The sequence below is a fragment of the Haemaphysalis longicornis genome, unplaced genomic scaffold (assembly GCF_048455015.1).
Source record: "Haemaphysalis longicornis isolate Haplotype H1 unplaced genomic scaffold, Haemaphysalis longicornis Haplotype H1 scaffold_11, whole genome shotgun sequence".
Taxonomy (NCBI): Eukaryota; Metazoa; Arthropoda; class Arachnida; order Ixodida; family Ixodidae; genus Haemaphysalis; species Haemaphysalis longicornis.
Genome location: NW_027526214.1, coordinates 73,329,136 through 73,401,224, shown reverse-complemented (window position 1 = coordinate 73,401,224; position 72,089 = coordinate 73,329,136). Strand labels below are relative to the sequence as shown.

General features: G+C 47.3%; 1 pseudogene; it reads right to left on the bottom strand.

Moving 5' to 3' along the window:
- Positions 1-32,828: 32,828 nt before the first annotated feature.
- LOC144160682 (uncharacterized) lies at positions 32,829-47,741 on the bottom strand (annotated as a pseudogene).
- Positions 47,742-72,089: the final 24,348 nt, after the last annotated feature.

The following is a 72,089-nucleotide window of genomic DNA, read 5'->3' as shown; positions in this document are numbered from 1 at the left end:
ACTCATGCTGGGTGTTCATATTTCAGGTTATGGCGGCAAGTATAACGCTACACTTTAAATAAAAAAGCTTTGCTGATGAAGATGATCCAAAAAAAAAGTTTTATGCCTACAAAAAAAGTTGTGGTATTTTATGTGGTCGTCGCATCAAACACAGAAAGAAATATTTTTCGATCAAATATTGACTTCTTCGCAAGTTGTAAAATCAAAACTACCTCCACATTGTTGTGATAATACAAAAAAAGTTGTCGCATTTTTTATGTGGGTGTCACTTCAAACACAGCAAGAAATAATTCTCGATCGAATATTGACTTCTTAGCAAGTTGTAAAATCAAAACTACCTCCACATTTTTTGGATAATAATTATTATTTCATGTTTCGGTAGCGATTCGTGCACGTAATCTTCCAAGAAAGAACTCCGAATGTTTTAAGTAAATTACTTTCATTAAAAAAGAACCCTACACAGTAAGACGACCGAAAATACAAAATCTTTCCAGGTAGCTGAAGTGCTCAACATGAAGGTGAGTTGCAGCCACCAAGAGTGCGAGACACCCCACTGACACTGGGACCAACCATGGCAATCAGTTGAACCGCCGAGAAAAGTCGTCTTAGTAGTTACATGCAGACCCATCGTCAAGATCTGGCCGATGAGCTCCCTTTCTGTCTACAGGCGAGCAAGCTTGCGCGAAAAAAACGACGGTCAGCGAGGGTCTATCGCTACAATAAATTTTAAATATTACGATAAATGATGCACCCTATTAGAAAAATTATCAGTCCTTAAAACTCGGAAGAAAAAATTCTTGAAATGCAGACGATGGCGGACGTTATAGCATTTGAATGGATTTCATATTTAAAGCAATTTCGTGATCTCACTAATGCTGGTGGTGCAACTAAAATGTACACCGGGAGTAAAAATTGTTTCCCCGAAATCCGGTGTCAATCAGGAACCCAATCGCCAGGGCTCCGGTTGATTTGCCAGAAGGCTGGCAGAGCGATGGTGTTGAAGTTCTTGGAGACGGCGGTCAAATTGACGAACTCAAGGCGCTGGAATTGATTAAGTGAAACGAAGAGTTTATATCCAGCTATTTACAGTAGGAAAACTGGGTACATGAGTAATAAAAGAAAAACTGCCAAATTCAGCTAGACGCTAGCTCAGAGTGGGCAAAAATCACTCGAGCTCCTCAAATTCGTCTAACTCTCCTATTCTCGGAGCGTACACAAACCCCTCGAGGAACGACGGCCGAGACTTTGTCTCGCCGAAAGATCTGTCTGGTGGCCCGGTACGGCGCTGCACCCTAAACCTCCGACGCGGCCTTAACCTCCACTAGGGGGCTCACAAATCCCAACCTATCTTTATTGGGCGAGACTCCTTGTCCCGCTGGGAACTGCACATCTCGACGCTCAGACAAGAACGATTTCCATCGGCCAAGTTCGGCGTTATAAAACCTCGAGAACACACTTTCTCGGGAACGCCCCTCCAGCATTCGTAAACGCGTAAGGGAGTGACCAAATGCACGGAGGCAGCTATCAATCAGCATGCCGCGGAATATTCAATGAGGCGCCGCCATCTTTGGGTCAGCGGCACGCTCGCAGACGAGCAGGTGCACGTGACCAAGTGGGGTGAGAGTGAAAGACGGCGACAGTGCGTAGTACTGACCAGGGCGCGTTAACAACTGAGGCTCCCGCGACGCAAGTCGCGACGCCAGTAATCCCACCACCTCCGCGCGTCAAGCTGACCGTTCGCGGAATCCGGCGGCACCGTCTGCTTGAGGGGATTATCGCTGTGGTGTGTGGTGGGCCAGACAACCCGTCTCCCGTGCGTGCTGTGACGAATTGGCGACGACTGCCGCGTGGCGTCTACAGTGCTTGGCCACCAGACAGAGCGGCGGGCTCTGTCTTTGGATACTGCCCATGCCAACAAGTCAAGCATGCATTAGCGCAGTGTCTGGTGCAAACGTAACTTGCTGCCATGCACTCGCAACAACAGGGCTACCCTTTGACTCCGCGCTCGCTGGAACACTCCTCACCTTCGCTTCCATTTCCGTGCAGCTGTTCCCGGCTGAGCCGCTCGCCAACTGTGCGCAGCCACGGCCACGTATTTCGTTCTAGCGCGGCTTCAAGTTGAAAAACGGGCTGCCCCCATTCAACTTTGCTGTCAGTGGATAACTGGACCTGCTCGAAAGGTTCTGCCTTAAGTGCTACAGCTCCATCGCCAAACTTTGCCTGCGAGGCTGCTCATCTTGTTCAAGCTTCGCCTCATTACACCGCTCTACGGAATCACCGGACGCGCTTACCTCGTCGCTCCTCATCCCAGTGTCCGTCTCCACGCGTTAGACACCGGCGGAAATGCTAGCCACGTGTAGGGTGTCACGGCTGCTTACTTTGTCATCGCAATGTTCAACTTTCAAACATTGGCTGGAGTCATTACACTTTGCTGTCGCCATACAACTGGCTGGGTCTGTGCTCCATTCTTTCTGCTCGCGGGTGCCCGAGTGCAAGGGCGACTGCGTTCTCCGCTCGAGCTCCAGCTTATACCTTCACAACCACTCTTCAGATTCGAGCTTCAGTTTTTGCATGCGCTCCTTCGATTCTCGCGCATCTCTTCTCTCTCACTCCGCCGCCTCTCGCGCTCTTTCCTCCGCTTCACGCGCTTCTTGTCTCTCTCGCTCCGCCGCCTCTCGCGCTCTTTCCTCCGCTTCGCACGCTGCTTTTCTCTGTCGTTCCTGAAACTGCCATTCCATTCGTCTAATAATTACTGTTTCCGACTCCGCTTGGACCACCCCTCCTGCCGCCATTCCTCCTAGAGGGTGGGCCTCATGTGTCTGACCATTTCCGTCTCCTTCCCCCATGTTCGTCTGCATGCTCCACGTGACTACCATGCAACCCCAGACTCAGCCTACACCACAACAACGAAGCGCGAGAAATCCCACTCACCCGCATCTTCGGTGGTCGGCTGCCGCGTCGTTGGCCCCGTGCGCTAGTTTGGCTCTGCCGCTACACTCCGCGTGGAGCTCCGCTGCACCGAAGAAGACGGGCTTGCCTCAGCCTGCTTCCCCTGGTTGTGGCCTGGTGATTTCTTCTGCCAAATCCTGTCGGCTCCGCCAGTAAAGATCGTTTCCCCGAAGTCCGGTGTCGATTAGGAACTCAATCGCCTGGGCTCCGGTTGATTTGGCAGGAGGCTGGCAGGGCGATGGTGTTGAAGTTCTTGGAGATGGCGGTGGAATTGACGAAATCAAGTCGTTGGGGTGGATTAAATTAAACGAAAAGTTTATATACAGCTATTTACAGTAGAAAAATTGGGTACATGAGTAATAAAGGAAAAACTGCAAACTTCAGCTAGACGCTAGCTCGGAGTGCGCACAAATCACTCGAGCTCCTCAACTTCGTCTAACTCTCCTATTCTCGGAGCGTACACAAACCGCTCGACAAACGACGGCCGAGACTCTGTGTCGCCGCAAGATCCGTCTGGTTGCCCGGTACGGCGCTGCACCCTAAATCTCCGACTCAATCTTAACCTCGACTAGGGAGCTCACAAATCCCAACCTAGCTTTAACAGTCGAGACTCCTTGTCCCGCCAGGAACTGTCCAGCTCGGCGCTCAGACAAGAACGATTTTCAAAGTCCAAGTTCGGCGTTTTAAAACCTCGGTATCACCCTCTCTCGGGAACGCCCCTGTAGCGTTCGTACACGGTAAGGGAGTGCCCAAATTCACGTAGACAGCTGTCACTCAGCACGCCGCGGAATATTCAATCAGGCACCGCCATCTTTGTGTCAGCGGCACGCTCATAGACGATCAGGTGCGCGTGACCCCGCGGGGTGAGAGCGAAAGAGAGCGACAGTGCGTCATACTTACCAGGGCGCGTTAACCATGGAGGCTGGCGCGGCGCTCGTCCCGATGGCGGTGATCTCACCACTTCCGCGCGTCAAGCAGACCGTTCACGGACTCCGGCGCCGCCGTCTGCTTTCACAATGGGGAATATCCCTGTGGTATGTGGTGGGCCAGACAATCCGTCTCCCGTGCGTGCCATGGCGAATTGGCGACGACTTCAGCGTGGCGTCTACAGTGCTGGGTCACCAGATAAAGCGGCGGATTCTCACGCGCAGCACCGGCGCCTGGCCCCTAATCTCATAAATGGACCCTCCACCAGAAAAGTGAACATTCCATAAAGAAGGAAACTAATGCTTTTTCTGGTATGATCAGGACCCTGGCAGGACCTGATGTTTACCCTATATTGCGGTCACAACAAATCTTGAGACATTTCCCTTTGGACGATGAACTTCGCCTCACTAAGTATTCGAAGGCAAGAAAAGGCAAGTCCTTATATACGTGCCGGTTCTTTATCCAAAGAACATTACCCTTTTAGCTAGTTTTCCCTCCAAGCCAAGTCAGATTTTCTCCGGCTGATAACGATGAGGGTGTAACAATAACTAGGGGTTAAGGTGCTCACCTTTCTTTTGGGAGATTTGTTTATGTAATAGAAGTTTCGACCTTGACACGCAGGCAGTTGGCCCCCCTTGTAACCACAACAGTGAATCTAAGGCTGGGAATAATGAGCCAGATTTGAGGAAAAAAATCGATGCCCGACTACTGAACCAGTGGTGAGTCATGCAGTTACAGGGGTTAGACGTCTATTCATAGGGCGAGTGTATTGGAAAATGGCCACTAAACATACAAGCTTGATAGTTTCTTGGTCCACACTACCTGAACACATAAAAACTGGCTTGAACAGTTGTTCCGTCCTATGGTATACAAATAAAACCAGAAGCGCCTCATGAAGAGACAGCGCTCTGGCCATGGTTGCAACTCCGTTTACAGAAGAAAAACATTGGCTAAATGCCAAAAAAATTATCATAAAGTGCATTATGGAATTTGCATTCATTTCCTGCAACATTTCCTCATTTCCTCTCCCTTCTGACTTAATAAAAGAGCTCTTTAGCATCAGAGTGGATATTAACCTGCTCAGACAGGAGACTTTTGCTTTGCGTCAGGAAAACAAAGCCTTGAAATCGCAAAACAAAACCCGCTCTCTTGAAGAATCAAACACATCCCCCCCCCAACCAAACGTAGGACAGTCGGCGAGACCTCCCAAGCGGCAGCTCCGAACGCCACGCATGATGAGCAGCATGTTAAGTGAATCACTGCCCTTAGGGCAAGCGTCTCGCAAACCTGGAAGCTCTTACACAAGCCGAAAAATGAATTTGTCGAGCTTCAGCAACACCAGGAAACACTGCAGGCTACTATGTTACCTATTCAATCCAACTACAAGGTAGCATAGATAACCTCCGTTCTGAACTGCTCGCGTACGTAGAACAGGTCCTCAAAAGCATCAACAACCTGTTTGGGCACGTTCCCCAAATCGGCACCCAATGTGAACCAGCCCTCGAATGATAACTCCGCGGCTGTCGGAGTCTGGAAATGAAATTTTAGGGGCTTTAGTAAAAAACGAATTAACTTGCAATTACACATCGAGTCGGTTGACACCCCCCAGACATTATGCCCCTCCAGAAGCCGGGCAAAGCAGTTAAACACACCGCTTACAAAGCATTCCAAAACGAAGCGAATCCAAAAACAGCCGTACTAATCCAAAGAAACACCCCCGCGCACAGAACCCAGTTCGATAGTGTAGAAATCCCCCACGATCTAATCACGGTACTTCCCATAAAAAGGGGAGGTTATAAACTCTTCATACTGAACGTATATAGTAACCCATGGACACCGAGTCACAGATTCAATCTTCTGTTTTCCTTGGCCAGGAGAGAAGCCGGTCCCAATGCCCTAATTGTTCTTGGTGATTTTAACGCACCACACACAGCGTGGGGTTATTCGAAATGCACAGAAAAGGGAAGAGATCTTTGGGACCAGGCACAGATCCACCGTTTTACATGAGAATCAGACCCCAATGCTCCAACCCAAATTGGCAACAGTGCTCAAAGAGACTCCACTCCAGATCTCACCTTTACACTCGACGTGAAAAACGCCATTTGGAGCATCACTGATAGCACCCTTGGAAGTGATCATTTCACAATCCAAACTGATGTTACCCTTGCCCACACCATTAGAATTCTTCCCCGACAGCAGCACCTCAAAAACTTGGAGGAGTTCAGGAGTTGTCGAGAAGCTCACAAAGAAACCTCGGTAGCATATAATCAATTAGATCTCCAAAAGTTGGTAAAGCAACTGATCACAAAGACGCGCACAGAAACCAAAGCTGTCGATCCAGACATAATTTCTGAGACCATAGATCCCCATCTGCAACACATGTGCACGCGTACAAGAGCATTCAAAAACTTTGGAGACGAAATAAACATAACCGGAGGTTGCGCCGTAAGCTCGCAGAATTGGCAGCGAACATTCACAAATACACACTACGACTCTCTCAGAATCAATCGGGCAAAATCTGCGACCATATGCGTGCCAATCTGGGGATTAAACGGACATGGCACCTTCTCAAACACCCCCTGAACCCGAATCAGTCGAAAGCAGATCAAGCTCATCGTCTCACTAGCATCATCCAGGCATTCCCAGGCATGGATACAGACCTAGTTAATAAGATCAAGGACATGTATTTGCCCTAACGCACTAGTAAACCATTACCCCCGTACACGGGCCTACCAAATTCGTATATAGACAGGGAAATCCTTGAAGCGGAATTACGAGAAGCCTTACTCAAGCTGTGATCGGTTTCCACCCCAGGCCCCAATCAGGTAACTAACGAAATTTTTATTTTTATTTATGTGTATTTTTTACATACTGCAGTCCTTTAGGACCAACCAGGAAGGCAGAAGGGAAAGTTACATGTATGGCATGGTAGCGGTGAATACATATTAATAACATGCTTTCGTCACAGGCAAAAAAGTATAAATATATAAAGAAATACGCACTAATACATACATTTAAACACACATTGGGTGTGATTCAGAAAATGCTCACGAGTCTGGATGATCATTCCATCACAACCATTAGAGGCTACTTAAGCCATTATTGGCAACAGGGCACGCTGCCACATTCCTGGAAACATGCCTAAATTAGCTTTATATCAAAACTGGGAAAATCCTTTGCTTCAGAACACCTCCGTCCCATTTCCCTTACCTCGTTCCTGGGAGCCTATTTAGGCATATCATTCATGGACGCTTGGTTTACCACATTAAAACATTTTTTCCCTTCCCCCACTACATGATCGGTTTCTGTTCGGGCCTGTCCACGCAGGACATCCTCCTCTATATCTATCGCGAAGTCATAGCCTCAAAAACAATTTAAACACGGCGCCTATTCTTGCCTTATATTTGACCAAGGCCTTCGATAACGTGCCCCACAACGCCATAATGCCTGGACTGGAATCCACAAACCCGTGCCTTTGTACGTACAACTACATACGCAATTTCTTGTCCAACCGATGTGCCGTCCTCCAAATCTAGGGCATTACCTCCGACACGGTCGATCTCACCTCCCAAGGCACACCTCAAGTAGCGGTACTATCCCCTTTGTTGTTTAATTTCGCTATATTTAACCACACCCGCCGCCTTGAGAAAATTCCTAGTCTTAAATTCAACCTCTATGAAGACGACATCACACTGTCGGTCAATGACAGAAGCGACTCCCATATAGAGGAGACCCTACGAAAGGGCGTTCAGATAATAGTAAACGAAGCCGCCAACGCGGGACTCACTTGCTCCCCCAGTAAGTCGGAACTCCATCTGCTACCGCTAAAGAGGAGCTCCAAGGTGCCATTCGACATTAGAGTTCATATAGACAACAACCCGATCCCAGAGGTCTCCACCCTTGGAATCTTGGGGATGGTTATCCAAAATAATCGGGCTAACACAGAATTCCTCAGACAATTAGAAAAACATGTTATGCAAAAGAGGACTCATGAGATGAATCTCCAACCGCCGCAGACGTCTCAAGGAAGGAGAGACGATCCAGCTGATTCAAGCTTTTATTATCAGCAGGATCACCTACTCCCTGCCCTACCTGAACCCCAGCGCCACTGAATTAGATAAGATTAATCGGCTCATCCGAAGGGCATACAAATCTGCCCTCCACCTCCCCCTTAACACGCCCACTGCCAGATTCGAAGGCCTTAGTGTGCACAATACTGCAGAGGAGCATATCAAAGCCCACCTTTCAAATCAGGTAGTGCGTTTATCTAAAACTCCCACCGGAACCCATGCTCTCAAGCGACTAGGTATGGGTCACATTTACTGCCGTGGGGCTAAAATTCCCCTTCCTTGTGAAACCAATGCAGAGCTTATCATTAAACCAATACGCCGCAACATGCATCCCATATTCCACGCGAGCTGCAGGGAATAGATACCACGTGCTCTCCAAATACTACCCCCCGCTCGAACCGACGTGGTCTCTGTGGATGCTGCAGAATGCAGGCACCGCGCCGCATTCTTCATTGCAGTCAATACGACCTTGATAATCCCCGTCTCGACTCCCTAACCTTAAATACGTCCCATCCCGCCATGGCAGAAGACGCGGCAATAGCTTTAGCCCTTTCCCAAAGACCGACCCCCTGGATAATAATTTCCGATTACGATTTCCTATTGAAAACTTCTGATTCAAATTTCCGATTCAAAGTTTTGCCAACGGCCATGTATCGCCACAGGCATCCAAAATTCTCCGACGCAACCCACCCGAATCCCCGGTAGAAATTGTCTGATTTCCTGCGCATGCTGGCCTCGCCGGTAATGTGGCTGCCCAATATACGGCTCGAGGGCTCACAATCCGAGCCAGGAAGAGCCTCGAACCCTAACACGGGGCCAGATCTACCAGAGCTAGACTTCTTACGTACAAAGAAATTACCTCTTATAACCGCCTCGACCACCGCAGGTACCCCCGGCTCACATCAACCTTACTAATTCGGAACAACGCACGCGGCGTCTCCTTCAGACGAACAAGTTCCCTAATCCCGCTATACTTCACCGAATCCAAGCTCATTTTACTATATCTCAGACTTCCTTGCATGTGGCACTCTCGCAACCTTGCCCCACATCTTCTGGAAGTGCCCGAAAGATTCCTTTCCCCTACTTTCCTGTGATGAGCAGCGTGAGGAGGTGCTAGAGAGCTCCGACCTAGAGGTACAAACCTCCTTCGTAACCAGAGCTGCCGAAGTCGCCGTCCGGCACAAGCCAGCGGCCACAACCGCCCCCTGAGCCACATTAAGCTTAATAAAAATGTTTTCTCTCTCTCTCTCTCTCTCTCTCTCTCTCTCTCCTAGAAAGTGGTGTCTAGAGCACCTTATTTCAGATTTTGTGTTTTTGGAGTGATTAGTTCTCTAAACAAAGTATTTTTTACCCTGATGGCAATTATTACCCAATGCTTAGGTGACTTTGGGGCAGACAATATGTGGCCGTCTTGGACATCCGAAGAAACTAGTTCGTGGTCAGAAAAGGGGACACGTGTGACTTCGTAGAAGAGCGCCTGTGACAACAATCCAGAGGAATATAAATGCGATCCAATCGGGCCTTTAAGTGGCCGCGCCAACGCGTATAGTTCACTGTGTATTATTCCTGCTTTATGGCAGCATCCACTAAGATGCAGCTTTGTCCTGCAGATTTAGGAATTTTCGCCGATGGTTCCACCCTGCGACTCCTCTCTGACTGTTCCCCTGCATTTAGGATGCAGTTAAAGTCACCCCTAAGAAACACATTTCTCGGAGCTGGTAGGGGAGTGCGGAGTACGTCAAACAACTCAGCCCGCGAGGGTAACCATTGGGGGCGTACGTGCAAGTGAAATGGGCCAGCTCCCTCCCCGTTGTCGCATCGACCATGCAAAAGCTGCCATCTCGCCAGTTTGTAGTCGGCAATTTTGACAAGTTCTTGCTTTTTTATAAGAATGGCTGAACCCTCGCCATCGGACGCCAGCGATGGCACAAAAACTGGAAAATTTGTTTCTTAAGAACCGGGCGAAGGTCTTTGGGAATACCAGCGTTGTGATTTTGGTTTCCTGTAGAAAGACGACGCCGATATTATTGTCGTGGACTAAGTTGAGTGTCCAACATTTGCGCTTTGCGGAGATGCGACTGCTTTGCGGAGATCCGTGGTAAGCTGAAGTTAGGTCTGGCGAGTGGCCGTCGTGGTTTAACGGGGGTTGGTGAGAGGTCGTATCCGACCACCCTAATACGCGCGCCAGGAATTTCAGGCGTATGCTCCTTTTCCTTCGGGTTTTCCGCGGGCGTTTGCTGCACCGCTTTGGCAGTTGTCGACTCTGTGCAGTTTTCTTGGTCATGCCCATAGGCACGACATTCACGACTTCATGGTGTTGTGTGGCTTTTTCGGTAGCGTCCAATGTGGTGGCAGCGGTGGACTACCAGAATCTTCAATTTGGATGCGGATGCCATTTATAGTGGCCTGGTCGGTTACCGCAGAAAGGATGATGGATTCCACATGATCACATAGAACACTCGTGGTTCCTCTCATGTGCGGTCGTTGAGGTTTTAGCCGTCCTCCGCGAACCACCCTCTTGACCCGGCCGAAAGGTTGGCACTGCCGGAAAGGGAGCTCATCAGGGACTTCCGACAGCACCTAGTAAACCTTCGCCGCTATTTTGGGACGGTTGAGATTAGTTACTACTCACCGTCATCCTTTCAGAGTGATCTCCGAGGGTGCCAGAAACTGTTGCATGTTTTAAATCTTCCACGCAATCCTTCCATTCAAAGGCGGTTGCATCATAACCGTCCAAGGCACTCGATCTTCTAGAGGTCTGTAATGTGGGCGAGTACTGATGCGAAATATTGCACTCTGTACGGCCGCTTGGCTTGGTCAGGGTAGAGAAAAACGGAGTTTTCAGACATCGTTCCGGTATTAAGCGGCGCTGGCTGGGGTCAGTATACAGCAGGGTGGGCGGTTCATGCCACTCACGCGAATCCCAGACCGACGCTGCCATGGCTTATGCTTTTGGGGAGCTCTGACTTGACGTGACTTGCCCTGATGGGAGCTATGAGACTATTTGCAAATGGCTAGCACCTCAGCTGAAACACGAGAACAAATAGTGCACAGCGTGTTTATGTGACAGCAGACCTAAAAATAGAAGGGAAAGAATTTTCAACTATTTTACAGTACATAATAACTTTGCTTCAAGGGCTTAGTAAACACTACACCAAATTTCAATATTCCACCTGTTTTGAGCACCAGGCAGCTTTTTCAAATTAAACGAAGGCTGAAATATTTAAAAGCTCACACTTCATTGCAAGCACTTCCTGTGGGAGCATTCTGTTACCTGCTCTTTTTCTGTGAGCAAAGTACCGAAACCGAAAACTTAAGTGCTCAGCATCAGTGTAGTATGTTCGCAATCTCAAAGTTTATTTTATTTTTTTATTTTTATTTATTATTATTATTTATTTATTTATTTATTTTTTATTTATTTATTTATTTATTTATTTATTTATTTATTTATTTATTTATTTATTTATTTATTTATTTATTTATTTATTTATTTATTTATTTATTTATTTATTCACTTGGTGCTGCAAGCTTCACTTAAGAAGCTCTGGGCCGGGGCGGACAGGCATAATCGATACAACAAAGGCGGACAGGTGTAGCTCAACACAGCTATGACAGATAACACGCAAATATTAGGAAAACAAACAAAATTTGTTCACATCAGAGAATATTACAGCAATATAGACTTCACAAATAGGGAAACGCAAAGGCGACAAGTTGTTCACTCAGTTTAGTATCAAATTAACATGAATAGGGCACTTGCAAGAAACAAATAAAACACGCAGACAAATTACTGAGATTAAACTGCAAACCACTACACAAGGAAAGGACTCACACAAATGAAAGCAAACACTACACAGGTAAAAAGAGAATGTCGGTCTGTGTGTATTTTGATGCCGGAAATAAATGATTCCACACAATAGCTTCCTACAATTGCAGCAACCAGGCTATTCCGTTCGCTGATGGTACGGGGTACAACGATTCTATAAAAGCTTCTGTTCGACACGGGTACCCCCTTACCTTTTAAGAATGTTGCGCTCGCGGTAATCGTCACCTTGAACTAGATACAAAAGGGCAATGCTTATAGAGGGCATAAAATACGTGCAAAGGGAGAGACATCAAGCGTTAGAAACCAACGAATTATGCTGTTCATAGTAGAACTAATGAATGTGTCAGGTTCGGGTGACTTCCCCGCACGGGGCACCTTGAGCAATCTTGGTGACGGTACTGGCGATACCGCGGACCCCGAGCCCCCAAACATAAGCTGGATCCAACCGTGGTGATGTGTTTTTTAAGGTGAAGGGTAGAAGCCTCTAACGGTGGCCGTCGGAGCCCAGGTCAAGCTCCGGCGGATGGGCTCCCTGTCTGTTTACCAGGCAGGGAGCTCCGGGACCTCCTCAGCTATCAGGGTAAGGTTGTGGAAGAAAGTACCCCCGTCTCCCTGCTTCTATACTATGATATATGGCATTTTCTAAACCCCCCCCCAGACGTGATCGGCCCCCGAAAAGGGGCCGCACCGAAGTTTCATTCCCACCTCTGTCAACAACTGTCCTTTCAACAAACATGAATAACTATTCTCGTTTTCTTGTGATCGAGTCAGCTGACCCACCGAGACCCGTCGCTTCACTGTCGGTATTCCTTGTCTCGAAATTTCTGCAAAGCACATTAGGTGAAAAGTATGAAGCCAAAAAGCTCAGGACAGGAGAAATCCTTGTCGAACTCAACAATGAAAAACAATCCCGCACACTTCTTGCCCAAACTCGCATCCATGATCTGGACATCAAGATCACGCCCCACCGGAGCCTGAACAGCTCCCAGGGTGTGATTTCAGAGTCGGATCTCCTTTCAGAAACTGATTCCGACCTTCTTGAAGGTTTAAAGGACCAGGGCGTGACAGCTGTGCGGCGCATCACGATGCGCAGGGACGATAAGATAATCCCAACCAAACACATTATCCTGACCTTCGACCGTTCGACACTTCCTCAATATATAAATGCAGGGTACATCCGATGCTCTATTCGACCGTACATACCGAACCCGCGCCGCTGCTTTAAGTGCCAGCGGTTCGGGCACAGCACAACCTCTTGCCGCGGCAAAACTACCTGTGCGAAATGTGCACCGCAGGGCCACCCCACTGACAATTGCAATTCTGACAACCTCACATGTGCAAACTGCAGGGGCCCTCATGCGGCCTACTCCAGGAAGTGTGAGAAATTCCAAGTGGAAAAGAAAATAATCCATTTAAAAGTGACAGAAAACATCACCTTCCCAGAGGCGCGGAAGAGGTTCGCCTCTTTCCCCCTGGGGAGGTATGCCGACGCGGCTCGCCGGGGGGCGGAGCGGCGTCTGGTTCGGCGGGGACCCAGTACCGCGAGTCGGACTTGGTCCCGCCGCCGCCCCCCCCTGGGTTGCCTCTGGCCGCCCAACCCGCCACCACGCCGCTTGCTGAGGCAGCAGCGGTTGTGGTGGCAACCTCTTCCGTCGGGACCGGCGCCGCACCCGTCCGTGCCTCCCCATCGTCCAGTGCGTTGGAGTGTGCCATGGACACCACGAGCCCCGCACCGGCTCCCACCGCCACCGCACCACCCGTGCCACTTCTGGTGCCTCCGACACCACCGGCGGTGGCGGCTCAAACGAAGGGCCCCCGAAGGGGGGCCAAGTCCGGGGGGCCCGGTTCGACGGGCACACCCAGGACATCGGACGACGAGATGGACGTCGTGCCGTTCTTGCCTGCAACGCAGCGCAAGGAGCGGCCTCCGACGTCCAAGCCTTCAGATAGGCCGCCCAAAAAGCCCAATCCAAGAGTCACAGCCCCGAAAGACGACACATAAACATACACACTCCAGCAGCTCTCACACTAAATAATGGGAAGAGAAAATATTGTTCAATGGAACTGCAGAGGCCTTCTGAATAATCTTGACGACGTGTATGTGATTCTGCATACCAATCAGCCAAGTGTAATGTGTGTTCAGGAAACACATTTGAATTCTAAACACACAAATTTCTTGAATAGTTACCTGGTATACAGAAAGGACAGGGATGGCTGCACACCCTCTTCTGGGGGTGTGGCCATAATCGCTCGGAAATCTTTAGCATGCCACCCTGTCACTTTGAACACCGTCCTTGAGGCTGTAGCAATACGCTTAATAATATTTAATAGGTTGATAACGGTATGCTCCATATACATTCCTCCTGATGTTTCACTTTTGAGCTATGACTTCGAGGCGCTGGTTGACCAACTGCCCGAACCATACATTCTAACAGGCGACCTTAATGCTCACAATTCTCTTTGGGGCTGTTCTCGTACGGATGCCCGGGGTCGCCTGATAGAGAGGTTTCTTACATCCTCTGGAGCATGCCTTTTCAACAATAAACAGCCTACATATCATAACATAGGACACAACACATACTCATGTCTTGACTTGGCTATTGGCTCCGCAGTTCTCTTTCCTCTTCTCGAGTGGGGTGTGGGAACTGACCCATATGGCAGTGACCACTTCCCCACCTCACTTACATACATAGGTAAAGGCCCATGCAGTCCATCTTCCCATAATAAGTTCAATGAAACACGAGCTAACTGGAATACATTTACAGAGACATCCAAACTACACCACACATCCATAGGACACCTACACGTTGAAGAATCTACCCAACTCCTCACGGCGCACATCCTCGACGCCGCCGAAAAGTCCATTCCCCACGCCTCTGGTGCCCCGCGCAACCAGCGGAGGCCGTGGTGGAATGAGGACTGTAGGCGGGCGCGAGAGGCCCAGAACAAGGCGTGGGGTATCCTTCGTCGGTACCCCACGTCGGGAAACCTCCTCTTGTTCAAACGGGCCAAGGCGTTAGGAAAACGTGTGCGCCGTGAGGCAAAACGAGAGAGTTGGCGTACATTCATAACATCAATAAACTCCTACACAGACACAAGGAAAGTATGGACACGAATACGCAAACTCAAGGGACAACAAACACACAGCCTGCCTCTGGTCAGCACTACAGGGGACACACTCGAAGATCAGGCTGACACACTCGCACAACACTTCCAACACGTGTCCAGTTCAGCACACTACACGAACACTTTCCTGAAACATAAAGCCTGTTGTGAAAAGAAGTCCCTACGCGACAACAACAAATCACAGACTTCTTACAACTCCCTGTTTTCACTACATAAGCTGAGGGCTGCTCTAAGCACGTGTAAACCCTCAGCTCCAGGCCCAGACAACATTACATACACAATGATACAACACCTACACGCAGACACACTTGAAGCACTTCTACATCTATATAATAAAATATGGCTTTCGGGGCACATTCCACACTCTTGGAGGGAGGCCGTTGTAGTGGCTTTCTTGAAGGAGGGAAAGGACCCGTCGTCCCCCTCAAGTTACCGCCCAATAGCCCTGACGAGCTGCCTGTGCAAGCTCTTCGAGAAGATGATCAATCGCAGGCTCGTGTACTTCCTCGAGTACAACGGTCTTCTCGAGGGCTGCCAGGCAGGCTTCAGGGCGGGGCGCTCCACCAATGATCAGCTTGTTGCCTTGGAATCTTACATAAAAGATGCCCTCATTCACAAACAGTTCTGCATTACAGTCTTCTTTGATATGGAAAAGGCCTACGACACGGCATGGCGATACGGCATCTTGACTGACTTGAAGTCATTCGGTGTTTCGGGCAACATGCTTAGCACTCTTTCTAGCTACATGTCTGAACGAACTTTCCGTGTAAGAATTGGTAGTGCACTTTCTAATGTACATGTTCAGGAAAATGGCGTGCCTCAAGGAGGTGTTTTGAGCTGCACACTCTTCATAGTGAAGATGAACTCACTCCGTAAGGCATTGCCACCAACCATTTCTTGCTCAGTTTATGTAGATGATGTGCAAATATCTTTTAAATCATGTAATATGTCAATCTGTGAATGGCAAGTCCAGCTCGGCGTGAACAAACTTGCTGGCTGGGCGGACACAAACGGATTTAAGCTGAACCCCGTAAAAAGTACTTGCGTTGTGTTCACCCGTGTTCGCGGGATCCATGTGGACCCTGACATTACTCTAAACGGCGTGTCGATTCCTGTAAAAAAGGAGCACAAGTTTTTAGGCCTAATATTCGACAACAAACTAACATTTCTTCCTCATCTGAAAATGCTTAAGCAAAAATGCCTAAAAACTATGAATATCCTTAAAGTTGTCTCTCACCAATCGTACGGTGCAGACAAGCAGCTACTCCTGCGCCTGTATACTGCACTGGTTGGATCTCGCTTGGACTACGGCAGCGTCGTATATGGGTCTGCAACGAAAACGGCACTTAAAATGCTTGACCCAGTTCTGCATTTGGGGCTTCGCCTTGCTTGTGGCGCCTTTCGCACCAGCCCTGTGGAAAGCCTCTATGCAGAGTGCCACAAATGGTCCCTGTATCACCAGAGGATATACACTGACTTGTTGTATGCCTCTAAAATCATGTCTCTCACAAATCAGCCTCTTAACTCGACCATTCATGATGCATCCTCACAGCAGCTCTTTTTAAACCGCCCATCTATTCCCATGCCGTTCCCTCTCAGAGTGAGAACAGAAGCTTCTGAGCTAGCAGTGTCATTTTCATATATCCACAAGACAGCGATCATTGATTTTACTGCACCATGGCAAGCCAGGGATGTTTCTTGTGACCTCTCCTTTGTGCAGTTCGACAAAAACAGGGCACCAAGGGCAGTTATTATGCAGCATTTCCTCTTCCTTCAGGATAAGTACCAGTGTGCAGAGTTTTACTCCGACGCATCAAAGACAGCTGATGCTGTGTCTTGTGCTGCGCATGGACCGAACTTTAACATGGCAAAAAGAATGAACTCCCACAACAGCATTTTTACAGCTGAAGCACACGGCATTTTACTTATTTTAGACCACATTGTCCAGCGTCAAATTCCAAAGTCCATAGTTTTTACAGATTCTCTTAGTGTTGTACGTGCACTTTTGTCTAGAAAACGCTCAAAAAATTATGTAATCAATCTTGTTTTTAAGGGCCTTATGGTGGCAACGCATCAAGTCTTGAAATAACAATATGTTGGGTTCCTGGCCATTGTGGAATAGCCGGGAATGAAACTGCAGATGAAATGGCCACTGCTGCTACACTCTTGAATTCAGTGGGCATAGCAACACTTCCGTACACAGATATGAAGCCACACATCAGACACCAACTTCACAACACGTGGCAAACACACTGGAGTGAACAGACAGATAACAAGTTACACGTAATAAAACCTCACTTAGGACCATACGCTACTGACTCACATAACAGACACATTGAAGTTACCTTAGCTAGGTTGCGGATAGGCCACACTCACGTAACACACTCACACCTGCTCACTAGCTCTCCAAGACCTGGGTGTAGCAGGTGTGGGGAGGGCCTATCCGTAGTCCACATCCTAATCACATGCAAGGCACTCGACACAACAAGACACAAACACTTCAAGGAACTATACAGACAACACATTCCGCTACACCCTTCGTTGTTTTTGGGGGATAATGCCATGGTCTCTGTGCAACGCGTTTTTAAATATTTGTCTGAAGTAAACTTTTTAAACCTCATTTCCTATCATGCGTAATCAAAACTGGCCCTATACACCAGCCATCACCATTGTCGTTAATTGATTTTAGTGTTATTCTGGCTTAGTAGCCACTATTTTCTTCTAAATACTTTTGTTTGGCGCTCTTTGCCCCAGCTGGCCTTGCGCCAAAAAACTCCAACCATCATCATCATCATCATCATCATCAGGTTCGGGTGATTTCCTCGGACGAAGAGGCGGTAACACTACCACTCACCAGCTCGCCGGAAAAAACATACAAAAATGAAAGCTCCGCCGCTCCGGTTTCATCGAAGCTTCGAGCAATCTCGAGGAGCTACGCGTGGCCTTACCAGTGCGAAAGCGCGCCGATGATTCTAGAAGGCAGAAAGAGGGAAGCTGTGCGCTCGACTATGGCGAGCGCGTTCTGTGTTGTGCCCACGGAGCAGTTGTGCCCTCTCTGTCCGCGCCGGCACCGTTATAAAAAGAGAAGCCACGCCTAAGCACACCAGCAACGTTATAAGTCGTGGTGTAACAACGGCGCCTGCCATGGAGGATTCCATCGTACTCCCGGGCCTCGAATCACCGTGAACGTCTCGGGCGGCCTGGCCTACAGCGAAGCCATGCACCCCAGGTGGCCGAATCGCCTCCGACCGTGATCGTCCCGGACGCCTTACCTACAACAAATCCACGCTTCCCAGGTAGCCGAATCACCTCAGACAGCGCTGCATCGTCCGGCCCGGTCGGTGAATGTTGTGGGACTCGTTCTCTCATGTGCATCCAACTGTTCGTTTCTTTTTCTTTTTGGTTAACTGTACCACTTCGTAATATCCATTTTTAACGCTGCTGAGAGTATCATTTTGTCTAATTTTGAACGGTGTCTTCTATATGAATTCGATCTGAGTTGTCAGTCATTATCGATTCGTTACCTCGTGCTTGTGCTTTTATCTTTCCTGCGTAATATAAGTGTTTGTGCTGTTTTTTCTTCAAGGCTCTTACTCATTCTTGCCACTCCGGTCGGCGAAAGCCGCACATCAGACTGCCACCCCCTTTGTCACCTGTGCCCGGTGGATTCGGTGGGGATTGTTGGCTCTCTTGAGTCGACTCCCCATATCATCTGACAGTGCACCATATTTAAGGAAACGGGTGACAATTTCTGGCGTCCGCGACAGGACGTCTGATGTGAGCCGTAAAGAGGTGAGAGTGCCTAGAACTGTTGTAGCATAGATTGGTACTGTCTTTATGAGTTGATGGTCACGTTGGCTTTCTCTGTGTAGATCTACCTAGCTGTAGGCTAGAGTATCGTGTCTACATTGCGGTGTATTTGCAATCATGCATCTACAGAAAATTGTAGCGGTGGACTGCAAGCTGGGCCTGTCAGGGGCCGAAGTACGAAAGTGGGTCACGCAGAAAGGAAAAGAAAAAAACGAAAAAGTTAAGATAGCAAGACAGGCAGCACGAGAACAGGCCGAAAGAGCTCAGAGGAAAAGAGCGAAACAATTTCAGAGAAAACTTCGGTTCGAGCGAGAGGAGAAAGCAAACAAAGAGGAGCTAGAGAGAGCAAGAGCACATGTGGATGCTCAAAGCTTCAAGCTCGACTGCTCATCGGCAGATCGGAGTATGAAAGAGCGAATAGGCGCCTGTGTCTCAGTACCAAGCATGAAAAGGTTAAAGGAGATATCGGAAACGCGGCAGCGGACCGAAAGAGGACCAGCAGAAAACCCCGCTTAAATGTAGCTTTTGTAAAAAGTTTGGGCAATTTGCCAAGGACTGCTGGAGGAATTTTAGGCAAAACAGTGTTTCCATGTGTTTCAAGAGCCGGCGGTCTGGACATAAGGCTGCTACATAACGGATGAGCAACGATGGAAGGTGTGAGGATTAGCGGAAATGTGCACCTTTTATAGCACACAAGCCGTACGACGTTACTGATAGCTCTGCGGAGTAAAAAAGGTGCACGAAAGTTCACGTCGTGGGTGCCATTACGGCATTCGGGTCGAAGACAGTGCCGGTGGCACAGGGAAAATGGTCAGGCAAAACCATAACCGTTTTGCGTTCCACTGGCACTACCACAGTTTTTGTGCGAACAGAATTAGTCTCAGAGGATGAATTCACTGGTGAAATAAACCCAGTCTGCTTTATGGGCCGCTCAGTGTGAGAGTTGCAGGTAGCCGAGAAAGAGGTGGAAACTCTCTACTTCAGCGGAAGTGTGGCCGCCTTGTGTATGGAAAGGTTCATGTATGACCTCATCCTCGGGAACCTCGACGGAGTCTGGGATCCCGACGACTCGATAACTTTACCTGCCCCAGAAGAACCTCCCCCACGGAGGTGAAAGAGCCACTTATTGAGGAGCCACACCCCGATCTGTCGGTTGGAGAGGCAGCTGAGGCTGCCGTGTTGCTAGACAGGAATGGGAGCACAGAGATTGTCCAAAAGGAGTTCGATCGGAACGATGAACTCGATGATGAAGAAGGGAGAGATGAGAATAGTCGCCAAAGTACTAAGCATGAGAAGGCAAAAGAAGGCCAGTATACCCCCGGAAACGAAGACGCGGGTGTATCCACAATCCGCAAGGAAGAAACACCTCCAGAGTTGTGCGAAAGCGCACCATTTCAAATATCCAAGGAGGATGATCCTACGGATCCTGACACGGAGCTGGAGGAAGGCGATAGTATCCCGGTTGTGAACACCGACATGACGTCGGGGCTGAACGCCCTAGACAAAAGTGTACCCGAAATTGCAAGAAGAGTGTCTGAGGAATCTGCTGTCTCTCCGAAAGACACGTATACAAGCACACGTATCGTGCAGGAAGACCCAGATTGAGAAAGTGAACTCGCTGGGCAAACTAGCGCCGGGAGTGCCGCTAAGAGCTCGACGACCAAAGAGACAGACACTGCTGTTGAGGTCGAGGTCCCCTGCAAAGCGGGGCCGCACTCCACATAGAGAGCTCCCTGTACAACAGCGTCAAAGACGATGCACTGACGTTAGTGGTGGAAAAAAACCAACCGCCGTCACGAAAAAAGAGCTAGTTATCAGGGCAGCCCGATGCGATGCGTCGGATACAGGCGAAGCCGCGCCTGTGTTAACGCGAGAACCGGCAAAAGCGAAGCTGGCACATTTCTGAAAACAACAAACGTTTGAAAACCGGCCCTGGCAAGTTTGGCAAGCAGCTGGAAAACGTGTGTTTCGGCATTCCACACATCGGGCACGTGTAAAAAAGCATCGGTCAGCTACTACACGAGGAAAGGCGAGGGAAGGCCAAGTTACTAGCCAGTCCGACGTTCGCCAGACGAAGGCCCAGACATTGAAGCATTTTCGCGGGCCTGGTATCACTGCGAACACAAAAGAGTTTGTAGCTTCGCGCGACACTTCGAAAGGAACATCTCTGAAGAGAAGAATACCGCAGGTGCAGTTACGCAAGCACCCGATACACACGGACTGAAAGCGAAGAATGCGAATTCAAGTATGCAGGTGTGGTAGGAGCATAATTTATGACCTAGTTGAATCTTGACGTCCTCTATTGTATACTTGAACGTTGTATTCGTTGTTTCTCTGTCGTACTGTACGCCAAGCTTGCACTGATGTTGTTACCGTGGCATTACAGTGAATACGCTGTGTATCCACGTACCCGTGGCGTTTTGCCTTAGCATTACTGATTGTACATTACATCTTTTGCCGTAAAGTGTTGGGTACTAGTTGCGACATTCGTGAACTTTACGGTCACGTTTTATTGTACTCTCCATATTTTTATGAACCGCATATTCTGTTTATTATCAGTTTCATTGTACCAGTGCATTTTATGTATTTCTGGGTACTGACCTAAATTCATTTGATTTGAGCCTACGAGACTTTCGCACTGGAGGGCGCCATGGATTTTCATGAGTTTCGCACTTGTAACAACTACTGACCAGACTTTTAATATTCTGTACCTGTCGTTATTCTTTAGAACATTCTGCTGTAATTGATTTTGTGTTAGTACGCCTAGCGTCTTTTGGACACTAAGTGTGAACGACGCGTATGCTCGACTTTGTGAGCTTTGGGAATAATTTTGCATAATATTCTGAAAATGCGGCCTGTGTCGCAAACTTGAGCGTTCGACGTCTGAAAGCACCCTATATATTTTTCGTTTTTTCGTAACGCGCCTAATTCTGCTCGCAATCGTCCGATTCATTGTGCTTGGTTCTATTCGCCCCGACACGATGCTGGAACTTTCTCTAACGCAGAGGCGGTAACACGACCACTCGCCGGCTTGCCGGTAAAAAAAAACCAAAATAAAATATCCGCTGCTCCGGTTTCATCAAAGCTTCGACCACTCTCGAGAAGGTACGCGTGGCCTTGCCAGTGCGAAAGTGCGCCGATGATTCTAGAAAGGACAAAAAGGGAAGCTGTGTGCTCGACTACGGCCGGCGCGTTATTTGTTGTGCCCTCTCTCTCCGCTCCGGCACCGTTATAAAAAGAGAAGCCGCGCCTAAGCAAACGAGCCACGGTGGAAGTCGTGATGTCACAACGGTGCCTGCCAGTTTGTGGATCATACCTTCGGCGACCCTCACCCTGGAGGACTTCATCGTACTCCAGGGCTTTGAATCACAGTGAACGTCTCGGACGCCCTGGTCTGCAGCAAAGCCATGCTTCCCAGGTAGCCGAGTCGCATCCGACAGCGGTGCATCGTCCAGCCCGTTCCGTAAATATTGTGGGACTCGTTCTCTCATATGCATCGAACTGTTCGTTTTTGGCTCTTTTTATTTAAATGCTCCACTTCATAAAACCATTTGTTAACGCTCCTGATTGTATCATTTTGTCTAATTTTTAACAGTTTCTTGTATTTGAATTGGATCTCAGTTGTCTGTCATTATCGATTCATTACGTCGTGCTTGTGCTTGTATCTTGACAGGTGGGCTTGACAGCTGTGACAACATGCAGCTTTCACTGACACCGTTTGCGTTCATTGCGCAGGTTCTTCCTACTGCATGCCGAATCGAGCCCTTCGACAATTCCTTGACCAACCGGATCGAGCTACGCTTGTCCCCGTTGCATGAGGCCTCATCACCGATCCACTCTGTGATGGCAGATGTCCCCAGCTTCTCCCCTCCTACAGTACCCATTGGAATATCGGCAGAACCCCCATCAACGACATCAGCAATTCAACGGGATATAAAAGACCGCTCACCACAGCAGCCACTTCGTGGGCTTGACAGCTGTACCAACATGCAGCTTTCGCTGACGCCGTTTGCGTTCTTTGCGCTGGTTCTTGCTACTGCATGCCGAATAGAGCCCTTTGACAATCTTTGCAACAACCGAATCGAGCTACGATTGTTCCTGTTGCATGACGCCGAATCACCGATCCCTTCTGTGCCGGCAGATGACCCCAGCTTCCCCCGTCCTACAGTACCCCTTAGAATATTTAGAATATCGGCAGCACCCCCCCAACAACGTCAGCAATTCAACGGGATATAAAAGACCGCGCACCGCAGCCCCCACTTCGTGGGCTTGACAGCTGTGCAACATGCACCTTTCACTGACACCGTTCGCGTTCATTGCGCAGGTTCTTCCTACTGGATGTTGCATCGCGCCCTTCGACAATTTCTTCAACAACCGGATCGAGCTACGCTTGTCCCCGTTGCATGACGCCGCATCACCGGTCCCCTCTGCGCCGGCAGATGTCCCCAGCTTCCCCCTCCTACAGTACGCCTTGGAATATCAGTAGCACCCCCATCAACGACATCAGAAATTTAAGGGGTATAAAAGACCGGGCACCGCCGCCGCCACTTCGTGGGCTTGAAAGCTGTGCCAACATGCAGCTTTCACTGACGCCTTTGCGTTCGTTGCGCAGGTTTGTTCGTCTGACTCCCTATACGCAAAAAAGTGTAGCTATCGTTTTTTGGTACATCTGCCATGCCCATAGTGTCTTTGTTATATCTCACTAGATATTTTAAATTCTGCGAACGTTGTCCTGAAACTGTTACTGCTCTCAGGTGACATAAAGGTTAACCCCGGCCCCACAACACGTAACACAAGCAGCTAATCTGACTACACAATTCAAACACTTGTAACCAAACTCGAAGGAGGACACACTGTAATCCTTTCACCACTTAAGGCAATAAACGAACGACAAACCACAACTGAAGAAAGAATGAAGGATCTATTAGGTCGCATCACAAAAACTGAGGAAACTAGATCTTTAGTTCCGAAATTCATACGCACTTAGATGGTCCAACTAAATCGACAGGCGTTACAGAAAATCACCTCTGCCATTTGGAAGATAGGCTCAACGAGGTCAAAGACAGGTCGCGTCGCTGCAACAATGTCTTGTATGGAATTCCCGAAACGCAAGAAGAAACATGGCTGACAGCGAAAAACTAGTTACCAACATTTGCAGGAGCCATCTTAAAATTAACAAACAAACGACATCAAAAGAGCACATCGAATTGGGAAAATTCATCCGGGGAAACAGCGTCCAATAATTGTTAAGTTTTCTCGGTTTAAAACAAATATATCTGTATTATCAAATGGTTTAAAGCTAAAAGACACCCTTTACAGTGTAGCCCAAGACAATTGCTTTCAAGCCCGCACTATTCAGAGAGAGCTGCTACTTTGTGCGCGTGACCAAGGCGGCCAATTCAAGCTTGGCTACAAAAAGTTTGTTATCGGGACGAAGTCCTACCACTGCGATACAACTGAGAAGCAAGGGAAAGCAACCCTCTTTCACTCAAGTGATAGTAAGCCATTCTGCAACCAGTCAGGATTATCTACAACCCCTTCATCCATTCCACACATGAAAAACCATCGTTCAAATGATACCAATGACGTAGATTTTTCTATCCTTTACACCAACATACGGAGCACGATGCCAAAGCAACACGAAATATGCACCCTTATTAAATTATGTAATTGTGACGTAGTAATTTTAACTGAGACATGGCTTTGACATTCCATCAAAGACACCGAAGTTCAGCCATTCCTTTCTGATGTCACATTGCATCGTTGTGACCGTTTATCGAGTGGAGGTGGTGGCGTGTTAATCGCCTTAAAACGCACAATCCGACATTCTTGGTTTAATATCAATAGTTCCTTGGGAGCCCTTTTTGTGGCTTGCGAAATTTCTCATGGCCTAATCACTCTAGGTGTTCGCTATCATCCTTCGAAATCTGATCAAAGTTTTATCACAAACTTAACGGCACCCTCGCTAATCTACACAAAACGTATCCCCGTGCGAAGGTTATAATTTGCGGGGACTTTAACTACCCAACAATAAACTAGCACAACTTGTTTCCTCCAAACTCCGGTGAATGCAGTATATGCTTAGCCTGTTTGGACAAGTACCAGTTAAGACAAATAATTACTCAGGCCACAAGAGAAACTTCCCACAGTTCTAACATATTAGACCTCATTCTGATATCCAACCCAAGCAGCCTAGGGTCCGTCCATTACGTAAAAGAAATAGGCGATCACAAAATTATCCTCGCGTCTTTTAGTTTTACTTTTCCACAAGACAAACCTACTTTAAAACGTATAAAACTGTACGACCGCAGTAATTACGAAATAATAAACGCCCAGTTCGAACAATTTTACGCTGACTACGAACGGGAATTTTACAGCCACTCGGTTGAAACGAATAGAAAGTTGCAAGTGGATATATTATACCAAATAACAGAAACATTCGTACCTAGTAAAATGATCAAAAACAAATAATCGGCCCCATGGTTTAAAAACTGAATAAAAACTAATAAACCGAAAAAAGCGCCTGTTTAGATCCGCAAAAGCTAAAAACCAGTCATGTTTATGGAAGGCGTACCCTGACGCTGTTAAACGCGTTTCAATTACTATTCAGAAGGCTAAACGAGACGTTTTTTGACAAGACTTTCAGGCATGCTCAAAAGTAAGGCAAAAAAATTTTGGAAAACGATAAACCCAAGTAACGCCTCACCAATAGCCATATCAGGTCCCAACGAGTAACCTTCAAGCGACGTAGATGCGGCTGATCCCTTAAACAGCGTCTTTTCTTCTGTTTTCAGAACCGATCGTTCACTTAACGTAACTCGCAATACTGAAATTACTTACCAGATCCTTAGTTGCCAATCGTCATTTCCGCGAATGGCATATTAAGCATAATCAACAAGATGAAAACTTCATCTGCAAGTGGAAGTGACAATATTAACAGGAAAATAATAAAAATACGAAGCTTTTAATCAGTCCTGCCCTAGCATTACTTTTCTCAGTCACTTTCATCGGGCAACATACCAGGTGATTAGAAAGTGGTAAAATCACTCCGTTATTTAAAAGTGGCAACAAAACATCCCAATATAACTAAAGACCCATATCACTAAAAGTTTCCTATTCAAAATAATGGAGCATATTTTAGTCACCCTTATAATCAATCACCTGAAACAGTACAGCTTCACCCACCCTTCACAACATGGATTCCATAAAGGCATATCCTGCGATACGCAACTTGCCACCTTCATTAATGAATTGCATACAAATCTCTACCGAAATATGTCCTACACTTTGAAAAAGAATTCAAAAAGTTTCACATCGCTGCCTAATAACCAAACTTTCATTGCTTAACCGTTACGCGTCCGTGTTATCCTGGATTAATAAATTCCTCAGACACAGAAAACAGTTTGTAATGATAAACAACGCCCGATCTAGAACTTCTCCCGTCCTTTCAGATGTTCTTCAAGGAACAGTTCTTGGTCCCCTACTCTTCCTGATAAACATCAATGTCTTTCCGCAAAGCATTAGTAGCAAAATCCCACTATTTCGTGATGACTGCCTCCTCTATGCAACCATCACCAGTCAAGCTGATAAATTATTCTTGCAGAGAGACCTTAAAGCTGTGCAACACTGGTGCCAGTTGTGGCAAATGCCGTTAAATGCGTCTAAATGTAAATCACTTTCTTTTTATGGACGCACTAACCCATTTTCCTACAACTGCTCTCTGGGCAGTTCCCTCGTACAATCGACTAATTCCTACAAATACCTCGGCGTACACATTACGAATAATTTATCTTGGTCAGGCCGTATTAACCATACCATTTCTGCAGCTAATAGATCCCTACGTTATTTGCAGCCCATTCTGAAGTTTGCTCCCTGACCCCTTGAAAATACAGGCCGTTACCACATTAACCCGACAAAACTTGAGTACGCGGCCGCCGTGTGGGAGCCAGAACAGAACTGCCTGGTAGAAAACATTAATGGTATTCAGAGCCGCCCAGCCAGATTCGCGTGCTCAGGTTATTCATCATTCACCAGTGTGACAGAAATAAAAAAAAACGTGCCGCTCTTACTCCCCTGGGCAACCGTCGAAAAATGTCAAGACTGGCTCTGTTCCACAAATTCTTCTACGCATCCCCGTCTAGCATCAACATAACCCCCGTACTCATTCTTCTGCTTGTAGTAGCAACTCGAAGCAAGTTCTATACACTCGCCCAAAAACCAAGACGCTTGCACAGTCTTTCTTTATTCGCACTGCGAAAGAGTGGAACGTTCTACTGGATAACATTGTAATACTCAAGATACTGAAACATTCAAAAAATGACTTTTCACCCTTCCTTAGCCCGAGTGACCATTTCTGTTTATTGTTTTTATGCTCTCTCTCTCTTGTCATTTTTCGCTTCAAACTCTATCATATGTTGTACTGCAGTACTGATTTCGGTGGTTGGCCTTTTGTATCTGCTGTTCTCTTGCAGTTGCTCATCATTTGTGCCACTGCGATTGTATATCCCCCAACCCTGCAAAAATTCTGCCTGTGTTACATACTATTCCGAATGTGTTCGCACATTTTTGTGTATTAGTTTATGCAGACGTTTTTTTTATTTCTTCTGTTTTCACTGTTCTTTGCACATCACCCTTTGCAAGATTCAAACATTTCTATCCCCACCCCTCATGTAATGTTCCTTCCAGGGACCCCTGAGGAAAATAAAATAAAAATAAAATAAAAGAATCTGGCAAGTCTAATTAGAAGCCTTTCTGCTGTGTTTCGTTAAAGGCTCTTATTCTTACCACTCTGGTCGGCGAAAGCCGCACATGAGGCGGCCACCCTTTTTGTCAGGTGTGCCCTTTGGATTCGGTGCGGTTTGTTGGATCTCTTCAGTCGACTCCCCGTATCTTCTGACAGTGCACCCTATTTAAGAAAACTGGTGACATTTTTTCTTAGACATTTTAGCAAATGTGTCCTGCTCAGAAACATTTAGGCTATAGCGCTGTTATGAATGCCTATTCGAAAGTGGAGAAAAATAAAAAACTATGGTTTTCGGTTAAACGTTCTCAGGCCGCCGTGACTGTACCCAGAGCAACAGCACTCGGTATCGCGTCGGTGTCCTGAATAGTATCCACAGGCCTCATCAGTTGCTTTGATAAAAGAGAGGAAGCCTAAACATCCTTCATGCTGCCGCCCAGTCAGTGATCATAACCTGGCCCAGAGGTAGTGTTGCATTGCGCTGCATTGTATCCTTTCGCTCTCCTAGTGCATGAGCGTACTGTGGCGGAAAATAGCAGTTTTCAAGGTGATACGACGCTCTGTAGTTTACTCTTTATAGCTTCAAAGCCTAATCATGGGCTGGCTGCCCTTGAAAGTTGGAGTGTCATGTTTGGAATGCCACAGAAAATGTAGGAAGCAACCTCAGTAGTTGTGCAGGTCTATCACTCTCTTTCTTATTTTATGTTACGTGTTCATGCAGTGAGGCCCCAGAATTAATATTTATTTATGGGTATCTTAAACATGCATAATACTTATTGAACCTACCATGGCAGCCTATTGGCTACGGTGTCGTGCTAATGAACCAAAGGATGCTGTTTGATTCTGACAGTGGCAGCGCATGACAAGTAGGTGCGAAAAAATAATGCCCATGTATCAAGATTTCAATTCACAGTCATTGCTTCATCATCGTATCAATGTGTAGGTCTTGTCTTTCGCGAGAATACGTGTCTAGGTGTAGCTTTCCTGCCTTAAATTTACAAATTTCCATTTTTTTGCCGGTCACTGCAAGCAATGATGCTGCCGTTAGGCGTAAAACACTAGCTGACAAAAAAACAGATGCAACCTGCTCCTTCACGTACCCGCTGGCATCATCCGAATGAGTTTTTTACTGCTCATAAAACACTGCATGTAGTTTTAAAATTCCAGAAATCGAAACCTGCACATTCATAAGAACAGAATCTTTGACGTTTTATTTACTTTCAACATTTGCTGGCCGCAAGAAGGGTGGCTGCACATTGTTTCATTCAAGACAATTTGTGTGCACCGTGACAAGGTATTTTCAGGTATGTGCTAATCTTGGAGTTGTCATGTGGCATGAAAGGAAATGTGTGATATAAAGCATGCTTTAGTTTTTATTTTTTGTGGCGTAGTTTCAGTAGATGAGCAAGTGTACTGTGTCATGTTGCTGGTTCCACTTTTTTTCTATTCATCACACAAATGACTGTATAGCTGCTACGCTAGCTGATTGTGCCCATAAAAACTGGAGTAAATTTCAGGTGACCACCTTTAATTAAATAATATACAGATGCATTTATTGCTACAGAGTGGGCTTGGTGGCACCGCCCGAAGCACAGTGCTTACACATGTTCTTTTCATTGTACAGGTTTTGCTGGGTGCTCAAGAAAAAAGCCATGGCAGGTTTTCTGCACCTGCTTGCCACGTGTCCTCAGCGACTCGCGCAGTATCGCACTGTCAGTTGCCTTGTGGTATCTTGGTGTTACATACATTGACATCGTCGCGGCAACCACAAGTGGACGTCTTACCTCCTGCCTGCCTGCATTTGCCAGCCAGCGACACCTACAACGTCTTCTGAGCAGCATTGAAGGCAGCACGCCCCTCTCGAAGACTCCCGGCGGCTTGGTTGCGCCAAGCAGAGTACAATTCTTGCGCGTGTACTCTTCATTGTACAGGTTGGTTAAAAGTGATATCAGATGAGATGTCTATAAAGCAGCTGTTTGTGTTGTGTGGTGCTGCCGAGCCCCCGACGTGCTTTTGCTTCTTGTATAGAGGGTGTCAGAGCGATTCGTTTGTTGATAAAACTTAGCGGTGACGTTGAAGAGAATCTTGGCCCTGACATACTGTAAAAGAAGGCCAAAATATTTTTAAAAATGTATGCATTGGAGGGAGCATTACAAAAGGCATTGAAAGACTTCCTGCACAGACTTTCAGAGGAAGAAGCTGCACTGTTGCACTTAAACAGTCGAGTGATATAGTAAGCAAATGTTAAGAATGTGGTAAAGAGGCGTGTGTAGAAGTCACTCAAACTGAAAAGAAAGGTACATATAGAAATAAGAAGCCGTAGGAAAACATCGTAATTTTATATTACACTAGGTTGAGTATAAAAAAAAAGCCGATATTAAAGAGCGTATTACGAGATATATATTCTGTGACTTACTAGATATCCAAGTAAAATCTATTCAACGGAAAAAAATTTAACGAAAGAGCATGCCCGTCATTTTGAGGTTTTATGAATTCACGATAAAAATAGCTCTCCTACGCAACTGCTCAAAATGCCAAGGCAAGAAGTCGTGTGTATCAGTCTGTGAGGACATTTATAAGCCTGTTAGGGTACTACGTGGTAAACAATGGCAATTCGCTAAAAAATGACTACGCAAGAGGTATAAAATGACACTTGATTTCGACAAACCTAAAGTGAACGACGACATATACACTTAGAATATCGCTGAAAATAAAAGGGTATAATTTAGCCGTGAGCAGCTGAATGCGTGACAGAACCAGAAAAATACGACGCAGTGTACGCTATCGCCCAAAGCGAGAAACATAGTAAACAAAAAGGATAAGATAGAAGGACTCTTATTGATGTACAACCCTTATGTGGTTATAATCACGGAGACATGGTTGTACGCTGATGTGTATGGCTCGGAAATTGTGCCTGCAACGTATTACCGTCTTCCCTCAGATCGCGATGGTCGTTTACCGCTGCAATTCAAAAAAAGTAGTTAAAATGTACAACTGAGCGGAAGATGCAAACATTGTGGATTACCTTGACACACTGCGGGAAAGATTCAAGAATGACAGCCCTGTCACAGAAAGCAATTTTTGTTTGAATTTGAAACATGCCATTGATATTGTGTGAAGAATCGAAAACAGAAAGAACGAAGGGTGACATACCCTGGGTAACAAGTGACAATATTTATTTCAAACGTAATGTATAACATAAGTATAAGGTAAAGTATAACATTCGTCGACTTTCCAACGAATTGCGCGAAAAACTCAAAAAGCGTAGGAACCATTTTTTGCTATAACCCAAATGACGTTTATCAATCATGAACCTCAAAGATTCTGGCACGACATGTAAAAACGTGATGACGCTGTTAAGCAAAAATATTTCAACGGAAGCGTTGTTCAGGATGTTCATGTTTTGGTCAACTCTTCTACCAAGTTTTTTCCAGTACGTCTTCTCGCACATTCCTGGGCTAGTGCATATCCCTTGTTAACACGAGTATACGATGGATAAAATTGCGAATACCGAACCGGGAATGTTTAACTTGTTGCTGAATACTGACATAAAAACAAATATATTTGCCCTGACAATATTTCTAGCTCAATTTCAAGACCATATGCAGAACACCTAACACCAATTCTATGCTCCATCTTAAATCAGATTGAAACCAGCTCACAAAAACGGGAATAACTGCCTTTTAAATAACTACAGGTCAATATCACTAACAAGTTGCTGCTGTAAACTTTTAAAACACATTGTTACGAAGCGTGGATACCATAGAAAAATGGGTTTGTAATATTCAAGGCGCAACAGGCTTGGTGCCGCTAGTACACACTCAGGGATGCGCAACAATCACACCTCATCGTCTCGTCTCCTCTTCTTCGACCAAAGTAGCGTGACCCGACGGTGTCGAAGCCACCGGGGAGATCTCGTACGTCACGTCGGTAACTTGGCGCAAGACGCGAAATAAACCCCCCTAGCAGGCCAGAAGTTTTTCAGAATTCGCGATACGGCGGGTAGGTTTCCCGAGGAGGACAAGGGATCCCGGATTCAAGTGCCCTACCCGATGTCTACGGTCATAAATCGTGTTCTGATCAGCTTGCAAGGAACAAAGCTGTTTTCGGGCAATCTGCCTAGCATGGTCAGCGCGAGCAATGGCGTTCTAGGCGTACTCCGATTGCACTGAGGGTTGGTCTTCTGCCCTAGGCATGAGGGTGTCCAGCGGTAAGAGAGGCTCACTGCCATAAAAGAGGTAGAACGGCGAAAACCCAGCGTATCATGCCGTGACGAATTAAAAGCAAATGTCACATCAGGAAGCAAGGCGTCCCAGTCGCGGTGATCGGAGGAAACGTAGCAGGAAAGCACATCGGCCAGGGCACGATTTAGGCGTTTTGTAAGTCCGTCAGTCTGGGGATGGTACGATGTAGCTATCTGATGTTTTTTAGAACTGGATGGGAGAATGTCGTCAACCACCTGTGACAGAAAGCAACAGTCATGGTTTGTGAGAAACTTACGTGGAGCCCCATGCTGGAGAATGACAGCGAGGAAGGAAATCTACCCCATCGGTAGCACAGCTAGTCAGAAAACAACGCGTGATGGCGTAGCGTGCGGGGTAACCTGTGGCGACAGCTATCCACTTGTTTCCCACGGTTCACTGAAGAAAAAGTCAAAGCAAGTCTAGGCCAACAAGGAAAAATGGTTCTACAGGGCTGTCGAGTGGCTATAGTGTTACGGCAAGAAGTGATGTTGGGGGTCTTTCGGCACTGACACTGATCTCAAGAACTGACGTAGCGAAAAACACAGGCGGGGACAGAAAAAACGCTGTCATATGCGTTTATATGTGCCTGAAATGCTGAGGTGACAAGCAGTATGAATGTCGTGCAGCTTCTGGAGGACAGTGGAGCGCAGGTGCACATGGACTGCGAGCAAAAGTTCAAGCCCGGCAGGACGGGTATTGCGGCAATATAAAATGTTATCACGAATCACAAACAGGCTAGTCGACGCGTCAGGTGAGGTAGAGTTGATCTTGTTGATGACCGATCGTAATGCCTGGTCACGACGCTGTTCTTTCAGAATTCGGAGCAGTCCATATATAGCACACAGAATTCTTGTTGGCGCAATGCCCAGTGAACTAACCTTCCTACCGGATCTTTTAGCGAAGACAGCCAGCGTGGTGGTCTGTTACGACTGTGAATGAACGGCAATCCGGATAAGGGCGACACTTGTGTAGGCGGGCCAGCAGTCGGGTGACGAACAACGTTTATTGCGGTTGCAACGAAGTAGATATAGAAAACGAAGGGTGACGTAACAGGTCACGTGATTAATACAAAATGGACGGTGACGTCAGAGCGACTCAGCCGTGCTACATATCCCCTTTCTTAGGGAGCCAACAAATTACAATTGTCTTTTAGGTTGGGGGTAGCGGCAGGGCTCCCGGCGCGCCCTTGTGCTTCTGCGTAGTTCTTGAGCGGGCTGGGCGTCGTCTTGCTGCTCGGACCCAGCAGGAGGACTCTCATCGCGATGTGGTGTAGGGGCTTCTCGCAGATGTTCGCGAGTGCGTCGAAGTTCCTGACCCTCTTCCGTTTTCACCACCAGGGATCGCGGCGTCTAAGCTGGCGGCAGAAAGACCGCAGGTGTCCAGGTCTTTTCGTGGGTGTCGTATGTAGTCACTCGTTGCCCAGGCGACAGAGGTGGCAGGTTCCTGGAGCCGCGGTTGTAGTAGATCCTCTGGCGTTGGCGGATCTCCTCTGGGCGGTACTGGACGGCTCGGTTGGGCACGACCTCCGGCACCAGGTGGCTTGTGGGTACGGGCAGCAGGTTCCTCGTCTGCCTTCCCATCAGTCTCTGCACTGGGGACTTTAAAACAGCATCTCGCGGTGTATTACGCCATTCAAGCAGAGCCATGTGGAAGTAGGGCGTTCTAAGCGAGCACTTTTTTAGTAGCTTTTTTGCTTCTTGCACTCCCCTCTCCGTCATACCATTTGAGCGTGGATGATACGGGCTTGACGTTACGTGGCTATTACCGAGTCCATGTAAAAATTCTTTGAATTCGGTACTGTTGAATGGCGGCCCGTTATCGCTACACAGTTTAAGCCGTAATCCATGAACTGCAAAAATCTCGGCGCACCAGGACTTGAGCAGGTTTGCAGTGGTATGGCGAAATTCCTTGATTTCAAAAATGAAGAAATAGAAGTCAACTACAATAGCAAACTGTCGGCCCTCGTAAAAGAATAGGTCCATTCCTACAGCCTCCCAGGGTAAGGTTGGAACCTCATGGCTCAAAAGCGGCATCTTTGCGTTTCGCGGCTAATGCTTTTGACATATTTTGCAGTTTCGACAGAACTGTCCAATTTCGCTCGCCATGCAGGGCCAGAACATGATGCTTCGCACCCGCGCCTTCATCTTATCGGCTCCAGGATGTGCTACGTGCAGAAGAGCCAAAATTTCTGTTTTCATCGAGCTTGGTACGATTACCTTGTTGCTGCGAAACAGAAGACCGTCTTGTGCGTGTATCTCCTCCTGATAAGACCAGTAGGTGCAGACGGCTTGTGGAACCTCGTGCTTGTTGTCAGGCCAACTGGTCACCGCATATTCCCGCAGCTTGACGAGAACGAGATCATTGTTTGTTGCTGCACGAATGCTTTTTAGACGGGGTTCCGAGGCAGAAAGAAATTCTAGCACATTGACTTGAAACTGCTCCGTTTCCTCACGCATGCTCACTTCGCTCGGAAAACGCGATAAAGCATCCGCAAGAAAAAGTTCTTTGCCCGGCTTGTACACCAGTTTGATCGGGTAGCGCTGCAAGGTCAGCCTCATGCGCTGCAAGCGGAGGGGGCACTGATGCAGCGTCTTGTTAGGTATCGGTACCAAGGGCCTGTGGTCAGTCTCTACAATCACTTCTGCCTGCCCAAACACGTAGTCATGAAACTTGGTGCAACGATGCACTATCGCTAGCATTTCTTTCTCGATTTGCGCATAACTTTGCTGAGCATCTGTGAGCGACCGGGACGAAAAAGCGACAGGGCGGCCGTCTTGCATTAGAACTGCGCCTACTCCTAATTGGCTTGCGTCGACTGAGAGTGTGAAAGGCTGCTTAGGGTTAAAGAAGCCAAAACAGGTGCTTGAGTCAAGGATTGGCGTAATGCGTCAAAACGTTTTTGTTGCGCCTCCGTCCAAACCCATGCAATATCTTTACGCAACAGTGTTCGTAAAGGTGCGGTTGCGACAGACATTCTTCGGTTCAGACATTGAAAGTATGCCTTGTACCCTCTCCGGGTCCAGGCGTAGGCCTTCTGTAGTGAGGATGTGTCCCAGGTACCGGACCTCCGGATGCAGAAACGTACACCTCTGGGGGTTAAGCCGAAGGTTATGCTGTTGACATCGGGACAACACAAGTTGCAAGTTACGGTCGTGTTCGTCTTTAGTTTTTCCCCATACTAGCACGTCATCTATAACAACCGCCACACAGGGCAAACCTTCCAAAACGCGGTGCATTGCTGCCTGGAAAATTTCGGGGGCAGAGGATGGTACGCAAAACACCACTAAACACCACTTCTGTGTTTTCAAGGTGCTTGTGTATTATTTTTCCCCAGTCTTTTCACTACGGGTGAATTATTTAGTTTCGTAAATTTGCCTTGTCATTGTAACAACGTTCCATCTTTTTTGTTTCCGCATTTTTCTTTGGTTTCAACCCACTTCACTTATTGTTAGATATTTCAAGCTCCATAACTATCTTGTTCTTGCACCCTGGGTGTACATGTTTCTTTGCTTTCGCATTTTTTGCCAATCTTGCTGCTGTGTTTCTTGTTTACACTGACAGACATTTGTGCTCTTCATATAATGATACAATCTGCACAATTTAGGCCAGTGCAGATCGGCATAAGAATGAAAGTGGTTTTGTTGCAAAAAGGTATTATTGTATTCTGAAGTTATTATACACTGTTTTACCTGAACGTTTTGTGTTTTATGTGCACTTTGGAAGGTTTCTTTCTGCCCAGCTTCACTTATTTGCCGCTAGGTTTGCAAAACTGTGATTTTGGTCAGTTATTTTTGTTTTGTTTTCTGATAGTTTATTTGAAGAAGGCCTGTACAGTGATGCTGTGTGGTCGTATTCAATGACACCAGTGTGGTTGCGTTAGTACAAAAACACTTGTACTGATCAGGACTGGTTTTCTTTTACTTCCTCTTTTGTTCGATGTGACATCACTTGCTTGGAGCTGTACTTTGTGTGTTTCTACAAGAGTCTGTGGTCAGCTTGGCCCTTTACATATAATTCTTCATGCAATATGAAGCACTTCCACAATGGAAACGCAATACTCTAAAGGCCAGGCACCAAGCAGCAGCAAACAGTGCTGCGAATAGCTAGCAAGACAAGTAATTGAAGTACTGGTGCACAGAACACATAGGCAATCTCATAAAGGGGGCGAGTCAAGTACAACATAATTTATAAAAACACCATTTCCACGCATATAGGTAATCTCAACAATACCATACTAATGCACACTAGACATCGATATAACAAACTAACGTTTGTGCGAAAGATAAAAAACAATGTAAATAAACAAACTTAAACGTCTTGCATGCGTACTACTACAATATCCATAAGTCGTACCGCAAAGCTAACATCCCGTGCACAGATTATGTAACATGAAAGGTGCATTCAACGTTATCATTTGCGTGATTTGGATGGGTTTTTGTAGCTGCAGCAACGTTCAATTTGTTTATTTTGACACCAAAAATATGTCTCCAGGGCATTTGAGAATTCGATTGCTTACATCTTCCCGATAAATGCAGCGCGTAACGAGGTTTGCTGGAGCATTTGCGTCTTTAAAACAAAACACTTGTCAGGTGGTGAAAACCCAATCGTTAGCCTGAATTGTGTGAAGTTGTCCATTGGCAGTACCCTAATAATGCTCCAGTGTTTTCTTATGTGGCCCTTCACAAGCCAGGGAAGTACGACACTAACAAATGCCTTTTTAGCATTTGTGGTCATAATAATTTATTCAGTATTTACTTTACTATAAACATTCTATATCGGCAATATCGGGGTGATTTGGGATATTGGCACGACAAAAAGAAGTTTAATTTTTCGCAGACGATTTATTATTGCCTTAAACGACGTTCACCGAACAAAGGTTACCAGTTCCTTCAGCACGTGGCACTGAATTGGGTTAACAAATGGTTTTTAAAACTAAGCCAGTTTTATTCCAAAAATTGTTCAGAATATTTGAAAAGTAATCACAAATACATGCTTTTAGTTTTTTGGTATTTGACACAGTGTTGGCTCTGCTACATTGTTGGATAATTTTTATATGCTTTTGAGAATAAACGTTGGCCTTCAAGGTAAAAGAAAGTATCATGTGGCCACTAATTTTATATCGGCATGTGATACGAGAAACCAGGTCAGGTATATTACTAGAACAGGGTCTGAAGGTTTACCTCTTGTGGCCGTGGCACGCGTAGGCCTGAAAACGAGTTCAAAAAGCTCTAAATAACCGTAAACATCTAGAAATGTATAGATTCACATGGCGTGCTGTCTAACAGGACTCGAGTCCTATTTAATGACAGAAACGATTAAATCTCCAAACAGTAACCTGAGAGAGTTTCTGTGTCTGACTGTTGGCTTGCCTATTTGGTCGAGCTGATATAAAAAAAAGTGATGGTAAGGCCACCGGTTACTGATAGTACAAGTTAACATCAATTCACCGCCCCCTAGAAGAACGCGAGCACAAATAGCTAACAAAGGTGATACAATAGGAAAAGAAGCCAAAAGAAGAAATATTAACAGCAGTCATGGCACCCCTGCCTGATCAAAACTCACCGTCCTATCGGCAAAGGTTGTATGTCACTTGACAACCTATAATTTTATTGTTGTGTGCTTTGTCAGATAATCAGGCTTCATAGATTATAGCAATGTCACAAGAAACGAAATGATAATTGAACACAAAACAAGACGTTTGTTAAGCACATTGAACATACTGGCAAAACCCCAATAGGTTGTAATGGTACTTGATGGCTGCGTGCGATGGCTTCTGACTTCTCATCAATAAAGGCCTTCCTCCTCTCCTTCTATGGCACACTAGGAAGAAGCGCGGCCAAGTACGGGGGGGGGGCAGTTATTAATTTTAGGAGCAGGCTTATTTCTGACGGGGTTTATTTTACTAATACATCTTCAGTTGGGCAATACAGCTATTTCCTTTGATTAATTTCTAGTTTATTCGTGCGCAGCGAATCCGTTTGACTGGTTAGCTTGCTAGACTTTGTGGCTTTTTTTGCGGGATTGCAATGTGGCCCTGCGAAAGTCTTTGCTTACCAAAACACCCGCTGTTTTGAACCTCGTTTGATTTAATATTATGCCGAGAGGAAGGCAGGGAAGCAGACCCAAGGCAGGGCGGCTTTTATTCTGGCAGTTTTAACGAAGCAGCCAACACAACCAAAGAACTCTGGTGATGATTATGATCGCGAAAAGCCAGGAATATGATGATGACGCAAAAAATGCTTTGATGAGACTATGCTGCTGATATGGTGTTTGGACACAATATATATAGAATGGCCACTCACGTAATCAGTTTAGAGACAACTCACACTAGTTTCCCTCGCGGCTAAAGTGGCCGTCCTGGCCGTAAGAGGTGGGATAATCCGCGTCGGAAGGGCTTTACAAGCAAAATATGCGCAATTTTGATGCCACGCACAGTCGGTCAGCGGTGCCACAACTGGGACCAAAGACTTATTGACGGTTATTGTCCTTTCTCCCCGAATTGTAAGGCACAGTAAAGTCATATTCCTCTAGCCAGAATACGCAGTGGCCAAGGCGCCCCGACAGGTTTTTCAAGAAAGGGTGTGATGGTCTGTTACCACTGAGAAATGGATGTCATACAAATAAGAATAAAATTTTTGCGCAGCCCAGACAACTGCGACACACTCTTTCTCAGTTATGGTTTAGTTCTTGTCAGCGGGAGCAAAAGCGCGGCTTGCATAGGCAACAACGGACTCCGACAAGAAGTCCGTACCCTGAAGGACCGCCCCAAGACTGTGTACACTGGCTTCGGTATGAAGAACAATAGGTGCTGACTCATCGAACTGGCATAGCACTCGTCCAGAAGTAAAGCCTTCTTTCAGAGTATGGAAAGCTTTTTTATGCTCTTGGGTCTTGGCGAATGCAGTTCCAGATGGGAGTAATTTGTGAAGATGACAGTGTCTTAATGTGAAATGTGCCATAAATTGAAGCAAATAGGAAGCCAAGCCAAGAAAACTTCTTAGCACTTTCTGACGATAGAGGCTGGGAAAAGTTAAGGAGCGCATTGATCTTCTTTGGATCCGGGTGGGTACCTTCCTTGCTTAGAACGTGGTGCAAGACTTTTATTGAGGCACTCGTAAAGCGACATTTCTTGGGATTCAGCTGTAAACAAGCATTACCGAAACAGGCGACGACATTATCCATACTTTGGAGGTATTCGATCAGATTATTCGATCATATGTTGCAGGAGCTGCATATTCCACGGCATCACGTTGAACTGGCGGAAGCCGCCCGTTGTGCCAAATGCTGTTTTTCTAGATCGGCGTGGGCCATGTGGATCGGCTAATATCCTGGCTGAAGATTCGACAACTATTCGGCGCTGTGTAACGTGTCGTCCATTCGGGGCATAGTGTAGACGACTTTCCGGGTTATATTGTTAGGCTCTCGGTAGTACACACACGCCTGCCATAAGCCACCTTTGCTCTGGACCAAGGCAACCGGCAAATACCAGGAACTGCCGGAAGGGGAAACAATGCCCCGCTGGAGCATGTCGTATGTATGTTCTTGGGGGATTTTACGTTCTGCGGATGAAACGCGATAGGGACGACGGCGGATGATACAAGAACCCTTAGTTTCTTTGCGATGAGTCGCTGCTTATATTCGTAACAGAGTGAGGCAATGGCTGTCAAACAATGGCTTGTGCTTGTTAAGAAGACTAGTAGAGATTTGTGATTGTCCTCGCTGAGCTCAATGCTGATGGTGGATCTAAAGCTCGAAGACATAATCGCTTGCACATCAGTATGCTTAAGGGATGATATTGTCACGAAGACAAGGACGATGCAGTTGTCTTGAATAAAAAACACGTTTATTGGAGCGAACTTGTGCTCCCCTAACAACTCAAAAGAATACAGAGGCGGCGAAGCAGCGGTCAACAAAGCGACTTGCACAGGCGAGTGTCGTCGAATCGAATGCCCCGGCGTCCGCACTGCAGGCTTTTTAAGTGCGAATGCTCTTTATAAGCGACCCCAAACCTTCCACCGCCGGCGGCGGCGGCGGCAGCGGCGGCGGCGTCCGCAGTCCTCCTCTCCCTAGCAACGGCGTGGAGCGGAGAGGAGCGTCGGTAGCAACGGCGCGGTGACGTCACTTCACCACGTGACCGCGCTCGCTCCACCTCCTCGCCGTGGCTGCTGGGTGCGCGCCGCTCCCCGCACCGCTCCTCGCGCCGTGACGTCATGGTATGACGTCACAGCTCGCCTCCTCTCCCCATTAGCTGCCGCGCGCCTCTCTCTCCACCGTGACGTCACACTCTCTCCTCTCCCCCTCGCTCGGCTGCAGCTGCCGTGCGCCGCTGTCCCTCTCCCCTTGCGCTCGCCTCCTCTCTCAGACACCTGGCTCGGCGCGCTCGGCGCGGCGTACCCCCCTATATATGCAGCGATAAACTGCCAGACCTCCGTGGGTCGGCTCGCGCGCGCTCACGGGCGAATGCCAACGGATTTTAACTTTACTCCCCCTCATAGCATTACCCCGTGCATTCGCACTTAACCATGTTCACCCTCGGGAAAATGCTTGGGAGTTTTTTTTTTATCTTTTGGCGGGCGTGGTTCTCGAAACGTCGATTCGCATCGAGAACATAGTAGATCCAAGAAGATTATTCTGGGCTGTTCACGTTAGATCGGAATGCTCTCCCTATCACAACAGATAACACATGCGGCACAGAAAAAAAGAATGGAACACGCGCTTCCCTTGGCGCAGAGATAACACAGACCGGCGCAGCCGGGCAGTAAAAGCAAAACACAAATAAACAAACCCAATGTATGGTTCGCGGCATTACACCCCCTGTAAGAGTGCATCGACCCGATGCTAACATAAGCGACAGTCCGAACAAAGGAAAAAAGTTCGTCATCGTCCGTAGAAAGGTCTTAAGAGAACCACGTGGACGACTTCCGGCCGCGTGCGTTGTCGTGCTGTGCCGGAGTCACCATCGGAGATCACTTCGTAGGTAAGTTGGCCAACACGTCGTAGACTCTGGTAGGGTCCGAAATACCGTCGCAGGAGCTTCTCACTGAGTCCGCGTCGTCGGATTGGAGACCACACCCACACACGATCCCCTGGTTGGTGCTCGGCGTCTCGGCGTCGGAGGTTGTAGCGGCCCGCATCCACCAGCTGCTGGACCGTTATACGAACTCGAGCGAGCTGGCGGGCCTCCTCCACACGTTGAAGATATCCGTGGACGTCGGCGTTGAGGTCGTCGTCTTCTACGTGCGGAAGTATGGCGTCGAGCATCGTAGTCGGCCTTCTACCGTAGACAAGCTCGAACGGCGTCAGCTGCGTCGTTTCCTGGATAGCCGTGTTGTACGCAAACGTGACATACGGGAGCACTTCGTCCCAAGTCTTATGTCCAACGTCAACGTACATTGACAGCATATCTGCGATTGTCTTGTTCAGACGTTCTGTTAGTCCGTTAGTTTGGGGGTGGTACGCCGTCGTTCTTCGGTGATCCGTGTTGCTGTAGCGTAATACTCTTTGCATCAGCTCCGCAGTAAATGCGGTTCCGCGGTCTGTGATTAGGACTTCCGGGGCTCCATGTCGCAGCACAACTTGGCTTATAAAGAACTTCGCCACTTCTTGTGCAGTCCCCCTCGGAAGAGCGGCGGTCTCTGCGTAGCGCGTCATGTAGTCTGTCGCTACGACAATCCACTTGTTCTGTGATCGTGACGTAAAGAACGGGCCTAAAAGGTCCATTCCAATCTGTTGAAATGGTCTCCATGGGACGGCGATCGGTTGCAGAAGTCCGGCGGGTCTTGTCGGCGGCGTTTTTCGTCGCTGGCAGTCACGGCAGCTCCGGACGTAGTGGGTGACGTCAGAGGTAAGGCCGGGCCAGTAGTACCTCGCCTTGATTTTTCCAATAGTGCGGGCTGTGCCCAGATGTCCGGAAGACGGGTCGTCGTGGCACGCTTCCAAAATTTCGTCACGAAGGTTCGCGGGGATGACGAGAAGGTAATTCGCTTTTGTTCCGGGGCTGAAATTCTTGACAAGGATGGAGTTTCTCAGGCTGAATGCTGGTAAGCTGCGTTTGAAGGTCCTAGGAACGGCAACGTTGCATCCGTCGAGGTACTCGATTATGACGCGTAAGTCGGGGTCGGCACGCTGCTGGGCGGCTAGGTCGCTCTCCGTCACGATCCCGAAGAACGCGCTGTCTTCATCAAAGTCTTGTGGTGGTGGGCCGACGGGGGCGCGGGACAGGCAGTCGGCGCCGGAGTGTTTCCTGCCGGATTTATAAACGACTGTAACGTCGAACTCCTGCAGGCGCAAGCTCCACCGCCCAAGACGGCCAGAGGGGTCCTTCAAATTGACGAGCCAACACAGCGCATGGTGGTCTGTTACAACCTTGAATGGCCTTCCATACACGTATTGGCGAAATAATAAAATCGACCATATAATAGCCAGGCACTCTTTCTCAGAGGCAGAATAGTTTTTCTCCTCCTTCGACAGACCACGGCTGGCATAGGCGATTACCCTTTCGCAGCCGCTTTGCTTTTGGACAAGGACGGCACCCAAGCCTATATCACTGGCGTCCGTGTGCATTTCCGTTTCGGCATTCTCGTCGAAATGAGCGAGCACGGGCGGGTTTGCAGGCGTTTTTGCAGCTCGCAGAATGCGTTTTCTTGGTCGTTTTCCCAGCTGAAAGGGGTGCTCTCTTTCGTCAAGCCCTTGAGTGGCTCTGCAATGCGTGCGAAGTTTGCGACAAAGCGCCGGTAGTATGCGCACAGCCCGAGAAATCTTCGCACGCCCTTCTTGTGTTTCGGCCTTCGGAAGTTCGCAATGGCTGAAGTTTTTGCCGGGTTAGGTAGGACTCCCGCGGCGTTGACGACGTGGCCCAAGAACTTGAGTTCCCAGTATGCGAAACGGCACTTTTCAGGCTTCAGCGTCAACCCCGACGTACGAACGGCCTCGAGTACAGACTCCAACCTTTCAAAGTGTTCGTCGAAAGTCCCGGCGAATACCACTACGTCGTCGAGGTATACGAGGCAGGTGTGCCACTTAAGGCCAGCTAACAGAGTGTCCATGACTCTTTGAAACATCGCTGGTGCTGTGCACAGCCCAAACGGCCTCACCTTGAACTCGTATAGGCCGTCTGGGGTTATAAATGCAGTCTTCTCTCGGTCTCTCTCGTCCACTTCAATTTGCCAGTAGCCGGTCTTCAGGTCCATCGATGAGAAGTACTTCGCGTGGCAGAGGTGGTCGAGGGCGTCGTCGATTCGGGGGAGGGAGTACGTGTCCTTTTTCGTGATTTTGTTCAGTTGCCGGTAGTCAACGCAAAACCTTAATGTGCCGACTTTTTTCTTTACGAGTACGACGGGCGCAGCCCAGGGGCTTTTCGATGGCTGTAGAATGTCGTCGCTGAGCATGTCATCGACTTGAGTGCGGATGGCTTCCCGTTCGTGTGAAGAGACGCGGTACGGTCACTGACGGGTAGGTCGGGCTTCATCTTCGGTTATTATTCGGTGCTTCGCTAGAGGGGTCTGACGTTGTTTTGCGCTCGACGAAAAACATTCGCTATAGCGACGCAGCAAAGCAAATAATTTTTTCCGTTGTTCTTGCGATAGCGCCAGATTCACGTCGAATGGCTGCGGGAGCTGTAAGGTTTCTACGGGTGTGCGTTCAAAGTCGGTGACCGCGATCACGTCACTTGCTTCTTGCGTTTCTTCGAAGAATGCAATTGCCGCGCCCTTGTTTAAATGCTGGTACTCCTCAGTGAAATTAGTTACCAAAATGTGGGATTGGTGTTCCTTGAAGTGCGCAATGCCTCTTGCGACAGACACACCACGGTCGAGAAGCACCCTTTGATCAGTGTCTACGATAGCGTCAACGTCAGGAGCAGCATCTTCACAGTAGACTGCGACCATCAAGCTTGCGCGGGGTGGCAGGGTGACATGATAATCGGCAATCCTTACAGCAGCACGTCGTTCGGGGTTCGGTTCTGGCGTCATGTAGTGATGGGGGGGAAAAGTTATTGACTTAGTCTGCAGATCGATTATTGCACCGTTGTCCAGCAAAAAGTCCATTCCAAGAATTACATCGCGGGAGCAGTTAGGCAGAACGACGAACGCCGCAGGGTACGTTGTGCCGTCTATGGTGACACGCGATGTGCACATTCCACTTGGTGTCACGAGGTGGCCTCCTGCTGTGCGTATGTGCGGACCGTCCCATCTGTAATAACTTTCTTCAGTTTAGACGCAAATGGTCCGCTCATTACCGAATAGTCAGCTCCCGTGTCTACGAGGGCGACTACATCAAAGCCGTCAATGGACACCTTGACGTCAGATGCAGTCTTCCTCGAGTTTCGGGTTCGTCGGGGCGTCGTATCTCTGCTTGTACGTGTTGATGGTCGGGCACTGTGCATCGTCGTTGTCGTCGTCTTCTCAACGGACGTCTCGGTCAGGTCGGGTACGCGTAGCGCCGTGTAGCTGTCGTCGTGTTCGGGAGTCTCGTCAGGGTTAGGTCGGGTCGTCGGGATGAGGGCATGTCGTGAATCACTGTCTTCAGCGCGTCCTTGCGTCGTTGGAGGGTTTCCAGTTTTTCGCCGTAGAGCAACTTCACCTCCAGAAGTTGCCGCCTTTAGTTTCCCCCGCGTTGGCTGTGAGACCTTCCACGTGCGAAGTCAGCACTGCTACGGCGGTCCGTCGACTGGTACGGGTAGGGCGACGGCGAACGGTTGAAACGGGCTGGTCCACGGCTGGTGTTCGGCAGGTATTCTTCAATCTCAGATGGGTGCTGGCCGGGTCGGGGGCGTGGTGCATCGACGGAGAAACCACGTAGTCCGAGTCTCTTGTATGGGCAGCGACGGTAGATGTGGTCGGCCTCTCCGCAGTGGTAGCACAGAGGACGATTATCCGGGGTTCGCAATACGTCAGTCTTTCTCGGCGTCTGGGTTTGTGCTACCGGGGGTCGGGCGGGCGACAGTGGGCGGCGGTAGGGCGGGGCCTCTTGACGGCGTGCCTCTTGACGACGTGTTTGAGCAGGGCGGGGTCGGTGAACAGCCGCGGAGTACGTCATAGCTTGGGGCTCGCAGTGTACTTCGGATGCCACAGAAGTTCCCATAGCGTTTTGAACTTCTTCCCGGATCACGTCAGTTAGGCAAGCGACTTGGGGTTGTGGCGTCGTCTGGAAAAGTTTTCGCAGCTCCTCTCTCACTACTGCGCGGATGGTCTCGCGTAGTCTATCAGCCGGAATCCGCATGTTGTCGGCGTAGTTCGCACTGGCCGCGCCAACAAAGTTCCGGTCATACTGCTTAGCACGCATTTGGAGAGCCTTCTCAATCGTGCTGGCTTCGGTCACAAATTCAGCGATGGTTTTGGGCGGGTTGCGGACAATTCCAGCAAACAGCTCCTCCTTCACACCGCGCATCAAGAAGCGTAACTTCTTTTCTTCCGTCATTTCGGGGTCCGCGCGGCGAAATAGTTGTTGCATCTCCTCAACGAAGATCACGACCCCTTCGTTGGGGTGTTGTGTCCGAGTTTCAAGCAAAAGCGCAGCTCTCTCGTTTCTCACAACGGTAGTGAATGTCTTAAGGAACTCCCTTTTGAAGTGAGTCCAGTCGGTCAAAGAACTCTCATGGTTTTCGAACCAAGTTCGAGCAGCATCTTCTAAGTAAAAGAAGACATGCCGGAAACGTTCTTCGTCGTCCCACCTGTTGAAGATGCGGACGTGCTCCAGCTTCTCCAACCATTCTTCGGGGTCTTCAGCGGGGGCTGCCCGGAACGATGGCGGTTCCCGGGGCTGCTGCAGGACGATTGGCGACGTTGTTTCTTGAACCATGGTGTTGGTTGCAGCGTTCCTTTTCTTGGGCCCTTCTGACATCAAACCGAACTCGGGTGGTAAATCTTGCAGGCGGAAGCTGGCTCTTGTGTGACTGGCTTGGCGGCTTCCCGAGGTTATAGTGGGCATGAAGGGTGCGTACCCCGCACCTCCACCAGATGTCACGAAGACAAGGACGATGCAGTTGTCTTGAATGAGAAACACGTTTATTGGAGCAAACTTGTGCTCCCCTAACAACTCCAAAGAATACAGAGGCGGCGAAGCAGCGGTCAACAAAGTGACTTGCACAGGCGAGTGTCGTCGAATCGAATGCCCCAGCGTCCGCACTGCAGGCTTTTTATCTTTTGGCGCGCGTGGTTCTCAAAACGTCGATTCGCATCGAGAACATAGTAGGTCCAAGAAGATTATTCTGGGCTGTTCACGTTAGATCGGAATGCTCTCCCTATCACAACAGATAACACATGCGGCACAGAAAGAAAGAATGGAACACGCGCTTCCCTTGGCGCAGAGATAACACAGACAGGTGCAGCCGGGCGGTAAAACCAAAACACAAATAAACAAACCCAATGTATGGTTCGCGGCAATATATGGCAAAGGCCAGAGGGCCAACTTTCTCGTTTAGAATGCAAGCTACCTTATTGCCTTTAGGAAGGAGAATGGGCCCAGAGGCAATCTTTGGTGTGGCGATGAAAGTATATCCCCGTGAAAAGCGAACGGCAGATGGCGGTATTATGACTCCTTTGCAAGCGAAGTTTCTGGCTGGTATAGGAAACAAATCTCATCGGTGGGACTGTCACACGTTACAAAAACACCGTTTGTTAGGTGGACGCTAAACACAAAAACCGGCAGAGACAAACCGCGGTATGGGAGCATCTGATGTACAGTCCATTCATGTCTTGGTGAGGTGAATCGCATTCTTGGGGAGGAAATTACCGCAGACGACCCTGATAAAAAGTCCCAGAACACATTTTCGTGTGAACAAAGAGTCATCACCACACACCGAATGTAATGTAGGAGACGGTATATGGTAACCCCCACTATACAATATCCAGAAGGCCAAACCGCATTGCCATTTGCGCGACCCAAGAATGGCCCGCTTTAGGAGTTCTTACCTTCCTCAGACGTGAATGTAACCTGGCCGCCGTATGAACAAGGGCCTCAAGACGCAAAGCTTCAACTTCCACCAATTATATGTTCTACGGACGTTCAGGAGGAGTTATGGGGTCTTCGAGCAATGCAGTTTTCATTCAAAAAACGTGGGGCGCTAGTTTTCCGAAGGGTGGTTTATGGGAAACATGGCAGGACGAAGAGGGGACAGCGAGCGGCGGTAGGGCGAAGGCGACCGGCGTCGTGTTGCAGTATCGCGCTCAGAAATATTTGGAGATTCGCGAAGCGAAGAAGAACGGCGAGGAGGAGGGACATATGTGCTTCTTCGAATAAACAAAGCGGGGTTTGTTCCGCTCATAAGGAGTGAATCCTCGGCGTTCATCCTGCTGGCGTCATCGGCAAAAGCGGGCATTCTGGCCCCGAATCTTACAAAAGTAACACACCGGGCGGTTCTTAGTGAAAGGCTGGCACTCAGTGCGCACGTGCATGCAGTACGTCTTGGGACCCCTAGAGGAGAAAACGGCCGTCAAATGTCTGGGAGCAGTCGAAAGCGGAGGACATTCCTCGAACAAGGGATGTTTCGAAGCAGCCACTGCGTACGCGTCACGTGAGGCACGGGAAGAGTCCAAATTGCCGGTGGATACGCCATCATTGGAGAATAATGGGAGAGTAATGGAGAATAATTGACAATTGGAGAATAATGGGAGAGGCCTTTACCCTGCAGTGGGCGTAGATAGGCTGATGATGATGATGATGATGATGATGATGATGATGATGATGATGACGCCATCATGGACTCCAGTGCTTTCTTGATTAGATCCCGTGGCGGACATAGGCTGTACAATGACAGTGATCGCGTTGGAGACACGACGAGTTGCGGTTGCCTAGCTGCTCACGAATGATTGCGCGTATCAGAGTGCGCAGATCTCAGTCCCCAGCCAGACGAGTCGGTTCTGCCTGAATGGGTAGAGACTACAACTGATCCAGGCATTGGCAGGTCTCGCGCACATCGCGGACTGTCATGTGATTCTCGACAGCGAGCGCGTTAAAGGCACATGACCAATGCCCTTTAAGATGTGGCGCACCTTATCTGCCTCTTGCATGCTTTCGTCCACCCGGCGGCAGAGGGCGACAAAGTCCTCCATATAGGCCGCATATGTTTTGTTGGGACGTTGGACGCGAAAATGCAGATTTTTCGGCGGCATCTGCGTGCGCTGACGGGGGGCGAAAAACTTTGTGGTGACGCTCAACGAAATTGGTTAAGTTCTCGATGGTTCTCTCGTTGTTAAAGTGCCATGTTTTCGTGACGAGATCGACGAGGAATGAAACAATGCGCAGCCTAAAATCATCATACAGGATGTTTAATTGCCTGGCGCAATTATAGTGGTCCAGCCAATCCCCGAAGGTCTTCACCAGGAAGACCAGAAAAACAGGAAGGGTCGCGCTTGTCTCCGGTGCTCACCCATGCCGAGGGCGTTGGCGCGGTGTGTTCCGAAGCGCTTTCTCTTTGCACCGTTGGCTCGCGTGGTGGGAGACGTCGACCGTAACGAAACTGCAGGAGTGTAACTGGGGGCGGCAGAGGACGGGACTGGCAAGCAAGTCTACCAGTTAGGAGAGGAAAGCCGCGAAGTAGTCCTAAGACAGGGCGGCATTTATTTCGGCGGCCTTGATGACGCAGTCAACACAAACAACAAACTCCGATGATGAATATGATCGCGCTGGGTTAGGGGTACGATGATGACACCAAACGATGCGGGGGTGAAATGGTGCAAATGATAGAGTGTTCTGATGAAAACAGATAATGAACACTCAAGATCATTGTAAAGACAGCGCTCACAATATCTTTTATATTCTTGGTCCTACAGTGGGTGGCATAAAATTTCTCGGTTTACAGAACAACTCTGATTGCTCCAACCGTTGATCCTTTCCAGCGTGCGCAGAAATAAATCTAACGCGCTCAATGAGTCATATACATGATAAAATTAAAAAAAAACCATATCTCCTAAATTTCCGTAAAAACAGTTGGTTGAAAAAGAATATTGCTTTGATTTATTTATACCAATTAGGCTGAAAGTTTTAATAGAAACGTTTCGCCTTGTCTTTTTGTGCCATTCAATGCTAAGACTGCTGACAAAATGTGAAGCCGTTGCGCCATAGCCATTCTTTTTTGTATACCTAGAATCAAAACACTAGCGACATTCCGTTTTCGTGAAGGAGGAACCGATGCTGATTTATTCGATGCATCTCTTCGCATCCCCCCGCACGGGGCACCTTGAGCAATCTTGGTGACGGTACTGGCGATACCGCGGACCCCGAGCCACCAAACATAAGCTGGATCCAACCGTGGTGATGTGTTTTTGAGGTGAAGGGTAGAAACCTCTAACGGTGGCCGTCGGAGCCCAGGTCAAGCTCCGGCGGATGGGCTCCCTGTCTGTCTACCAGGCAGGGAGCTCCGGGACCTCTTTGGCTACCAGGGTAAGGTCAAAGAAGAAAGTACCCCAGTCTCCCTGCTTTTATACTATGCTCTATGGCATTTTCAAACCCCCCCCCCCCAAATGTGATCGGTCCCTGAAAAGGGGCCGCACCGAAGTATCTTTTCCCCAATTGCCATCTTTAACATTTCCTGAACCGAATAATTTCTCTCGATTTCTTGTGATGGAATCGCTCAATCCAACCCACCCTCTAGCATCTCAGTCAGTCTTCTTGATCGCCAAGTATCTTGAAGCCATAGTAGGAAAATCATATAAGTGCAAAAAACCAAGGTCTGGTGAACTCCTCATCGAAATAAATTACAAGCAGCAGTCCACGAAGCTTCTAGCTCAGACTAGACTGGCTGATCTAGACATCAAGGTCACACCCCATCGGAGCCTCAACAGCTCCCAGGGTGTGATATCCGAGACAGATCTTTTGAACGAAACGGATGCGGATCTCCTTTCCGGCTTGAAGGATCAGGGCGTCACTGCCGTGAGACGCATCACTATCCGCAGAGACGACAATGAGATTCCCACGAAGCACATTATCTTGACTTTCGACCGCGCAGTTCTTCCACAACACATCAATGCAGGTTTTATCCGTTGCTCCATCCGTCCGTACATCCCGAATCCGCGGCTCTGTTTTAAGTGCCAGCGGTTCGGGCACGGTACAACCTCTTGCCGTGGCCGAACGACGTGTGCGAAATGCGCGGCGCACGATCATCCGACTGACAACTGTCCATCCGAAACCCTCACTTGTGTGAACTGCGGCGGTCCTCATGCAGCGTACTCCCTCAAGTGCGAAAAATTTCAAATGGAAAAAAAGATAATTAACATCAAGGTCACGGAGAACATCACCTTCGCAGAAGCGCGAAAGAGGTTCGCCTCTTTCCCTCTGGGGAGGTACGCCGACGCGGCTCGCCGGGGGGCGGAGCGGCGTCTGGTGTCCACAGGGACCCAGTTCAGCGAGTCTGACCTGGTCCCTGCCCCGCTCCGCCCTGGGTTGCCTCTGGCAGCCCAACCCGCGACTACGCCGCTTGCTGAGGCAGCAGCGGTTGTGGTGCAAACGTCTTCCGTCGGGACCGGTGCCGCTCCCACCTCTGTCTCCCCGTCCTCCAGTGCGTTGGAGGGTACCGAGGTGATGGACACCACGGGCCCCGCACCGGTTCCCACCGCCACCGCACCGCCCGTGCCACCTACAAAAGAAGTCCCTACATGACAACAACAAATCACAGACTTCGTACAACTCCCTGTTTTCACTACATGAGCAGAGGGCTGCTCTGAGCACGTGCAAACCCTCAGCTCCAGGCCCAGACAACATTACATATACAATGATACAGAACTTACACAGAGACACTCTTGTAACACTTCTTCACCTTTTCAACAAGATATGGCTTTCGGGGCATATTCCAAAGCCTTGGAGGGATGCCACAGTTGTAGCATTCTTGAAAGAAGGGAAGGACCCTTCTTCTCCCGCTAGCTATCGACCCATTGCCCTGACCAGCTGCCTGTGCAAGCTTCTCGAGAAGAAGATAAACCGGAGGCTCGTGTACTTTTTGGAGTATAACGGCCTTCTCGAGAGCTGCCAGGCAGGCTTCAGGGCGGGGCGATCCACGAATGATCAACTTGTGGTACTAGAGTCGTATATTAAGGATGCCTTCGTGCATAAACAGTTCTGTTTAACTGTGTTTTTCGACCTAGAAAAGGCCTATGACACCGCTTGGCGTTATGGGATCCTTACTGACCTGAATTCATTCGGTGTTTCTGGTAATATGTTTAACACCCTTGCTAGCTATTTGTCGGAGAGAACCTTTCGCGTCAGAGTTGGTTCTGCACTGTCAAAGGTACACGTGCAAGAAAATGGCGTGCCGCAAGGCAGAGTTCTAAGCTGCACTCTCTTCATAGTAAAAATGAACTCCCTTGGGAAGGCACTGCCGCCTACAATTTCTTACTCCATGTATGTAGATGACGTGCAGATATCTTTTAAATCATGTAATATGTCCATCTGCGAACGTCAAGTCCAGCTCGGCGTCAAGAAGCTTGCCGGCTGGGCAGACAAGAATGGTTTTATAATTAATCCCGGAAAGAGCTCTTGTGTTGTATTCTCCAGGAAGCGTGGGATCCACCCGGACCCAGACATCACTCTTGCGAATGTGCCAATTCCTGTGAACAAGGAGCACAAGTTTTTAGGCATTTTATTCGATGAAAAACTTACATTCATTCCTCATGTCAAACAGCTCAAATGTAAATGCCTAAAGGCAATGAATATCCTTAAGGTTCTCTCACATCAATCTTATGGGGCCAACAAACAACTCCTGCTGCGCCTGTACACAGCGTTGGTGGGGTCCCGGCTCGACTACGGCAGTGTCGTGTATGGGTCGGCGACAAAGGCCGCACTGAGAATGCTCGACCCAGTGCTGCACCTCGGCCTTCGCCTCTCATGCGGCGCTTTCCGCACTAGCCCTGTCGAAAGCCTTTATGTCGAGTGCGACAAGTGGTGTCTAGGGCATCAGCGGGAGTATGTTGACCTGCTGTATGCATCTAAGATTGTGTCCCTTACCAACCATCCTTTTAATCCCATCATGAACAGTACATCAAACTTGCAACTCTTTTTAAACAGGCCATCTATTTCCTTACCTTTCTCTCTCAGTTAGGGAGGAGGCTTCTGCACTCACGGTCCCTCTTTCAGACATGCACAAGACACCCATCCATAATTTAATTCCACCATGGCATCTACATCCTATATCATGCGACCTATCATTCACATTGGTAGAAAAAAATAGGGTACCAAGGAGTGCAATTTCGCAGCACTTCCTGTTCCTGCAGGACAAGTACAGGCGCGCAGATTTCTATAGCGACGCGTCGAAAACTGGTTTTACTGTATCTTGTGCAGCGCACGGACCAAATTTTACCGTAACTAAGACAATGAATTTTCATACCAGTATTTACACGGCAGAAGCCTATGGCATTTTACTCGTTTCAAACCACATCCTCGAACATAAGATTCCAAAGTCCATCGTCTACACCGATTCTCGAAGCGTTGTGCAGGCATTGTCATCAGGAATGTCGTCAAAAAACTATTTAATCAATGTTCTTTTCAAGGTACTAATGACTGCATATGCCTCAAATCTTCAAATAACTATATGCTGGGTACCAGGTCACAGTGGGATCCCTGGCAATGAGACTGCTGATCAAATGGCTGGTGCTGCTCCTCTCATGACCACAGTTGACATAACAACAGTACCTTACACCGACATAAAGACACTCATCAGGCGACAGCTTCGTAACACATGGCAATTACGCTGGAGTCAACAAACAGAAAACAAACTACACATAATAAAACCACAACTGGGACGCTACGTAACTGACTCACACAAGAGATACACTGAAGTCGCCCTCGCTAGGCTGCGGATAGGCCACACACATGTTACGCACTCCCACCTGCTCACTGGAACTTCGGGACCCACGTAAGCCGGTGTGGAATGGGTCTATTTGTAGTCCACATACTAATCACATGCAAGGCACTTGACACAACACGACACAAACATTTCCCTGAATTATACAGACGACACATTCCTTTGCACCCATCACACTTTTTAGCCGACGAACCAATGTTTTCTAGTCAACGTGTTTTTAAGTTTTTAGCTGAGGTAAACTTTCTGCAGCTCTTATCATATCATGTGTAATCACCCTGGCCCTATACACCATCCATCTCCATTGTCTTTTGTTTTGCATCACCTTTACTTTTAGTCGCATGTCTTAGTATGTACGGTCTCATCACTATTCAGTAACTTCTTCTTTGGCGCTCTTTGCCCATAGTCGTCCTTGCGCCAATAAAACCCAACTATCATCATCTTCGCATCCTCAACAAGAGGTATGGGAATTTCTTAGGTGCCTGAGAGTGAGGAGCCGCTCGGACATTCGTCTTTAGCTTTCCGCGCTTGGGAAATAGAGTTAATACTCAATGTGATGTGCAAAATTACACATGACTGTCTTGGTGCGTTTTTATTGAGAATGTGAAAAAGCGCTCCGCTGAAAGTTCTGTTTCCCAACCATGGGAGTAAGAAATTGGTTCTTCCATTTTTGGGGGGGCTATCAGTGGTACGTGCACGTAGTTGCTTCGAAGAGAAAGTTGGTGACTACGCCGCGTTGTTATTGAAGCAAGTGCTACCAACAACATCGTGTGTGTAATGGTTACTTTTTTTCGCATTCACTCAAGGTTGCGGAACGGGCTCAAACTGTTTTCATACTGTGGGCAGGCTGGGAACGTGCCCTATAAATTGGTGTTGAGGTGAAATAGCGTCACGTAGCCAAAGGCTGCACAGTTGTCTTCAAGAAAAACAAGCTGATTGGAAAAAACGTGTGCTCTCCTAACAACTCAAAGAATATTCAGGGGCGAATTAGCTGTCAACAAAGTGGCGTGCGTTGGCCAGTGTGGGCGAATCGAATCCCGCGACGTCTGCTCTGCATGCGTTAATCTTTCGCCGCTAGTGTTTCTCAAAACTTCGATTTACATCGCGAACATTGTCGATCAAAAAGATTATTCCAGGCCAGTGACGTCAGAGCTACACGATCTCTTTATCCAAACAGGATAAACCGTGGGGCATGAAAATAATAATGGAACAAGTACTTCGCTTGGCACAGGGACAAAACGGTCGGGTGCAGCCAGGCAGTAAAAACATACCATAAATAAACAAAGCAGTGCCTGGTTGACGGATATATATGCCTGGTGTGACAGAACGAGGAAGAAGCCCTATGTTGCGTTCGAGCAGGGGATCATTACGCGACGCCAGCGAAGACTTTGTTGCAGTGTTTACGCCGAGGTACACGACAGTGTGGCTGATGTTAGCGACCGCGGCGAAGTAATCGCATTTTTGATACGCGAGCATAAAAAGTGCACTAATATATTTACAGTGCTTGCTGTATGAGCTCACATTAATACAACTCCGGTGATAGACGATGTAAACGCGCAGAGTTGAAAACGTATCTTTATATTGTAGGATATTTAGCCGGCATAGAACAGCTTTGCTCAATGCAACTGGGTTAAGCAGTTTTTCCTTCTTCAGGACACACTAATAAAAGTGGTTCATGCATCGTATCTAAATGTACCCCACTGGTTTTGCCTTGCATAGAAGGTGCCCATTTCGTGTCCAAATATAGAAATATGCAGGATTTACCCTGAATATTGAAACGTTTTGGGCCCGAACATAGCTCCCTCCATAATCGGCCAGCCTCATTGTGAATTTAGCGTGTATAAAGGCCTGTTCTCAACTGTGACTGGAAGAAAAAAAACTCGGCGCTGATCTCTGTTTTTTTTTCTGCGACGTACGTTGGCTAGTACCGATCATCATGAGCAACTTCAAGGATAGAATAGGAGTGATTCGTTGCTGGTTGAACGGGCCTAAACATATGTTTTAAGTAAGAAAGCATGGAACTCGCAAGCGGAAGAAGCCCTAAGTGCAGGGTTCCTGCTGCACCATTGGTACGGCGAGGCCGGTCCACCAACTATGGCTGGTCCTCAGGGTCCTAACTACACTGCGCGGCCTCTCACTGCTCGAGTTTGCGGTTCGAATAACGTGGGCTCCTGGTGTGTTTTGGCACTCCCCCCTGGTGTGGTACTCGGTTCAATATTTGGTGCTGTGTGGGCGTCACTGGTCGGCGACTTTGGCTAGTTTCGGTTTCCGAAATTGTGGCGATCCTAGCGGCACGGTGCTGCGGCGTGGCCCTTCCCTTTCCCTCAGTGTTTCTTTCTTTCCACACCGTCAACGCTTCCGCGCCTCCTCACGCATGCGCAACAGCTCACCGGCGCCAATATTTTTTTTTCTTACTCTCGGCGCGCACGGCGGAGCAGTTCGGTACGTGCGTGATCGAGCCGGCGTGCGAAGGGTTGCGCGGGTTGCCTAAACGCTTCCACGGGCGGAAATTTTCGCTGCATTATAAAATACATTCGAATGTATTCTAAATATGGGGCAGCGGAGGAAGGAGTGTTACCACTCCTGCGCAGCTCTGTGGTGCAGCAACACAGAGCGGTAGAGTTCGACCAAGTTTCTCGCCTTCTCCAAAGACGACAGGTAAGCAAATTAGCTTTGTACAAGTTATAGTGAATTCCTTAAAAGCCGACTGATTGCACTCTTCTGTTTTCAAAATAATTCTCGCATGTAACGTGAAGTTAATGAGACATGTCACTCGCCTTGGTGTGGAAACTAATGTGCAAATATATATCCCAGCTGTGCAGGTACGCAAAGTTTTAGTAGAAGTAAACGCGTCTTTGGCACGCACACACTTGCTCGCAAGATCAATTTTTGGTGGCATTGCCGTTTTTTGATGATTGCCTTAGTAACTGCTGGAACGTCGATTCAGTATACTTTTTGTTGTTTCGTGCAGCAGGTATGAGTCTAGGTTTGGGCCCCAAGTCGATGACGGTTTGCGACTTTATTGGACGTTTCCTCCGGTGACTCTCCTCAATCCATCCAATGTCATCACGACGCACCTGATCACAAAGAAGGCAAGCTCAACTGCACGCGCTTCTTGCCTTTCATGGCGTACATACTACCACATCGATTGATGGCGTGGAGGTGCTGCGCCCTAAGCATTTTTTCCTGCCCCGTCTTGCTTCAAAACGTATATTTGCGGCGAAACTACTGCCAAGCGTTGCTTCAGAGCTCCGAAAAATCTGACGTAACTCCGCGGTGTTCAATGCAAGTCGATTTTCACATGAAGCAGTGGAAGGCCAAACCGAAATACATGCGTTGTCTGCAGCCGCCATTGCAAGCGTTTCGCTCATTAAAAAATAAATAAAACCAAGTAGCATTGCCGGCTTTGCTGTTCAATCTAAACTGCGCGCCCGCGCCTTGCCATCTTATCGCGAATGGGTTTGGTGTTCTATAGTTCTGAAGTTATAGAATGGTCATGCCGTATCGGACAGGATGAGATAAGAGGCGCTGCCCAGACACGAGTTAGAGGGTAGCTTGTAACAACCTGGCCGATATCTGCGGCTTAAACAGGAAAGCTTTTTTTTTTTCTGGGTGTCTTCTCCCCGCCCCCCCCCCCCGCCTTCCCTCCCACCCCCGGTAAGCAGACTGTTAATTCACGCGCCATTAAAAGAAATGACGGGTGCGTTCGATTTGTGTTCTGTGTTCTACGACGTGCACATGGTTGGGCATTGTTTTTGTACGTAGATATAATCCAGCAAAGAGTGTCTACAGTGCGGTCATTGTGTTGCAACAGTTTTTATGGCTGCATTTTGTTGGTGTGAACATGATTTCTCGGAAGTGTATGCAGGTTAATGGGCGGGTCAACGCTTTCTTTCAGAGTTTGCGTTAACTCGCCCGAAAGGCAGGGCTTGAAGCATACGTGTGCGTGCTTTCTTTTGACATATAGATTCCCAATTATTGTGTCTCTGAACTGAAACGAATTTTTTTAATGTCTAAAGAACATTCCTGTCTCGAGGTGAGCCCAAGAAATAAGTATACATTGAGTGGAACTTTCAAGTTCTTTTCTTCTCCCGCCGAGGTGTGCGCGAAAAAAAAAATCTGTGTAGGGACTAGAACTTTCGAAGTTCTTCTTTCGTAATCAAGTATTGTGTACCTAAATGTGTATTCATGGCTGTAACTTTTGCGCAACTTTAGACGGAAACCGATACAAAAAGGGACTCGAAGACCTGTACCTGTCACCGTGTAAAGTGGCGCAAAAGTTACAGCCATGAATTAAGAGTACCAACTAGCCCGCCTAACCGTGTTATTGTAAATGTGTATGTAGCAAGTTTTTTTCTTATTGTACAATATTGTATGCCTAAATTTGCATATGTCATAGTTTTGCTTAGTCCAATACTGTGTACATAAAATGTATGTGCAATATATGGGTGTAGTACATGTGTTTTCATGACTTCGAATCAAAGACGTCCTCATATGAATTTTGAATAAATGCATAGCAAAAATAATGTTTGTGTAACACTACAATTATTATCGCCACAAAGACAACAATTCCACACCAGAAAACGTACTATTCCCTACATGTTTTCTTCGTTGAATTATTAAACACGTTACTGCACACATAACAAACGATGGGCGGCGGCCATTTCGAGTCATCGGCACCGCTCGTCCAACTTTCGCGCCTGGTGCCATTGCCGAGCGGCCCAAGTTGGACGATCGTCCGACGCGAAAGTTGGACGAGCGTCGGTTTCAGGGGCCGGGCGCGGCGGCACGCCCGGGCTGCCGCGCGATAAATGACGTCAGCAGCGTCCGCGACGTCAGCAAACGCCCTTTCCCCCCTCGCCACTCGTTGCCATGGCGATTAACGTTTCTCAGAGGCCACGTACTACTAGGGGAGGATTTGGCGCTGCTGGCGCGAATTACGTGGGACCACGGTGGATGCGAGAGAGGCCGCCCCGTGTGGGCGTGTTGGTTGATATATTGTGGGGTGTATGATATGCAGGACGCTAAGGTGGTTGTACGTGTTAGTAGTTGCCGCCAGACTACTGCCTCTTCTCTGGTGAGTTTCTATTTGGGTTGTGGGTGGGCACATCAGCAAGTTGATGGTGTTGCAGAAGTTCACGCTACGGCTAATGCGTAGGTGCTAGGTCACGGAGCGAAACGTGGGTTGCGTAGAGGCTACATTGTCGGGCTTTAGCGTGTGGTGACTCGTTTTTGTGGAGCACTGTGTCACCTGGCGTTTCTATAATTATGTAGGGTTTTAAAGTATTGAGCCATTTTAGTGCTCGCAGGGTGTATATTGAGGTACAACTGTTCCTGTAGTTTCTGCATGCCTGTTGGCAGTGTGCGATTATGTGGGGAGGTTTATTTGTTGATGGAAACATCATTTCCAGTGCGATGACCGTTTCTTCGGCTTCTACAGTATTTCTGGTTTCACGAGCGTAGTTTGAACGACGTCACATGAGCCGTCGATGACGCTTCCTGCTGTAGCAGGGTGAGATGCATACTGGGATTCTACAGTGAATTGAATGTGGCCGTGGGCAGAGTACTTCAATTGTAGGCATTGTACCTGTGCTTCTCTCGGCTGTGCGGGACACTAATGGTGCATCCTTAAGGGGCTTCGAGCAACCCTGATGAAGGTAGGGATGTTGTGTGCACAGTTTCCGGTTGGGGGTGTTCGGCGTCTGCAACCTGGCAGCGTCGTTGCCATGTGACTAGAATGACAGAAATCTCATCCCTTCTGTCGGTCCAGTAGCAAATGGGAACGGGCTTGAAACATTCTTTTATAATAGTTAACAATTCCATGTGTACTTCCTTTTGCGAGTCCCGGTCCTTGTGCTACCCAGCACTCATTCGTTGTGACCGGGCTTAGTAAAAAATTTGCTCTTGTTGTAGCCATCTGTGACAGTTCCATGCAACAGGAGAAGTGCGTATTGCACCTCCTTCTCGATGTCAACTGTGTACGCTTCATAGCGATTTGCATTTTTTTAGCCGTCTCGATGATTCTTCGTTTCGAAAGAATTGCTGCGTCCGTCATGGCGTCTCAACAAGCACTAATGCACAATCTTGATACGCATTCCCGCCTGCCTCCACGGAATTACAGGTATGTTGTGGCTTCGTGCCCTAATTTATCCTGAGCATTTTTTCATTCTTGGATGTAGAGACGAAAACATGGGAAATAATTAATGCGAAGTGCAACATCAATATGTAGCAGTGGCAGTGCTCGCAACGGAAGTAATTTGCTGTGTTGTAAGGAAACTGGTCTTTTGAGGCTACACCATATTCTCATTAGCATGATTCTTACTGCTCGCTTTCAAATAATTAGCACTTGGATTTTATTTAGCGCAAACAGGCAATGATAGGTCAAAAAGTGTTCTGTCCACGGGGATTTTACGAATAAAACAAGTGTATGCTTCATACCGAATACAGTGATGTGATCAACTCTAGGAAGTACTAGTTCAAGATGTTCATGCGAAAAAGGCATAGAAAGAAACTCCAATCTTCTGCATATGAGAGTGCACCTTAAGAAATTGAATCCGAGTAAAAAAAGGCGAGGAACGCGAGTGGGCACTTTAACGTTAGGATCTGGCCTCTCGCCGAGAACTGCGAGTCCACCCACTGTGGGGCCCGAGCGACCGCGTTGACGTGTCGCCAGCTACCACCTTGTCACCAACGCACGCGTCGTAGCATTGGCCAACTGCATTCACCACTATTCCAGGCCCCGGCAATGCCCTATTATTGCTATTATTCCGGCTGTACTTAGCGAGACACCCGTGCTCATCTGCCATTCTACCAATATTTCTGTCAACGTAAAGGCCGGCAACGGCACTTGACCTAAACAATAGGTAGCCTGGCGCGTGAGCATGGATAGCTCACCAAGCACAGTCGCAACAGCAGGCACAACATCCTGGCTTAGTAGCTGGCGCAACGTCATTAAGTGAATTCGCTGTTGCCTGCAAGTGAACCCCAAGCTTCCCCCGTCCGCAGTGTGTCGTCGCGATTCTCGTATTCTTTTTCAGATTTTTTCTAAATGCCCACCGAGGCTCACCCTTATACAAACGCAAACACAATGCACCAATATCTTGTGCCTACACTGAGGTGCTAATTGAATGGAGAAGTAACATTTTATTCAGCGCGTGGCCGCCGTACAGGACCACATATAGTCAGGACACTCACTGCCCTCCCCCTTACTTCAACTCCCTTTTATCTCCCCCTCGGCGATGACAAATATCAATGTACAGAGTGTAATTAGGCATAATAAATTAAAAATTACAACAATAATTGTAGGTCGTTTTTCAGTCCCGGGACAGCGTACAGTGCCAAAAAACCACAGGATATCTTGAAATACAATCGAAAAATTTAAGACGTCTCTATCCATAACAGGCAGTTCTAACACTTGAAAGAAAAAATCGCTTCTGATCGTTGACCGTGTACAAGAAACCTACAACCAAAAAATGAAGCGTGTATAGCTTTTATAACCTACAAGTTATAAATGTGGTCATCGTCCTTGTCCTTAGGCAGCGTTTGATTGTTTAGAAAACGGGAGAAATACTTGAGTGTTATTTTATAGTTCAGTTGTCCGAGATTGCGAAATACAAATACTAGCTTTAGAAATTTAGGATTGTTGCCTGTGAACAAAAAACCTGCCATCCAGAAGCGTTCCACTAATAGCTTTCCTAATGCTTAATAATAAAGGGTGGTAGGCATTCTTGCCGCATTGAGGGGTCGGTTTCGCCAAGAATTTATGTGTGTATATAGCAGTAAATATAATGGTTTAGGAGTTATTTGATTGCGAGTGTGCAATGTAGCGCTAGAAAAACAATTGACCAGCCATCACGAAGTGTGGCGCGAATTGCTTTTTTTTGTAAACCCTTAATTTTACCACAAGGTATTGATGAAGAGAATTCAGTCTATATGAAAAGTTAAAAAAACTTAACACGCAAAGGTTCGATCTGTCAATGCTGCTTGTTGTCTGTGCCCCGGGGAGGCATCTGGTTGTGTAGAGAAAGACTGCGGACATATTGCAGCAGAATGTGATGGTTTAAGACAGCTTCAGTTCAATATAGCCCATACAAGCGCTTGAATGATATTCTTGCAATTATATCCCGTGAACAAAGCACGTGCAATCACGAAGGGTTGCGCGATGGCTTTCATAACAATAAATAATAACTTTTTGTCACAGTACTTGCCCTGGGGTCGTCTGGTTTGGCCAAAACGCCACACATTTTTTCAGTAGTATTTTATGGTCAAGAGTTCCTGGATGGGGAATAGAAAATACTACCGCTAAAAAGGAAACAAAATTTGTTGGTAGCCCATCAACAAGCAACCCGTCATCAAGAAGCGTTGAGCGATTAGCTTTCACAGCGCCTAATTGATAAGGGTTGGTGGTCGTACCTGCCGCGGGGAGGTTTCTAGTTGTGCCAAAAAGAATAGTGAATATATTGGTGCAACTGTTATAGTTTAGAAAATATTCGATGAGCTGTAGAACGCTAGAAAAAAAAAACACGATTCCTATCTTTGCCCATTAACAAGGCACCTGCCTTAAAGAATGGTTGCTGCAGTACTTTTATTATACATAAATAATAAAAGATTTTCACCGTTCTTCATCCAAGGCGATGTCCGATTGCGCCAAGAATATTATTTGTTTTCATTGCAGTACTGAGTGATAAGTTGAGAAATCGCCGAAACGAACAAGCAATATAGTGGTTTAAAACCCAGTTCGTTCGTTTTCCGTGAGCAAGTGGCCTGCCAATAATAAGCCTGTCGTGAAACCTTTTCATAGTGCATAAATATTAAAGGGTTTTATCGCCGTTGCTTCGGGGGTTCGTGTGGTTGTTCCAAGAAACATTGCGGAATTTTAGCGGTTATATTTGATTGTTTAACTCTTCTCCGATTGCAAATGGGCAATGTTGCGATAGAAAATAAACGTGCGTCTCTTTGTTGCCGGGGAATAAGCAACCTGCCATCAGAAGCGCTGCGAGAATAGTTTTCAAAATGAATAAAGAATTAGAGGTGTTCGTCGCCCTTTCCGAATGAAAGGATGTTGTCGTTCCAGGAAAAAGAACAGGTATATAGCAGTAGAATAGGATAGTTTTGGACGTATAAACTATCTGTTTAGGAGTGCAAAGGGAATACTTAGTTATAGCTCAAAAAAAAAACACCTCTCAAACCGGTGCGCGTGAACAAGCGGCATGCTTTGGAAAAGCGTTGCCTAAATAACTTTTGTAATTAATGCTAATTCGTTGTATTGGGGTTTCGGTAAAATACCTCTTATCCAGTAGAAGCCCGTAATTTGAAACGTGAGGATAAGCCAGCTAAGAGGTACTCAAATTTTGGCCGGGAAGCACGCGAATTAAGATTTATTAAAATTTTTAACTGTTACAAGTATTAAGTACCACAACTAAATTAGAGTTGAGAAAAAGGAAGGCACGTGGACAATTTCTCGATTGGAAAAGTAGTGATAACAGGTTACCTTTTGTTTGTTCTTTAGAAAACCCAGTAATATTGTCCAGATAGCGAGTGCAGTGTAAGGCCTCCTCTGCGCGCTGTACACGAGTAAACAGGAGGTTAGCACAACACCTGCTGGCCACAAACTCTGAGCGGATAGCTGCAGTAATTCTTTATCCCCATTTTATTCATCGTGACAAGCCACTACACTCCCGTCGACTTTGACATAGACTACCACGAATACATTTTAAGAAACTTGCGTTATTGTAGCGTCATTGTGGTCCGCAGATGCTTTACCTTGTGTGTGTATTCTGAATTCAAAGCAGCTGCATGAATATACTGCGCCTGGGCAAATGGTTGCCGTCTTTCTGTGGCCCCAGTAGTGCTGAGGTTAAATGATTGCTAGAAGTAACCACTCGCATTCAAACTAACGTGCCTCCTGATACACAGAGTACTATGAAGCTTTGACAGTAGTACTGAATGAACTAACGCAGGAATACGTTTAGTAAAAATATAAACACCCGATAAAACTTCGTGAATAATATTTGCAGGATTATTTTATGGTAAGTTGTTTCTTGTTTCTTTACGCAAACAAATAAGTGATTGGTGTTTGTGTTCTTTTTATGTATATAACATGCGTGCCGGGAAGTACACGTTTGCGTCCATCTACAAAAATCTGTTTATTTTGCTTGTTCTTCATCTTTCGAAAGCGTTCTCCTGCATCCTTGATTCAGTAGACCATTCACGTTATTCATGTAATATAAATAGAGTCTTAGGTTTTTATTCTGCCGAAAACCGCACGGAATAACACGAAGCCCCAGTCAATCGTCTCTATTTTATTACTTTTCTGTAAACAATAGTCAAGGCCAGAAGAAATTAGGCAATCATGAGGGTACCGGTTGTTTTCGGAATTACAGCTGCGTCAGTATGCTCGTTCTGGGTTTTTTTTTGCGTAGTGTATGTACACTCTAAATATCTCTACGGAAATACACCGATGCGAAAAGAATGGCCGTTTCTGTAGTCCAAGGGCCGTTAAGGGTGCCTAACTTTCCCTGAGTTCGAGCGCTTACCAGTTGATCTAAGCGCCCTTGCTTCGGTGCATCACGCCTCAAACACTAAAATAAGAGTAGACAAAATGCGCCGGGTATGCGAGTTAGTACACAACAGGTAAGTTTCTCTTGAAACAAAAAGCACAACCCTGTTTTAGGGCATAATGCAACCGCACGAATTCTTTGATAATCAACATGGAAAAAAAATATTAATTGCGGTAGTCTTCAATGGAATAAGAATTCTACAACAATCACGTCACGGTCAGAGTCCGGCACGCTCACACGTCACAAAAAACGATTGCAAACATATGAACATCATTTGCAGTGGAGTTGTTAAGACTCCGGTCGCGAAATGATACCTAGCCATGACGAATCTAGGTCCCCTGGGTTGCCTGCGATTCCCTCTGCGTCCTAATACGTAAAATGCGTTCTCTCTGCACGCGGCACACAGCCTGCAGTTTTCAAGGCAGTTGTGATATTACCCTATTTGGAGAATGCAGACTCAGTCGTTGAGCAATCAAGAATGTCTTCGGTTAGAGGCAAGGAACAGAAAAAGAAATTAGCCTTTTGCAAAACTAAGAAAAAATGTTGCAAGAAAAGGATGCGTGGAAAGTTGTCCTTGCCACCAAAGGCAGGCTGGCCACCATTGAGTCATCAATGGTGGCCAGGCTTTATTCATTCACTTTTAGTCGAACGGTGATGATACCTTTCAACGCATCCTTCACTTGCAACATTTTTTCTTAGATTTGCAAAAGGCTAATTTTTTTTTCTGTTATAGTCAACATCAATAAAATAGTCAATGAAATTAGTCATCCCTACTAAAATGTAGACGTATATAATTAAACTTCGTTCGTTCGCCAGCCTTGCTCAAAATATTGGAAACGTCAAAAGCGAAATATATTTTGAAAACAATTCATAAAATGGTGGCCGATTAGTTCACAAAAATTACTTGGGGAAATAGGAATTGGGGCACGATGAATAATTTTGCCCGGCATTGGTAGCGTTACCCTGCCGTTGCGTCTTTCTTTGTCAATTTTTAGTCCATTCTAGAATACTACGATAATACAAACTCAATCATAGTTCAGACTTTTTGGTAAAAAGCAGAAGCAACTAACTAAAATGGTCATACGCCTATTTGTGATAAAATTCAATGCTGCCAAAAGAAATATTTATAGTTTTAAATGGTGTGTTAGGCATTACCAGGCATATTTGTACACATTCGAGCGCCAGGTGCGAAGCAGTATGTGAGTGCATCAGATCGTATTGAATATACCTTTTCGTGCAAATAATAACCAAACATCTCCAGGTAAGTGTAATCTCCTGGTGTAATGTTTATTTCAGACGTGTAGAGTGAGTGGCCAACTGCAAGAATATGGTGGTTGTTTAGGGCTCAAGGTCACCCAGTGCAAACAGGTGCATTAATACATACAAGCACATACGTATGTGTACAACTTAAAAATTTGAAGACATTTTTGGTCAGAATCAAGCGATAATTACAGTGGGTGTAAAGAGCCGAGTCAGAAACCTTTTGAAAGTGGTATGATATGTACGAAATTTACCCTACCATAAATGCTTCTTTAAAGGAGTAATAGGAGACATAGTAGGGTCAGGGGCATCTACAGTTGATGGAAGTGTTTGCGCTGTCTTGCGTAAGCTTCCATTTATTCATTGTGCCTCTGGATTACGGGTATGCCAAGTCTACCCCTGCTTCTTGGGGCTTATGGAGGTCTTTGAAGCAGATACGTGTGGTAAATGAGTGCGACCAATCTGCAAGCCAGCAAAGGAGATTTCTGCAAATCTGCATCGTGTGGGCTGTGTATGGTACCAAGTGTGTATTCGTTACGTGTAGTTGGTTGTCTGCGTGCTCTCTGTAGTGTGGTTGCAGTTGAGAACTTGTGGCTTGAAATACAGCTTGATATAGGTGTAGGGTGATGTTATGAACTGCATTCGTGGGTGCAGCAGCCGCCATTTATAACCGTCCTTATGACTGGCGACCCCATAGTGGCTTGGAATCTAGAAATAGGTCATTTTGAATTATAAAGCATAAAACCTAATGATATTTAGGAAAACACTGACAACATGGTTTTGGGAACGCTTTTGAGACGACAATGCCCGCATAACACTAAGTCAATCAGTATAGATATCTGACAGGACAAAGGTGTTTTAAGAATATGATACGCAGCCATAGGTATACCGTAAGCTGAAAGCATAGGCGACAACAACAACACTTCAAGGTCCTGCTTTTATGGAGGTAATTCCATCTATAGTTTACAAACAACAAAGTTTTGACTCACGAATATCAAAGAATTTATTCGTGATTGCCAAGAAAAGATGACGCGGACCTGCCTGAACTCTCTGACGCCTTGGACCCAAACTGTCGTCCTTGTTTACTGTGCCTTCGTCGCTGCCGAAATCCCGGTGGTGCGTAGCCAAAACATAACGGTGGTAGTTTTCTCAAGCCTTCAGTTTTCGGGGATTTCCAGGGAGTACACGAAAGTCCATAACGTGCATACACCACAATTTTTCCGGGTTGGCCATTTTCTAACGATCGAGCAACCACCTGGCGGGCATTTCTTAGAGACTGCGGGGCGAGCAGACCCCGTCGTAGTGCCACGCTTTTGTTCCTTGCCGCGTGTGAACATCAGACGTGCAAGCTGCATCAAAAATCGGTAAGAGTCATATATTCGGCAAGTCAGCAGTGCCAAGTTTAACTAAGCTTTAAACAGAACGTTCAAAGCATGCGAGAGTGGTCAGATTTGCCCACAAATTCGGTCCTCAACACGGCAATGCGGCGGGCTACCCAAAAGCGCTTTGTCCTGATGGGGGTTGCCTGTGAGGCTACGTTTACCCATGCAAGCAGGACGCCCGACTTTTCTACCCCAATTCTTGTTTATTGTACTAATTCTGAGCAGGTTGCCATCACTGCCTTTACTTTGTAATGTGCAGGAGCTACTCGTCCGTGTGTGATTACGCCATTGTTGGCCGCACCAACAAGTCAGCGTTAGGGCAAAAGGTCATTTAACAAACCTGTATAGTGCACCACGACAAAAGGACTCTCTGCCTGGGGGGAATTTATTCACTGAACAAACGTTCTGCGCCCCTTGAGTGCCGCCATGATTTGGGCGCAGTGCGGAATCGGAAAGACTTCCAACCAAAGAAATTTGCTAGAATACGTACGGTCGTACGCTGCTTCTGGTAAAATGGTTTATTCACCCTCACTTTAAATCCCTATCACACGTTTTTGTTCTCTGGAGGTTTCTTCTGTTCTATTCAGCGCACTGTTTGTCGTCACTCCCTGACGTATCGTTTTTGGCGCTGTTTTTTTAGCATCATGCACCAACTAACCCATCTCCCTTCACTTGTTCTGTTCTGTTCATCTCATCGACGGGAAGCCGACAAAAATCATCCGGACACCTATGCTGCAGCAGGGATATGCGTAAAAGTTGAGCCGAAAGCGAAATAAAAGCGTCGCGGTTGTGGAGAACGTTCGGTCGTGTCAGGAAAAGCTGTTAGCGGTTCCAACCCACCTCTTAAACTCTAAAGTTCTTCTAAGCAAGCGAACAGTTGTGAAATCTGGGTGCATCAAATAAGTTGTCCTTGTTTGGTAGCAGCAATTAGTGTTATAAGGCGGCAAATATTTCACTTTTATGAGCATGTAAGTCTACGACCTGCCGAGTCGAAGGAGTATTTCATGGCCTTGTTGAGCAACCAATTCAGTATGAGGTATGGGAGCGCGTATAAAATCTCAACGCGTTCGTGCACCGAGAGCAGCTAGCCATGGTAAGAAATCTGCGCTATCGCACGTGCGATCGGAGGCATTGGCTGATGGCGACAACCCGATTATTTCTTAGCCTGAACGTAGGAGGCATATCAGCCCTATTGTTCCTCAGCTCGTTCATGTGAACACAGGCTTGTTGCGGGATGTTGAGGGCTGAAATATTTCGAACAAACTACGCTTTCAAGATACTTAACTGGTCGCTATTCAGTGCTATGATTTCCGATGGTTGCATCCGATCTACCTTCCTGCACCGAGACAATATTTTGATTGATTGATTGTAGGGTTTAACGCGCCGACACAACGCAGACGATGAGATGCGCCATAGTGGAGCGCTCCGGATGAATTTTGCCCACCTGAAGATATTTAACGTACGACGAAATGTTGTGCACTCGGGCGTTTATGCTGTTCGCCTCCATCGGAAAAGTGGCCACCGCGGCCGGGAATCGAACCCGCGATCTCGTCCTCAGCAGCGCAACGCGTTAGTCACAGAACCTTCGCGGCGGTTACCGAGACAATATTTTGATACCCTACACAGCAGTGTTGCGGAGTTACCAATCCGGAATTGGAATGACTCCGGATTCATTCCACCTTTTCGAGATGCCGGAATGGAATGGGAATGGAATGAGGACAACGCTTGGAGGAATGGAATGGGAATGGAATTAGGCTCCTTTTGCCCGGAATGGAATGGGAATGAAATGGAGATTTTCAGACGACGGTGTTACCATCGCTGGACCCTTCAGGTTACTTAAGTAGTCTGTGGCGACGACTTCGTTGGTATATCTCAAATGGAGCAGCGGCGACGAAAACGAGAACGCATACCCGGCATCTAAAAAAACTGAATCCGCGCAGCCTGCCTCAGCGTGTTTGAGAATGAACTTCGAGTCGCGCAAGTATCGTGCCTAGAAGTACATTTTAGGCACTATAGCGCAAGCGCATGGCCGGTGGCTCCCCTAGGTCGGCTCTTCGTGCTTCGGAATGCTTTTGAGACATAGCTTTCTCTTTACAACACTCCGTGGCGCCAATGGCAGACCAACGTCTCAGGTGCACTGTGGCCAGGCCAGTAGGCGGTGAATAACATCCAGAAGCAGAAGCCGCGGTGTTTCTCACCGCAAGCTGATGCTGCGAAATCATGGAGCTAACCATACAAAGGGTTTGCGTGTGAAACATGAAACATCGAGTCTGCTTGGCGTTCTCCTTCCACCCTCCGTACCCAGCGGGCAGTGAGTATAGCATTGCAGCTTGCAAGCCGACCTGGTAGGCATGTCGCGGAAATACGGGACAAATAGTCGACCGTCTGTCCGTGTGTTGCAATGGGGCCCCGGGGCTCCAGCAAATCAAAATAAAGGCAGAAAAAATTTTGGGTGATGAATTTTCGTGCCCGGCACCAGCCAATGTGAGCTTAAGAAGCGGGCTTCGGATATGTTACTGAGCTTTCTACCTCCAAATTGTGGTAGTGGGCAGCTGGGATATACCACTAAACTAGATATTTTTAGACAATGCATTGATTGATTGATTGATTGATTAATTGATTGATTGATTGGATTGATTGATTGATTGATTGATTGATTGATTGATTGATTGATTGATTGATTGATTGATCGATTGATTGATTGATTGATTGAATGATTGGTTGATTGTCAATTTTAACGCGCTGACGCAACGCAGGCGATGAGGTGCGCCGTCGGAGGGCTCCGGATTAATTTTGACCACCTGGGGATCTTCAACGTGTTCAGAAATCTCGTACACACGCGTGCGTTTTTGCTTTTCACTCTTAAAAAAAGGTCGGCGCACTTACTAACCAAACACTACACAGTTATTTGTCCCAGTATTGACTAGGTACTTAGTTGCTTTTACTAACTGGTCACGCATGACCTAGTAAAAAGCTACGCGTAACACTGTGGATCTGCTGAGTGCGGAGCGCGATATAGACACATTCATCCCGTACATATCACACGTGGACAATCAAAAACTGAACGGAGCAAGAAAACCAACGGGATGCGCGAGGAGAGCGAGTATTACTTAGTTACCTTAGAAATGCATTTGCCCTTAACGCTTTTATATAGCTAGCAGCGGAAAGTCCCCCGAGAGAGTCGGTGGGCTTATCGTAAAAATCAAATATCGTAGCGATAATTTTAGAATTATGGATTTTATTGTGAGCACATACAAGACAGCAGTGGATTAGCAAAAACTTTTTAATCGTGATATGGTGTGGAAAAAGAGCTGTAGTTATTATGTTGAATAATTCATAGAATTTGTTACTCCAGTGAATGTTACTATCAAACCAGCAGCAGTTACTAGGTGCAAGGTCTAGACTATTAACGGTTCTACACTTAGTGATAGGACCTACCTGCCGTTCTGGGGTGTAGTAAACTGCGTAAGCAGTTAGTCTATATAGCCGTTACCCTTTTACGAATTTTTTGGTTAAGAGTGTTCGCCTGCACCAGAAAAGCGGCGACCGCGTCCTCGTGCTATAAGGCAATGCAGAACACACAGCTGCCGAAAGGCGTTTGTTTGCAACAGTTGCGACTCCGATAGCGCCCCTATTTGCGAGTGCTTTGCCAGCTCTCAGCAGTGCGACACCGTGGTTTGCTTCAAAAGCAATGTGCGGCCCTCTCCTCCAGTCGTTCCAAACTTATTCTTGGTTTGGTTGTTGTCCTTCAGTGCACGTGCCCTTTACGCCTGGGGTATACAAACATACCTGATTACTGAAGCCTTAGTCGTCGGCTTGAAAGTTGGAGCATCGCCACTATTTAGGTAGGAAGATCTCATTTCAAAATTTTGATCAGGTCCTCGTACATATTGGTTCCGCTTTCATGGACACAAACTGCCTGACTAGACTTTTTGACAGGGCTCCCGTCACGGTGTGGTTCGCTACATTTAAATGAGGGGGTCATAAATAATGTCCCGTTTTGAGCGCATTGGTCTGAGCTAGTTCAAGGACAATAAACAAGCGCAGTGGAGGTGAACGTAGAAGCGGTCGCGACTTTCGTACGGTGATTGCAAGAACTGTTAACGGTGTTCTGTGCCGCTGCCCTGCCATCTCTCGCGTTGGTACAGTAGCATTAGTGCTGAAGGCTGTAAATTCACTTGAAATCATTAAAGTAAGCACTTTCAAAGCGTGTACATGTGAGCAAGCTCCGCGCGACATGACTGTGAGTTATCCACAGCAGCGTTGCGCTGTTGAGCATGAGGTCGCGGGTTCGATTCCCGGCCGCGGCGGCCGCTTTTCTGGTGGAGTCGAAAAGCAAGAACGCCCGTGTGTACGAGATTTCGGGGCACGTTAAAGATCCCCAGGTGGTCAAAATTAATACGGAGCCCTCCACTACGGTGCGCCTCATCGCCTGCGTTGTGTCGGCGCATTAAACCATGGCCTCAAAGGAGGCCATGGTTAAACCCTGCAATCAATCAGTTATCCACAGCATACTAATTACGCTGGTATGACGGCACGCAATGCACATAGCAAGGTACCACGCCAGAGGCTGTGCAAGAAAACAGAAAAGGCGGACATCAACGTAATAGCTGCTTCACCTCGAGTCCCGCAAGAACAAACCGTTAAAACATGCTAACACGCGAATACTATAATAAGTAGTGGGATTCCTGTTCTTATTATGCAAAAAGGAGCAGTGTGACACTGCCCCTTTTTAAAGCTAAAGCTTTTTAGTGGGGCAGATTGCACTCGGTCGGAAAACCTAATTCATTACCCTTTAGACTGGTTGCGCGACCGAAAAGCTCTGACAAGGTCTCTGCACACACGGCGCGTGCGTGAAACCGGGGGCCACAGATTTAGTCTCTCTCTCGCTCTCGCTCACAAACTGTGCATGCATTGTGTCAAAATACTAACTTGAAAATCGCATAAACATACGGTTTTATATAAGAAACCACACGCGTCGATCATTAAGGAGTACAATAGTAATCCCTTATCTCATAAACCACGTAACGGTGTGCATTTAGATTGTTCGTAGCTGCGTTTACTTAGTGCGCGAAAAATGGTTGCATGGGTTCATTCTTCGCTTGCGGTTTGGGTGTCTGATGATTTGACGACCGGTTAGACGCACTTTCAGAGAAAGTTGCACGCAATTTTAGCTTTCGCGCTTCTCTCTGCATTTGTTAGGAAGGGGCACTAATTTTTTGCATTGGGTAGTTGTTCTGCACGAGATATGTAACCAACCTGCTACCACCTCTAAACTTCGGTGACAAGCGACACATTTTGCATACTTTTGTTGTATTCTACCCGTATGATAACATCAGATTCATGGTCCGTTCCTCTGCAACTCGATAGAGCACCTGAGGTAGTTTTTACGTTGCGGAATTACAGGAATGGAATTGAACTTCCTGTCAATTCCAGGAATAGAAATGGGCTAACTTCTGTCATTCCAAGGAATTAAAAAGAATGGAATCAAGAAAAGTTCTAAATGGGGACGCCCATTCCGCAACACTGCTACGCAGCCTGAAGGCATCAGATTAAATTTTAACCCATTCATTGACAAGCCATGAATATATTATGATGATAAGGAGTACGCACTTCTTTATTTACTCCACGCAATTTCTATAATCGAGACCGTTAACTTGATACCCATAAACCCTAATGGCGTCACTTTAGATGTTCACTAAATTTATGACTCACCGCGAATATCTAGAAACTATATTCCTAAAATATTTTTATATTTGTCCAACCTCATTTCCCTCAACTAAACCTAAATGTGATACCCCACACGCTCTACCAGTATCATTTGGAATTTTCATCAAATCTTACTATCCATGACCCTCAGGACAGAGAGCAGGACGCATTATTGACATTCCCCACGTGGTTGTCCTAGTAAAACCTTCACATTCATACCCCATTTGATTTAGCGGCCCCACATTGAATTTAACCCAGTCTATGACTCACCACGACTATCGCAAGATTAGAATCACGAAGCCTTTTCTTTTGTCCCCCGTGATTCCCTAATCAAGATCACAAATTTGATACCTTACGCGCCCGAGCGGTGGGTCACTTCGAATTTTAACCGAACATAAGACTCGCCATGACTATGTCAGGTTTATAACAAGGAAGGATTTTTTATTTGTCCTGCGTAATTCCTCTCATCAACGCCATTATTTGAGTACTTAACACAGCATAGTGGGATAAATCTGAAGGTTAACCCTAACAATGACTAACCATGACTATCTCATGATACAGCCATACCGCATTTTTGTACCATGAAATTTATCTCATAGAAACCTTTAATTTTATGCCCCGAACACTCTAGTGATATTATTCTGAATTTTTACCCAATTTATGACTCATTGTGGCTCTGTCATATGGTAGTATTCAGGA